We start from the raw sequence: 72,089 nt of genomic DNA on the forward strand, positions 1-72,089 counted from the left end.
GGCCCGAGGATCTCTTTCAATCTTTTGCGTATCATTATTCAAAGGCGTCATGGTTCAGAGGCACCATCCTCATAGCCCGAGAACATCATTTCATGGCCTACGAATCCTACACCAAACAACCCATGGCCCAGGACATCATGGTCTGAGGATGCCATTCCTAACCGTCCAAAGACAACATTCATGGTCCAACGGGAATTTGCATCATGTTTAAATTACGCAATATATGCTTGTATCATTTATTTGCAGGTAACCCGGCGAGCAACGGCTATCCCAGTAGGAGCGATGCCGCTCCAGTTTTCCCAGCCATATCAAACCTCACCATTCCCATAAACCGTTCAGTCACCCGGCCCTAGATGTTGCATACCGCTCTTGAGATGACTTCACCGGTAAACTTCGCCGATGAATCCAGAACTACACGTGGCCTGATTCCTGTAGAACCAGGGATATGTAGGCAGCCCAGAAGCCAGGGTGCGGCCTAATCTCTCAAACCGTTTGGCTCGGTCAAAATTGGCCATCATTTCTTTACCCGAAAATTTTTTCATCCTTCCCGGGTAAAGAGGGGTAGCTGTTGATACCCAATTTTTTTCTATATTTTAAAATATGCAAAAATACCCTCGAAATAGCATATATATGCATATATAAGCATGCCCAAGGTTTTTATTATTTTTCCCATTATTTAAAAGGTTTAAATTGATTTATTTTCTCCCTTTTTATTCATAAAATCCCCAATAATTATTTCCAAAATTATTATTTTAATAATTCATTTATTGGATTTCTATATTTATGCCAAAATATGGCAAAGGTAATTTTTATATATTTTTTTGCAATTACATTTAGTATTTTTAAAGATAAATTGTACATAATTGCAATGTTAGCCCTTTTAAGATATAATTATGTTTTATATGCATAAAATTGGATCCTGTATTTTAAATTGCTATTATGTATCCTAAATCATTTTAGCATTCTAAATTTTTTTCAGAAATTATCTACTATTTTTTATAAATTAAATAGGAAAAAACTAGCTATTTAAATTACAGCCAAATCAGGACCCCAATTCCCAGCCCCATTTTACAATTAAAACCCGACCCACACCCTATTAACCCATACCCAAACCTGGAACCATCCTACCCTTTTTATTCTCGACCGTTGATCTCCCAAATCAACGGTCCACGTTATTTCTTTCCTTTTTTAATCCAACGACCCCCCAAACCCTACCCCATTCTCTCATTTGCACCGCCCTTGAATCCCTTCCTCTCCAAATTCTCTCTGGGACCTAACTCAAACCCTGATCGCCGTCGTCGGCGTGAACCCCTCCTACGATGTTTCTACGTCTTCTCCGACCGGGCCTGGTCTTCCACACGCCATGGCTCTTCGATTTCTTGGATCCTTGAGATCTTCTCAAGGGAACCCCAACTGGTTCCGGTTTGGAACTTTGTTTATCAGCCTGTCTCAGGCCATTTTCCGTTTGTGAGTAGGAACTTCTTCTTGTTTTATTACGGATCTATGGGTTCTTGACCTATTCTATCATCTCTACTACTTTTCTGGAAAACCCTTGCTTAATATCCTCCGATCTTTTTAGATCTGTGATATATCTATGTTTCTTTAAAGGTTCTCACCTGTTTTCCTCAAAAGATTTCTCTAATTTCAAACGATTTTCTCATTTTCCAGACTAGGGTTTCAAAACCTTTTGCAAAAAAATCGATTCCTTTATGATTTTTAGCAATTATTTTGTGATTTTTATCATGTTTAAACATCACTTGAGTCTTTCCTTTTGCTTGATTCATTTTCGTTAAGAATCCCTAATACTTCTAGATTCGATTTGAAGTTTGAGTCTGTTTGCAATGTGTTTGCATGTATCTCATGAACATTCTAGGTTTCATGCATGTTCTATATGCTCTTATGCTTCCTGATCTAATCCGTTCTTAGTGTTCCTCTGATTTTGTTCAAACATGTTATTTATCGTTTAATAGGTCCGACTATTTGTTTTATTGATTGTTCACATGATAATTTATATTGATTTTTGTGTAATCTCCTTAGACCTGCGATATCTCCCCTGAATCTGTGATTTTGTGTATTTTCCTTGTAATTCTGTACTGATTTTTCGAATTGCTTCCTTACTTTTGTGATAATTTCCTTAGTTAGTGTTGATTCCCTGTGATTTTCAATCTCATTCGTGATTCTTTGAACTAACTTTCAGAATTAAAATTGTACTCTACCTTATTTATGTGCACAAGTATGTTGTTAGTTATTTAACGTGTACTTTACTTACTTGAAAATATTCTGTACTTAGTCCTTATTACATGCCACATGCTTTTACTACTCCTACTATGGTAAAATCAGTCTTATAAATAATTCTTTTCCCTATTTGATACAACTTGTACTCGTTTGAACTATGACTCCCTAATTGAAGGAAGTCCGAGTCTTTAATTGATTCTGATTTGTATTATTTCTATAATTGTGCTAATTTAGTACCTATTACCTTATTTTCCTGCCTATTCTAAAACTATAAATACTCTACCCTCTCCTTAGCATAAGGGACGAACAATTACACTGTTCTGAACTCTCTCTTACACACATACATACTCTCTTACTTGATACTCAGTTGGCTGCAAGCCAAACCTGAGTGGTTACATTGCTCTACTGTTCTATTGTTCTACTACTCTACTGCTCTACACACTACTGCTCTACTTCCCTTCATTGTACTGCTCTTCACTCCTCACTCTGCACCTATTCTCTCATTTTTACTGGTATGTTTTAAGTTTAATTTACAACCTCCAAAACAATATGTCTCTATTTGTATTGTACTTTCATTTGTTTCTCTTATGTTTCTACTTGTGGTTCTGCTGTCTCCCTTGCAATTAGCATGCCTATTTTGCCATGTGATTACCCTATAATTCAGCATGTCTACTGCTTTCTTACATTTTCTACTACTATTCTGCCCTACCCCCTAACCCCCAATACGTTATAAGCATGACACCTAGTTACTATGTGATCCTGAACCCTTTCCCCTAAACCTAATGTGTAACTCTATTTAGCACCCCTTAAATCTGATGTTGTTAAGCTCATGGCATGAACACTTTGTGATAGACTATTGCTGTGACTATTTATGTTCTGTAGTACTTCTTTGGCGTTAACATGTGTGCAAATATTCTTTCGCATATGAACTACTTGTCCCCAATTCCTCCTTTCCCTGTTTGTGTTTGAACTATGTATGTTGATTTGGTCTTGAGTTGCTGATTGTCCTTTTTCTTTTCTTCTTCAAGCTGGTTTTCACTAAGGCAAACTCTTCTATTGCCTTCCAAAACTTATTTCAAACTAATCATTGTCAAAATTGTTTCCAACTCAACTCTTTTAAATCTATGTCAAGCACTCTCACATATACTCTTAGACCACTAGGTTCTGCCCCTTTTGTGTGAGCCTTGCCTTGGGACCCTTGAGTTCCCTCTAAACTTGGACACATAAAAGCTAGCCCTTCCATACTGCACTTACTCGGTCTTGGTTAAGCAATCTAGATGTGAGCACTGCCCCGGATCCCTTGAGGTCCTTAGGGAACTCTGAAACACCCAGATATAAGAAAGGCTATGGAACAATCTTGGCACTTGAGGTGGTTTATTTCATAACTCAGGGAGGAAGTCCTAATCAGGTGTTGAAAGTCTGGGCCTGTTTCAGGCTCTCTATAGTGTAATTTTTACTTTTCTTATGTAATTCATTCACATGGTCTGTAATAATTTGTAAACGAATATTGAGGTAACTAGTAAAAAGGGCGGGTATTTGCATGTTTGTTAGGTAAGGCAGGTAGAAACCATGCCTATAGAACTTTACATTTCACTATGTTTGGCCTTACCATGTTCGAAACCATGCATATAGGGTTTTACTATACTTGCCTTACCATGTTAGAAATCCTGTTTAGTAGGATTTTACTATACTTGCCTTACCATGTTCGAAATCATGTTTAATCGGTCTCAAAATCAGTTTCACAAATAGATACCATACCTATAGGATATAATTTAATCCAGCTTCTGTTATAACTAGAGTTACATGTTTTCTTTCATTGGTCATCATGCCTGCAAAGTTTCTGAAATCAGTGTTAAACAACTAGATGTCATGCCTATAGGGAATAACTCTAGAAATTCTTCCTATAGATCTTAACTAGTTTAGTTAAATAATTCAACCCAGTCTATGTTTTAGTTCATTTCGAAACTGGTTTAATTAATGGTTTATTTTCTCTAAAACAAGTTCTTTCAAAAACTGCCTTGATTTGTCATTAGATATCATGCCTATAAGGATTCGAGAGTCCGCTTTAAAAAACCTGCCTTGTTTCACTATATAAAATGTAGTCATCTGTATTCCGCGCCTAGGCCAGCCTTAGGCAATCAACTTTAAATAAAACCATAACCGTCTTTATGATTAGTTTTTAACTGTCAACGTGTTAAAATCAGTAGGCAAGCCTGATTCGGACTTGTTTTCTGAGCCATGTAATAAATCTGGTCCCACTATTATCACTTAAATACCTTGTTAGGATCTGAATTTAGACCTTTATTGTGTATGAGTCGTGCTGCCTATGTGCATTACTTGTGGAGGTATATCTGAGCCTTCTATCTGATTTTCGGTGTTTTATCCCCTAAATGCAGTCCTATGTGTTTTTATTTGTCGCCTAGTATTTTGCCCCTTAAAACCTGAGGATTTACCTAGAAGCCCCCCTCTTTTTATAGGATACGAGTCCTAAATTCCTCCGGGACTGATAGGAATGGATGGGTAACAGCATCCAATAGGGGTCGAGACCAACCCTTGCTTTAATTACCTTCACGGGGCGGAAAAGGGTAGATATGGATATGATGACCGGTGCGCTAATGCCACGCATAGCCCCTTTTTTATGGAGTGATTACCGGGCATTGTACTGATGTGATCTTATAGGCAAACCAACCTAGGAAACTCCTTTACATTCACAAATATGCTTAGATTGTACTTCTTTTCATTAACTTTTTTTTAAGCATCTGGGTATTTAAACTTAAATCCCCTACTATTTGAGTCATACTTGTTTATTTGCTAATTGTACAAATTCACACAAAAACTGTCTGGCCGGGAACCACACTAATGGATCCTGAGGGGTGCCTAACACCTTCCCCTCAGGATAATTTCAAGCCCTTACCCTGTCTCTGGTTATCAAACGTAGTTATAAATGAACCCTATAGGTGCCCTAACGCACCTTAAATCGTTAGGTGGCGACTCTTCAAAAATGCAAACCCCTTTCCCAAAAGGAACGAGTTTTCTCAACCAAAATGTCATAAACCCGATTTCGCGAGAAAAGGGGGCGCGACGGTATGCGCTTGAAATTCCTCCATCAAACGAAGACCGTTAAAGCCTGGAATCAAGGGATACAACTTTGATTGCTCAAATAACAAAAGGATTTGCTTAGCAGAAGAAAAGACTATCAAGGCCAAAGTCAAGGCTAATCAATGGAAGCTCCACCTTATTCTTGGAAAGAATCACTCTACGATTCCTTTCAAGGATCAACTACCTTGGGTCTGTAATCTCTCAAGATTCACATTAATCAAGAGTCAAGAAGACCTCCCGAAGTATATATACATCTGTACCAGTCTTAAAGCAAATATACTTTGAACGAACCACTATCACTCTTTTTGTTCTACTCTAGACAAGCGTTGTTGTTATCTTTAGATATGTTGTGTAATTAGTGACAGAAGAAAAAGAGATAAACACTGGTGAGGCATTGTATCAAGATGAGAGAAGTGGCATAGTGACTAAGTTGTTTGTGTAAAGCTACATCAACTCTCCTGTAATCGAGAAACTTCAAATACTGAAAGAGAATACTCTTATAACCCATGGGGACTGGATGTAGGATTCACATTGAATCCGAACAAGTATAAAATCCTAGTATCTTTAATTCCTGCACTTTATTTCTCCTTTACTTATTTTCAGTTCTTATCTTCAGTCGACTAATTGGTAAACTAGTCAACTACTTAGAGTACAAAAAGAAAAATCGACAATTCACCCTCCCTCTTGTACATTCAATTATATGTATTATAATTAATGCACATCCCCAATGAGTGGCTCGGTTTTACAAAAGCTGGCATACATTCATGCTTTATGTTTTATAGTTCTCACCGGTTACGCCCCCGGTGACTTGTCTTCGGCATTCAAGTTGAGATCACACACTTATTTCTCTTATGTTATGACTCTTTCTTAGTCTTACATATTCAGTATATTATCCATACTGACATCCTTTTCTTTTGGGCACTGTCTTCATACCCACAGGTACAGATAGTCCCGGTGACATCCCTCCCCAGTAGGGTTTTGTTCCAGCTAAACGATTGTTGTACTTCATTCCTTCGAAGTAGCTGTTTGAAGTCAATAAGTAATCATGTCCTAACATTTGGGGTATGGTGGAGCCCTGTCCCGACCAAGTTATGCATATGTATATCTCCTTTTGGCACCTTAGAGGCTGTAGGCTAGGGTTTGACTGTATGTAAAAGGGTAGATTATGACTATGTTTCAGTTGTGAATATGTAAAAAATGCTAAGGTTTCGTTTTCAAGCCGGTTGTTCACATATTAATTTTTGTGATTGTTACTCGGAGGCCTTGTTGGCCTAGGTCTTACGAAAAGAAGATGTAAGAACGGACATCGGGTTCGCATGGTCCTTCGAGCTTCGTGGCCGGTTGCACCTCCCAAGGTTTGGGTGTGACATTTGACGTGCGAGTGTGACTTATATTTTGGCAAGAGGTATATGTTGTGTGGGTGTGACTTATGTTGTGGCACAAGGTCTTTGCCATGTGAAGTTGATTGACAGTGCTGGCACGAGGTGCCATGGGTATATGATTCGTGATTTGTGACTTGTGATTCGTGATTATGAGGTGTGGTATCTCAGAGTGATTCTTGTTGTAAATATTGTGTTGGAACGGTTGATGATTAAAACTGTCATTGTTTTCTCTTAATTTCTTTAACTTGTACTATATTTGTATTTGATGATTTTGTTGTTTTATCATGTGATTACTTTTTGTTGTCATCTATTTATTTTGCTTCCTTTTGTTAGTTTTATATTCATATTCTGCACACGTTATATGAATAGTAGCTTGACTTGAACCTCATCACTACTCCACTGAGGTTAGTCTTGATACTTACTAGATACCGACCATGGTGTATTCATACTATACTTCTGCATATTTTTGTGCAGATCCAGGTGTTGCAGATAGTGGAACTGGGCCATGTGAGCTTCTTTGATCATAAGGATTCAAGGTAGAGCTGCGTTGTTCGTCGCAGACCCTTGGAGTCCTTTCCTTACGCATATACTGTCAACTCTGTACCCGAACAATATTTTATTTAGAGATATTTCTATGTATTCCGTTAGAGCTCGTGACTCTGTACTACCTAGTCTTGAGGATTTGTTGTGATTATCGTCGTGTTGGCTTGTACCACCTTTATTTCCACATTTATATTAATCTCCTTCTTAATATCATGTTTTATTGGTTTAACTATTGTAAGTGATCGGCTTACCTACCTTTAGAGACTAGGTTTCATCACGATCCTTAAGGTGTGATTTTTGGGTTGTGACAAAAGTGCTTTTGCAAAATACTCCCTCCATTCCAATTATGTGAACATGTTTGAATGGACATGGAGTTTAAGAAAAAATTAAGGCATTTGAAATTTGTGGTCCTAAACAAGTCAGAAAGGGGTCCAGGGTATTTGTGTGGTTATAAAAGCTTCTCATTAAGCATAAAATTAGAAGTTTAAGCTAAAAAAATCAAAATTTAGGAAGGGGTCATTCTTTTTGGAACGGACCAAAAAGAAAATAGGTTCACATAAACTGGAATTGAGGGAGTAGCAGTTTGTGGTAGACCAATTCGTTTGAGTAGTGCTTTTTGCAAGCTCATTATGTTTGGCCAATCTTTTAAAAAAGCACTTTAAAGTATTAAATTACGAAAAGATAGTAAATGTTCAATTAGCTATTAATATTATTTAGAAAAGAAAGAAAAAATTAAACATTTATCATAAAAGAATTCAATTAAAATATAAAACGTAAAGTAGAAATAAAAATTAAAATCTTCAATCAATATAAAATATAGTTACTCCAAATCAATAATATTGAGTGTTTGGTACTACTTATTGTTTAAATGATATTTTAAATATATCAAAATACATCATTTAATATAAATTAAAAATCTACTCATAGGAATAGGAGAAAGAGAATAAAAATATGATTAAAATAAAAAAAGAGAAGAAATGTATAGCAGATATAGAAATAATAAGGAAAAGAAAAGAAAATTATTAAATTAATGAAGGATAATTGGAAAATATAAATTTAATGTAAGGTTATTTTTTTGTGTTGAACAAATTAATTTTCTGTTATTGCTTCTACTTCTTGTAAGAAGCTAGAATTTTTAGCCTCTCCCCAAAAGAAGAAAAACAGCTTCTGATGCTGCTCAAAAGTACTTTTTCATATTGGCAAAAGACATTAAATTTTTCAAAAAATACTTTTTGACAAAAAATTACTTTTGGCCTCCCAAAAGCTTGGCCAAACAGGCGCTAAGTGTCACGACCCAAGTTCTCCCTCCGTGAACTGTCTTGGCGGAATCTAGTCTCTACGACTAGGTAAGCCTACTATTGCAGAAATGAAATGAAAACACAAGGATAACAGCTAACAAATATAGTGAATAAGCAGAAACGATGCCGCTCGGCATACACAATACTCACTCTTCCCAAAACCCGGAATATCGCAATGTCACAAGCTACTAAGAAGTTTTACTGTTCTATACATCATCTCTATTGAAAGAAAGAGGAATGAACATAAGGGGGTAGATGGGGACTGCGAGGATATGCGGCCGTGGGCAAATGTACCTTGAAGTCTTAAACGAGCAGCAACAACTACAACTAGTGATGAGGCTTGTACAATGAACCTGGATCTGCACACGAAAAACATGTGCAGGAAAGGGCATGAGTACACCACAACGGTACCCAGTAAGTGCCAAGCCTAACCTCGGTCGAGTAGTGATGAGATAAGGTCAGGGACCTACTGGTATAAATATAATGAAATAAGACAGAAAGAAGTATTACAGAAAACTAATTACAGAAATCTATTAGGAATAGAATTCAATGAAAGCCAATAGCTCAGAACACAGTAATAGCAACAGGGGATCTCCCGGGATACCGTCCCGTAGTCCCAAACGTAAATGCGTAGGGGAATACCCGAAATACCGTTCCGTAGTCCCAAAATAAATATACAGTGCTGGGGTATCTCCCGGAATACTTTTCCGTAGTCCCAAAGTAAATAAGCCGTACAGGGGGATCTCCCGAAATACCGTTCTGTAGTCCCAAATTAAATAAGCAGTACAGGGGGATCTCCCGAAATACCGTTTCGTAGTCCCAAAGTAAACATACAGTGCTAGGGGATCTCCTGGTACCGTTCCGTAGTCCCAAAGTAAATAAGCAGTGCAAACAATAGAATTATAACTACAATACGAAATCCTACGATTTAGACTAAGTCCAAGTCAACAAAGAAGCATGAAATTCACTAAGCATGATGCACAGAATTTAGGTAAGCAATTAAGACACGTGGTAATGTTGTTCTAAACTATATGGGATAATTACATATGCTAGTGCAGGTCAGTTAAAGGAAAACAAATATTTTACTTAATGAAAATGAAGTTTTTCAACAAATAGTCCGTGTACGCACTCGTCACCTCACGCACACGACGCTCATATATCAAACAGTACCAAATCCTAAGGGGCGTTTCCCCCACCCAAGGTTAGGCAAGCCACTTATCTCGAAACAAGCTCAAATCAATCTGAAACCATGCTCTTTCCACGAATATCCGACTCCGAATGGCCCAATTCTAGCCAAAATCAATCACATATCATAAATATAACTTCAAGAAACTAATCTAGCTAATGAAATCAAAGCTAAAGCAAGAAATTGGAAAATCGCCCTAAAAAGTCTCCCCGGGCTCACATCTCGGAATCGAGTAAAAGTCACAAAATATGAACACCCATTCACTCATGAGTCCACTCGTACAAAAATCATCAAAATCCAATGTCAAAGTCCCAATCAAAAACAAAAATCTTAGTTGAAGAACTTCTACCATTTTTCCCCAAATTTCTCAACCAAATTCCTTAATTAGATGATGAAATCAACCACAGATTAGTCTAATATAACCATAAAGGACTTAACAATTGTTACCCAAAATCTTTCTCTGAAAAGCCCTCAAATAATCGCCCAATCCGAGCTCTTAAAGTCCCAAAATTGAAAATGGGATAAAACCCTCGACTTGGCCCTTTTTCACTGGGCCGAGTGAAGTCCTTATCAAGCAATTCCTATAAGTGATCCTTCAACTCCTTCAACTCAGGAGGGGCCATACGATAAGGAGGAATATAGATGGGATGAGTGCCCAGCAACAAATCAATGCTAAAATCAATATCTCTATCGGGCAGCATGCCCCGAAGATCAGCTGAAAACACATCAGGGAAATCGCTCACTACTGGGACTGACTCAACTCACTACTTTGACTGACTCAACTGTAGGGGTATCAACTGATATCTCTAACATAAGCTAGGTACGCGTCGCACCCCTTTTCAACCATTAGTGGAGCTTAAAGAAATAAAATAACTCTGCTGGGAGTGTAATTTAAGGTACCACTCCACACTAATCACGGTAAACCTGGAATAGCCAGCGTTACGATCTTGGCGTGACAATCAAGAATAGCATAATGGGGCAACAACCAGCCCATGCCCAAGATAACATCAAAATCTACCATTCTGAGCAATAATAAATTGGCTCTGGTCTCAAAACCACTAAGAGTAATCAAACACAACTGATACATGCGGTCCACAACAAGAGCATCTCCCACAAGAGTAGACACATAAATAGGGGAACTCAAAGAATCCCGAGATACGCCCAAATGCGGGGCAAAATAAGATGACACATAAGAATAAGCGGAGTCTGGATCGAATAGAATCGATACATCTCTATGGAAGACTGGAACAATACTTGTAATGATAGAATCGGAAGCAACGACCTCTATACGAGCAGGAAAGGCATAGTATCTAGCCTGGCCTCCCCCTCTAGGGCGACCTCTACCTCCCCGACCTCCACCTCTAGCTGGCTGAGCAGGTGGAGTGGCAGCTGGTGTTGTAATCATAGCCTGGGAGCTCTGTGGAGCACGCTGTGGCTAATAAGTCTGTGGAGGCGCACCCTTTCAAAGTCTGGGGAAATCCCTCACCATATGGCGGGTGTTGCCACACTCAAAACAAGCTCTGGGAGGGCGTGGCGACTGTGACAGGCTCGGGCCAGGTCTGCTAGACTGACCGCTGAAAGCACCCTATGCAGGAGGCACACTAAATACTCGTGGTGCATAATAAGGCTCCTGAGGTCAAGGAGGAGCTAAAATATCACTGGCGGCTGGAAGAGCTTAATGAATGGGGCGACTCACAAAGCCCCTACCATGAAGAACTGCAGCTGGGGCACGGGCACCAGAATAATGGCCCGACTCTCAAGACCTATTGGCCTCTCTCTCCTCACTATCCCGAGCAAGTATGCCCTCCACTCTCCTAGAAATACTCACCACCTGCTAATACGAGATATCTATATCTAACTCTTGGGCCATGTTAGTCCTGATGTTGGGAATGAGTGCCTCAATAAACCGACGAACCCTCTCTCGAACTGTCGAAACCAAGGCTGGTGCATGTCTAGACAAGTCGCTAAAACGAACTGCATACTCTTGAAACAATCATAGCACCCTGGCACAACTACTCCAACTCCGTGCGCCATGCGCCCCTGAGGCTCTGAGGGACATACTCTCTCAAAAATATGTCCGAGAATTGGGTCTATGAAAGGAAAGCTGCCTCAGTCGGACTGTCCAACTCATAAGTACGCCACCATTGATAGGCCATTCCTCGAAGCTGAACAGCAGTAAAAAAAATCCACTCGACTCCGCTATGCCCATAGTGTGAAGGATACGGTGGCACTCCGCCAAAAATCCCTGAGCATCCTCCGATGCTAGACCATTGAATGTAGGAGGGTCATACTTCTTGTACCTCTCGAGTCTCCGCTGCTCCTGCCCTGAGAGTGTTGCCCTACCCTCGGACTGAACTGGGGCTACAGGTAGTACCGGTATAACTTCTGGAATCTGATCAACCTGAACCCGCTGCTCTAGGGTACGTTCAGCGGGAGTCTGTGCTCCTCCCCCGGCCTGAGATGTGGCTGCAGCAATGGGAGTCAACCCTGCCTGAGCTAGAGTGTTGTACATGCTCATGAAATGTGCAAGGGTCTCCTGAAGAGCTGGAGTAGTAGTAGTAGGTGTATCAAGTGCATGTGCTCTGATTGGAGCTATTGGTGGCTCCTCTGTAGAAGCTCGCTCGGGTGCTTTGGCTGCACCACGTGTGTGTCCTCGGCCTCTACCCGGGCCTCGAGCGGCTCTAGCAGGGGGCGCGGTTTCCTGTTCATCTCCGGTAGCATGTGTCCTCACCATCTGTGAGAGAATAGAAGACAGAAGTTTAGAATTTCGAAACCAATAATCTCGCACGATAAGGAATCAAATGAAGTGGAATTTTTCCTAACAGTTCCATAGCCTCCCGAAGATAAGTGCAGATGTCTCCGTACCAATACGCGAGACTCTAATAAACCGGCTTGTGACTCACGACTCCAATGAAGCTAGAGCTCTGATACCAACTTGTCACGACCCAAGTTCTCCCTCCGTGAACTATCGTAATGGCACCTAGCCTCTACGACTAGGTCAGCCTACTATTGCGGAAATGAAATGAAAACACAAGGATAATATCTAATAAATATAGTTGATAAGCAGAAATGATGCCGCTCGGCATATAAAATACTCACTATACATCATCTCTACGGAAAGAAAAAGGAATGAACATAAGGGGATAGTGGGGGACTCCGAGGATCTGCGGGCGTGGGCAGATGTACCTTGAAGTCTCTAACGAGCAGCAGCAACTGCAACTAGTGATTAGGCTGGTACGATGAATATGGATCTGCACCCGAAAAACATGTGCAGGAAAGGGCATGAGTACACCACAACGGACCCAGTAAGTGCCAAGCCTAACCTCGGTCGAGTAGTGACGAGATCATGTCAGGGCCCTACTAGTATAAATATAATGAAATAAGATAGAAAGAAGTATTACAGTAAACTAATTACGGAAATCTAACATGAATAAAATTCAATGAAAGCCAACAGCTCAGAACACAGTAATAGCAACAAGGAATCTCATGGGATACCATCCCGTAGTCCCAAACGTAAATGTGCAGGGGAATCTCCCGGAATACCATTCCGTAGTACCAAAATAAATATACAGGTTGGGGCATCTCCGGAATACCGTTCTGTAGTCCCTAAGTAAATAAGCAGTACAAGGGGATCTCCCGGAATATTGTTCCGTAGTCCCATTGTAAACATACAGTGCTGGGGATCTCTTGGAATACAGTTCCGTAGTCCCAATGTAAATAAGCAGTGCAAACAATAGAATTACAACTACAACACGAAATCCTACGATTTAGACTAAGTCCAAGTCAACAAAGAAGCAGGAAGTTCACTAAGCATGCTGCACAGAATTCATGTAAGCAATTAAGACACGTAGCCATGATGTTCTAATTTAAACAGGATAATTATATATGCTAATGTAGGTTAGTTAAAGGAAAACAGATATTTTACTAAATAAAAATGGAGTTTTTCAACAAATAGACTGTGTACGCACTCGTCACCTCACGTACATGGCGCTCATATATCAAACAATACCAAATCCTAAGGGGAGTTTCCCCCACACAAGGTTAGGCAAGCCACTTACCTCGAACTAAGCTCAAATCAATCCGAAACAATGCTCTTTCCACGAATATCCGACTCCGAATGGCCCAAATCTAGCCAAAATAAATTACATATCATAAATATAACTACAAGAAACTAATCCAGCTAATGAAATCAAAGCTAAAGCAAGAAATTAGAAAATCGCCCTAAAAAGTCTCCCCGGGCCCACATCTCAGAATCAAGTAAAAGTTACAAAATATGAACACCCATTCACTCACGAGTTAACTCATACAAAAATCATCCAAATCCGATGTCAAAATCCCAATCAAAAACAAAAATCTTAGTTGAAGAACTTGTACCATTTTTCCACAAATTTCTCAACCAAATTCTTTAATAAGATGATGAAATCAACCATAGATTAGCGTAATATAACCGTAAAGGAGTGAAGAATTGCTACCCAAAAGCTTATCTAAAAATCCCTCAAATAATCGCCCAATTCGAGTTCTTACAGTCCCAAAATTGAAAATGGGATAAAACATCGACTTGGCCCTTTTTCTACTAGTGATCTCGCTTCTGCAAGGGGTCCACCGCATCTGCGGTCCCGCACCTGCGCAATTACCATCGCAGGTGCAGATTTCACTTAAAACTTGGCGTCCGCTTCTGCGTCAAAAGGTCGTACCTGCGCGTGCGCACCTGCGGACCCATGTCCGCTTCTGCGGTCCTTCACCGCTCCTGCGATCTCTCTAGTGCATCTGCGGGCATCACAGTTAGAGAATTCACCTAGCACCTGCGACCCCCGGCCACTCCTTCTAAATCTTCTTCTGCCGCTTAATCTTCTGCACGTGCGGTCCCGCACCTACAGCCTCCCCACCGCAGGTGCAAAAACACCAGAAGTCTGAAGACTTCAATAGTAACATCAATTCCAATCTTGATCCGTTAAGCACCCAAAACTTACCCGAGGCCCTCGGGACCTCAACCAAACATACCAACAAGTCCTAAAACACCATACGAACTTGGTCATGCTCTCAAACCACATCAAACAACGCTAAAATCAGGAATCACCCTCCAATTCAAACTTAAAGAACTTGAAACTTCAAATTTCTACAACCGATGCCGAAACCTATCAAATCACGTCCGATTGACCCCAAATTTTGTACACAAGTCATATTTAACATTATGGAACTACTCCAACTTCTGAAATCAGATTCAGACCCCGATATCAAAAAGTCCACTACCGGTCGAAATCTCCAAAAATTTGACTTTTGCCATTTTAAGCCTAAATAAGATATAGACCTCCAAAACCCCATCGGGACACGCGCCTAAGTCCAAAATTACCCAACGGAGCTAACGGAATTGACAGAACTTTATTCTAGAGTGTTCTTCATACAATTCCAACTACGGTCCAAATCCTAAGCCTTAAGCCTCTATTTAGGGATTAAGTGTCCCAAAACACTCCGGAAACCAAAACGAAACTTCCCGGAAAGTCACGTGAGTAGAAAAAGATACGGGGGAAGCTGTTAATAGGGGATAGGGCTAAAACTCTCAAAACGACCGGCCTTGTCGTTACACTAAGTTACTTCATACTTATTGGCTATGTTACTTGCATGTGCATTTGGGAGCAACAAATACCAAATAAAATCAAAAAAAGAAACTCAATGTCTTGAAATTTATATATGTTTAGCCTGAAATTGAATAACAATTAAATTTGTACGCAATTTTAGGGATAAATGGATTGCTTCAACATAGATAATCAAGAATATTAGATAAATAAATTAAAGAAAAAGTAATTGATCAAACCAGCTGTAATGTTATGGCGTATCCCAAATTAGGTTGAACAATAATTTTTCCCTCGATTGGACCTTTGGTTCGCGCCCGGTTATTAATGAAGAATAAGACAACTCAATAAGAACTTTTGCAGTAGCTAGAAAGCAGAAAATGAATTTGTATTGCCTTTATTCACGTGTTACAATGTGTCTTACAAAAGAAAAACTTCCCCTTTATATAGTGGGAGAGTTTCATCCCTACTGCAAATCTAAAAAAGGTTTAATTACTTATCTGTAACCAACATCGAGTGAGGTCTTAGAACTTTTTCTGGGCCCTCAATCCGTCTTGCATAACCATTTACCATATTTCCCAAGGTCTTAGAACTTTTTCTGGGTCCAAGGAGCGTTGCTTTATCACGCCCGATGATGAACACATCATTCACCTTTCATGGATTTCGATACGAAGGGCTCTCAGCCTCGGTTTCAACCTCGTGCGGCTGTTCCTTTCTTCCGTCTTCTTCACACGGGGTATGCATTATCCCCGATTTTACCCGTATACAGCTAGTCTCCTCGTTTTTCGGAGAGTAGGTTTTCCAAAACGAGGAGAACCGATAGATGATCCCCAGTTCCTTCCTTCGTACGTCACAACTGAGATGACGGGCAAATAGAAACGTCCCTTCAGTCGCGTCGTTTTGAATTCAGACACGTGTCAGTCATCGGTTGGCCACCATCGAATGCAAAAATTTGTGCATTGATTGTTTTTCCCCTATAAAAGCTTCAACCTTTTTCACTTCTTTCACTTTACGACTCTAGATTTTATCCTCGAACTTTCAAACGGTTTTCAACTTCTCCACGTCTTCATACCTTGTTCTTTGAGCCTTCATATCTTCATCTTCATCCTCATACATTTTGTTCAGACCTTCAATACAGACCTTCATACCTTCATACCATTTTCTAATCTTCATATTTTTCTTCAACCTTCATACACTTCTTCAGATCTTCATATTTAACAAATTGCAACGGCTAAAACCTCCAAGGCAGTGCCTCAGTAGGCTGCTCCTTCATCTTCTCCGCAAATGTCGAGGTGGCCATTCCTGAAGTGGCTCAAGAGCCTCCCATGAAGAGCTCCATACCCGGGGGTTGCTCTATCGGGGATGATTTCAAGGTCGAGAAAGCCTCTAGCCAACAAGATCGAGGCGAGGGAGGATGGAGATACATATTCTCCGTCACTGAAGAGACCCTACCCACAGTTCGAGCGGACTCTAAATGGGAGGGTAAGGACTAGGTTATTCCCGGGCCGAATGATGATATTACTACTGACGCAAAGGTGTATCTGAGTGTTGGACTTACACCTTCACGCTCGCCCCAGTGGATCCCATAGTCTTTCCTTTCTGTAAAAGTTACGAGGTGTGCCTTGGGAAAATCCACTCATTTTTTTAGAGGATAGTGATCCTCTTATGCCATTTTGTGAACAACACCAAAGCCCCTCGGTTCACCCTCGACCATCTACTTCGCCTATACTGTCCCTGAATCATCCGATGGGGATTGATTAAGCTCGTTTGCCGAGCAAGCATGGCTCCTTTCTCGAAAATCGACGAGGATCGAGACTGAGGTTGGTAGGGGAGGTTCGTTCCGATGAAAGTTGAAGAACTGATCCCTCCTGAGTATCAGCCGTTCCCCGAGGAGCGGAATATATCCCGTAAGTATTATTTTTCTTGAGTATTCCTTTCTTTTCTATTCTTTCTCTCATTGCTTGTGCTTGTGGTCGTGCACCTATTTCCCAAGTTCCTAATGCAATCCCCCAATTCAAGTAGTGGATCGAGGGGATCTGCAGGTAGATGCCACACTTTGAGCGCGCATGGCACATACTTTAGAAGGGAAAATAGGAGGCTCGTTCTCATGGTGAGGTTCTTCCTTGAATAATTATCACCATGCTCTTAACTTACACATTGCTAACCTTTTCTCTTTATTATAGGTTGGCCTAAGACCACGAAACTTAGATCATTAAAGATGAGGATCTTTCCTCGCTTGTCGAGCCCTCCATTTCGGGGTTGCCGCAAAGGAGGATAAGAAGAAGAATAAGAAGAGAAAGTCCCCGGGTTCCCCGAACGCCGAGGCAAAGAAAAAGAAAAGGGTGGCCATCCAAATCCGGAAGCCGAAGAAGAGAACCAAGTCTAAGGTACCGAACCCTGATGCTCTCTAGCGGCTCTGGGATGAGCTCGAAGATGACGACCTTTTCGTAGCTCATGGGTCAATCCTTAATGAGCATGCGACGACTAAGAAAGAGGACCATGAGGTCAAACCCACTCTAACTCGGGAAGAAGAGGGAGAGACGGAGGTTGTGGCCTCCCAGGAAGTTACCCTTGCTCCGAAATAGGCAACCGATGTTACTGACCTCACGGAGACGCCCTTATATATCGAGTCTTTGCTCAAAGAGGCCCAAGCGGGTAAAGAGAAGTCAAGCGAGGTGGCGCAGGGCCCAGACGACGCCCTCAACACATTCTTTGACGGCATGGATATGGCCGCATTGGAGGATTTTTCCGCGCTTGGTCACCAACATATCCCGAAGAAGGATGTGCCCTCGAGAGCGGGCGGTCCCAGCTTGAGCTCCAAACTAGTGAAGCAATTCCCTGCTCCGAGTGTAGACCCTGAGCGCAAGAGAACGCTCATTCTCACAATCCCGGAGGATGCCTGGTTCCTATTTTCTCTGGTGGGCGTAGCCAGCTACCTCTGATTCTTGGTCACCAAGGAGGACCAGGCAAAGATGAACGAAGTAGGCATGTCGAGCCTCTTCAACAAGGCGCAGCAAGCGCTGAACCGGTTAAGGAGTCAACCCTTTTGTACCCTTTTTGTGAATCTCACTTTGGTTTTTGATGTCCTCCACTAACTCAATTTTTTTAAGGTTTTAGTGTTGCACCATGAAAGCATCCTCCGGTACCGCTTGGAGATTAGCCAGCTTGAGTTCGAAGTGAAAGAGCAGGTCTAGAAGAAGAACATGTACATGGCTTAGTGAGCAGCAGGATGAGGCCCTCAAAAACCTTCTGATTCTCTAGGCCGAGCAGGAAAAAGCTTAGAGGGAGGCGTCGACCATGAAGCGGGAACACGCCGACCTGGTTGAGAAGATAAAGATCTTTGAGGCTAAAAACGAGAAGTTAGTTGTGGTGACTAACAGCACAACTTCACAGGTCCAATAGAAGATAGACCTGATCGACCAACTTCGGGCTTAGATAGACGAGGTCAAGGCCACGATTGAAGTTTGGAAGGGCAAGATAGACTTGCTTGTTTCGGAGAAGGAAGCTGTGAAAGCGGAGCTGGCATCGGTCGAGAACCAACTTCGGGTAGCGAAAGACAAAGCTGATAAGTGGTCTTGCTTGAATGATGATCCCCAAGCACAGTTGAGCTCGAACGTCGCAGAAACGGATGCTCTCGGACAAGAATATGTAGCATCGAGGTCCAAATTGGATGCAACCTCTGCTGATGCCAAAGAAATGGGGGACCAGTACAAGGAACATGTGGAGGCAGCCGAGACCCACTTAAGGAGAAAGACTTACTACATGAAGCGGCTATATCAGAGAGAGACCCTCAAAGAGATCCATGCCTAAGGTTTAGACCTACCAGCGGAGATTGAAGAAGCTACGAGGCTCGAGGCCGGGGCAAAGGAGCTCTACGAGCCTGAGGGTACCGAAGGCTCCGAGGGTTTTGAGCGCTCCGAGGGCTTTGACTGTTCTAGAGACGAGTCGGGCCCCAGTGTAGACCAGGCGTAGATGCCTTAGTATTTTTCCAATTTTTCCATATGCATCTTTTTTGTTTGTTTTAAGGCCGTTCTATCGGGCCTTTGTAAATATATTTTGGAGTATATAATATTTTTCCCTTTCTAGCAATATTGTGTCTTTACTTTTCCAGCATCTTCTTGCAGTTTCTATGTGCGCATTGTTTTTGATGTTTTAGCATAATATCAAATGTAGTTTTGGAGCATCCATTATCGGAGGTTTGAATGGAGCCCGACTTCAATACAACTTTAGTTTACTTGTGGCTACGAAATCTCAGTGAGACAGAAGGTTTTTAAGATTCTTATGTGTTTTTAGATGATGTTTTTGCCGAGGATAACCATTTAGTAGGTTTCGAATTTTGGCAAGGGCCTTACTTTTAGGTTACACACTTCGGACGTCTCCGAGCCATTTTTAGGGTGGTCTTAACATTTTATATTTGGGCACCGCCAAGCGGGTTTAGCGCATCTGGGATGCGGTAGTCCGGGTTGTCCGAATTTTCATCAGGCGATAGTCCCCGAGTAGGGGTAGCCCGTGGGATTTAGGATCCAGGATTGAAGAACAAAAATGCACAATAACAAAAGGTAAGGAAGTAGAAGTTTCTTTCATTGCTTAGTATGCAAGGTACACAATCATCGGCGCATACAAACTTGTGTCATGGCTAGAGTGGACTATGTGGGCACCGTTCATATGACTGTTTGGCCCTTACAATAAATCCTAACCACCAAGACCTAGCATTTAGCACATAAAATTTTCTTTTTCCCTTGCTAAAGATCTTAATCCGAGGGTAATGGCCCCCAGTATTCGAGGTTGAACTCGTGAGGGCTCGAATACTATTGACCTGAAGCTACGATCACTGATTCTAGTATCAAATCTAAGGTAGCACGTTTTAGTGTTGCTTCATAAAAAACCTTGCCAGAAAACCCACATTGGGACAAAACCGGTTCAAGGAAAAAAGAGTGCAAGACGTGCTTTCAGACCTAATAGCCATATCCATCCTTGGCTGGTTACCTGCATACGTTAGTCCATATTATAACATGATTAGAAAGTAACTAAGTTTGTACCTCAGTAGTAGTACCGCTTTAAGTGTGTCACGTTCCATTTGTTTGGTAGTTGCACACCATTTCCCGCTTCGAGTTTATATGAGCCTTTGCCGGTTATTCTGACGACTCGATATGGTCCTTCCCAATTCTAGCCTAGTTTCCCTTTGTTCGGGTTCCTAGTGTGTAGTGTTACTTTTCTCAACACCAAGTCCCCGACTTAAAAGTGTCAGAGTATGTCTCTACGGTTGTAATACCTTTCTATTCGCTGCTATTGGGAGGCCAACCGGACCGGGGCTGCCCCCCGCCTTTCATCCAATAATTCCAGGCTCATGATCATGACCTTCCCGTTTGGCTCTTCGGTCGTGTACTGGAACCTGCGGCTTGGTTCTCCCACCTACTTGTATTAGGTCTTCGACTTCGTAGACCAAGAAAATGGGGTGTCCCCGTTGCTCGATTTCAAAGTCGTACGGTATACCTACAGGACTTCGGGCAGTATCTCCTTACATTTCCCTTTCGAACCGGTCAACCTCTTTTTCATGTTTTGAAGTATTGTCTCGTTCGTTGATTCCACCTGCTCGTTCCCACTAGGGTGATAAGGTGTTGATAGTATCTTCTTGATCTTGTGATCTTCGAAAAACTTACTCACCTTGCTCCCTACAAATTGTTTTCCATTATCCCAAACGATCCCGGCCGGTATCCCAAATCGACATATTATGTGGTCCCAGATAAAGTCAATGACTTCTTTCTCCCGAACCATTTTGAATGCTCGAGCCTTAACCCATTTGAAAAAATAATCGATCATGAATAGTATGAATTAAGCTTTATCGGGTGCCCATGGCAGGGGACCGACGGTGTCCATTCCTCACTTCATAAATGGCCACAAGGACAGGACCGAGTGGAGCATTTCTCCAGATTAATGGATCATCGGGGCGTGTCTTTGGCAATCCTCGCATTTCCGTACGAAGTCCTTCGTATCCTTCTCTCTTTTTGTCCAGTAATAGTCAGCCCTAATTAGTTTCCGAACCAAAGATTCTGCCCCCGAATGGTTCCCGCAAGTGCCATTGTGAACTTTTGCCATGACGTATTCGGTCTATCCCGGTCCCAAGAATCTGGCTAGTAGGCCGTCGAATGTCCTCCTAAATAATGCCAGAGCTAAATCTAGCAGCCTTGGTGCGTAGAGCTCTCAATTCAAGTAGTCTATGTATTTGTTCCTCCAATCCAAGTTAAACTCGTTGGGTTTACTTCAGCGTGGCCTTCTTCTATCACTGAGTTCATTACCTGCACTACTGCTCCAAAACTAAATTAATCGGATTCGACCAACAGCCCTAAGTTAGCTAGTGCATCGGCCTCACTGTTCTGATCTCGGGGTACATGCTGTAGGGTCCATCCACTGAATTGGTGTAGGGTTACCTGTATTTTGTCCACGTATCTTCGCATCCGTTCTTCTTTTACTTCGGACATTCCGTCAACTTGATTTACCACACGGAGGGAGTCGCACTTAGCTTCGATCACCTTGCCCCCAAGGCTTTTAGCTAACTCTAGACCTACAATCATGGCCTCATACTCAGCCTCGTTGTTAGTCAATTTCACAGTTCTAATAGATTACCTAACTATATTTCCCGTAGGTTGTTTCAATACAATATCGTGCCCGAACCCCTTCTCGTTCGATGCACCATCCGTAAACAGGGTCCAGATCCTCGAAGTGTCCCCCGAGGTTAACAGTAATTCCCTTTCGACTTCGGGTATTAAGGCTGGTGTAAAGTCAACCACGAAGTCTGCCAAAATTTGAGACTTTATGGCGGTTCGGGGTCGATACTCGTATCGTATCCGCTAATTTCCACGGACCATTTGGCCGACCGGCCCGAGAGCTCGGGCTTGTGCATGATGTTCTTTAAGGGGTAAGAGGTCACGACACATATGAGGTGGCATTGAAAGAACGGCTTTAGCTTCTGGATGTGCTTAGCAAAGTGAGCGCCAATTTTTCCAGGTGAGGATACCTTAACTCGATCTCACCTAGAGTTCTACTGACATAGTAAATAGGAAATTGCGTACCTTCTTCCTCGTGGATTAAGACTCCACTTATTGCCACCTCGGAAACTGCCATGTCGAGATACAATTTTTCATCTGCCTTCGGAATGTGCAGCAGGGGTGGTGTGAGCACGTGATTTTTGCCCTACATGAATTATTCCTAGAAATTCAAACAAAATGATTTCTTTTATTATGTTACAATTTTGTGGATTTTTGGTGACATTTTAGGTTAATTGGCTGCATTTTATTTGTGCATTTTAATTGGTAAAAAACGCAAAAAATACTTGGCATTTGCATTTAGGATTTAATTTCACATTTTAGGATTATTTAGTAGTAAAGTTACTTTAAAAATTAAAGAAAATAGCAAAAAAATGGTTCTTTTCCCACACCCCACCCAAAAAATGGTTCTGGGCCATTTAATTAAATTCTGCCCAGCCCAAACACACCCCAGGCCAGCCCAACCCACGTCCCAACCCGGTCCAGTCCCACACCCCACCCAAAACGACGCCGTTCCCTTTCTCTTTAATCTGGTCCGTCGATGTATCTCAATCCAACGGCCACGAACTGAGGAGTTATATGTATATAACTGTCCGAACCCATGCCCCCCCCCCTCTCAGACCCCCCCTATTCGTCTCTAACATCAAACCCTAAAAGACCAGCCGCCTTTATACCCTCCACCAACACCGCCACCGGCAAAGACGCAACCTTCTCCGATGGCTCCCAAAATCACACCCCTATACCGCCTCAATGACCTCGTCACAAATCCCTCACTATCTCCCTTCGAATCCCACCAGAGTCTTTCGAATAATCGAAAACGTCATTGTTATCTCTGCCGCCCACGGCGGCGCCGCTACCAAATGACCCCAAAGATATACCCTATACTCTCCTGGTTCCCCTCTTCTTGAATCCCTCATTGGTTTCCTTCAAACATCACCGGAACTGCTCGAATTTCGAATCATAAAGAAGGCAGAACCCTAGGAGTTCATTTTTGCTCGATTTTTCCTGATTTTTCTACTCTAGTATTGGATTCGAATCACGAAATAACGTTTTCGTTTGTTCTTTGAGAAGAACAAACGATTAACATTATTCCGGGGCTCGAATCGATTTTTCAGTCTTATTCCCGGTTTTGCATAGGTAAGTTTCTTCTCTTTCTTTGTTATTTGAATTCAACTAATTTCTTGTTGTTTAAAATAGATACTGATTAATTCATGTTTTAGCCTGATTAGCAATGGCTATTGTTCTAGGTCTTGTTTAGTTTTAGGGTTCCAATTACATTGGTTATCTGTTTGATTGAAATTCCATAGTTGTTATTACATTGCTGATTTGATCTTGTTCATCTTCTTAGATTAACTGGTTCATTTTGTTATTTGATTTAGTTCAGTGTAGTTTCGTGTTTGAATTATTGAATCGCTCAGTGATAAAATTAGTTTAAGATTAACAGTTTAGTTAGAATTAATTTTTATGTTGTGATTGGATTAGAATCCACTTTTAGGCTCTTCTTATTGAAATTGGTTGATTATGGATGAATAGGCTAATTTTTGGGTTAATTAATATGAGGTTGGTGATTTCAGGGGAGTTCAGGGGTAGTTTAGGCACTCAGAGTTGCACAAGAATGTGGTGGTTAAAACTAGAATCTTCTAGGACCTTCCAAAGTAGGGCTTTAGCGTAAATTTCAGTAATCTTAGTGGGATAACTTGAGTAACAAGTCAGAAAATAGAGGGTTAAGTAGAAATAAGTGAGTGACTAATATGTAAAACTAAAAATCTGAAGCTGCACCTCATTGTGCCTATAAAATGGCATTTCTTTGCCTTCATTTGGGAGAGGGGGGCCTCACAAAAATTTCCTCCGATTCCTCACAAGTTTCAGATCTGAAATTTGAAATTCAACTCCCTTAGATCTTAGTCTTCTCAAATTTCCAGAAAAACAACAGAAAATCAAAAAAATTACTGTTTCATTAATTTCTCCTTAGCTCACTTTCAGATTCCAGTCCTTAATCCAATTTTCTAGTTCATTAAGGATCAGAAGTAACTTGAACTCATCTGATTTTGCTCGACATTGATATTTACAAGTTATTCGAGTCAGATGTGCATGAGATTTGCTTAGTTCGAGTTGATTGTTGGTTGTTTACTGGTTGTATTAGTGCTGGGTTCATTTCTGGCTATTTGGTGCTATTTTGGGTTGATCTGTGGATTCTGCTTGGTTTTCCAACTTATCCTGAACTGCTGAATACTTTCTGGGCTATTATACTCATTTATTGATTGCTGCTGGGTTTTAAACTCGTTCCTGAACTACTGCTGACTTCTTCCTTTTCTGTTTGATTCATTCTTCAGGTACACATCTCAGAATCACCCTGATGTAACTGTTGAGATAGAAAAGAAATGAGCATGTTCACGTTTTCTGCATCACACTACGTGTTCATTTGAACTGTGTATATTAACAGTTAGAAATATGTTAGTTAGTGTGTATGTGTCTGATATAATTCAGGTTTGGTATGCACTTAATTGGACTGATTTGGACAGTTAAATTTGTGGTTACTTAGCCGTAGTCTTAGCACCGCTAGTACTTGCTTTGGTTTAGCATTTTTCTGTTTAAAATTAAAAATCAGAAGTAGTTTAAACCTGCAATTAAGTTGAAATCAATGTGATGGCCACATCGAGTTCAATTTTAAGCTGAACGTGCGTCTTGAACAACTTCTTAATGCAGTAGTTGATATAAGCAGATTAGTTATTAATGTCGAGGCATGCGTTTCCTTGAGTTCGTTGTTTCAATGTAAGCATTGACAATTCTAAGTCAGTAGTTAATATTAGTAGTTCACTTGAATTAAGTATGCAATATCAATTTGACTGATTTGAATAGCTAAGAAGTCACTGGTAGGTAAATAAATAAGGTAATTAGGCTGTGATATTAAATCCAACGCCGATATGAAATCTGGGCTGTTTTGAGCGTCCAAATTGTTAAGCCCATTTGTTAATTTTTGGGGCTGAAATCAAATTGTGTGAGACCCCACGAATCTGTTGGGTTATGTATTCATCCTGGGCTAAGCTTGAGGCATAAAGGAAACTGATGAAGTTCTTATAAAAGTCATGGACCCAAGAGGATAGTAGCTTTTGAACAATACTAATTAATTAGGGCTTCTTCTTTTATTATTAGAGACAAATAAAAAATAGAAAATTATAGACTGCTTTAGGATTGCCTTTAAATAATAAACGAGGTGAGCCCCGCCAAATAAAACGCATAAATCTCAGGGCCCTCAATAAATGTTATATAAAATACTTAGAATTCGGGCGGACCGTTTAGCGAATTTCACGGTCTTCCTCAAAGATAATAAACGCGTAGTTGCTTTAGGCCCGTATTTTAATAATATTACTTTCCAAAATGTGGGTGCACATTTATGTGACCCAAATCCAAATCTCAACGAAGTTGAAATGTGTTGACAATTACGGGTGCACTGGGGCGACGTGGTTCGAGACGCATTTTCACGACGTTGCAATTCTTATTAAAAATAACAATAAAAACGGTTTACTACTAAAAGGCATATAGGTTAGAATGTGTTTTAAAATCAGATAAAAGCAAATACAACAGTTGAGCGACCGTGCTAGAACCACGGAATCCGGGAATGCCTAATACCTTCTCCCGGGTTAACAGAATTCCTTACTCGGAGTTCTGGTTCGCGGACTGTTAACAGAGTCATAATTTCCTCGGATCGGGATTCAAACGGTGACTTGGGACACCATTAATCTCCCAAGTGGCGACTCTGAATATTAATAATAAATCCCGTTTCGACTGTCCTTTAATTGGAAAAACTCCTTTGCGCCATCACAGGTGTAGAGAAAAAGGAGGTGTGACAATATCTATCAATCATGAGCACTCTTACTACCGTAAATCTCTCCCGAGTAATTACGATAATTTACTAGACGCACTCTCCCGAGTTACGCTAGCTGACTTTTATTACGGCTCACTTTAGATCGCACCCAAGGTTTCGTTATCCCTAATCCCACTTTTAATCCCTCGATTATTGATTCCTCATATACTTTGGGAGTGGTGTTGTTCAACAATTACCTAAATATGCACTCTCCCCCGAGTAATACATACTAAATAGGCACAGCTAATTGAGGATCCTATCAATTAACTACAATAAGAACGTAGTTGAACAAATAGAGATTAAACTGAGCAAACTATATTAACATAACACGAAGTTCATCCTTCAACAGGTTCCATCAAAATCCTAGACTAAATAATTAGCTATTCATAATCGTATTCATACTATCAATAGCAAAATTCATCATAATTGATAAATACAAGAGGAAGAAAGGTAGAACTCGATGTCGAATTATCCTCCTTGCCTCTTGTCTCTTCTTTCCCTCAACTAAGCTGTAAAAACCTTGATAATGTCCCTTTGGGCAAGCTTGAACTCTTATTGGTTAAGTAGAATTACCCCCGAACTTCCAAGTTTACCCCTGAAATTATATGCTCCGAGCTGGACTAGCGCGGCCGCGCTCGTGCCCGCGCTAATGGCTGCGCATATAGCATAGTATTTTGCCTCGATTTCCTGGGCTAGCGTGGTCGCGCTAAGGGCGCGTAATGGCCGCGCTAAGCTGGTACAACACTTTATCTATTCTTTTCTCTCTTATTTCACACGTACTCAGCTCCGAGGGGCTTCTCTTGCTTTAATTTAGCTCCAAATACTGTCCTAAGTCTTCATAAGCGCAACTCGCTCCTGCAAAACATGATATTCATAATTAGAGCCAGTTTATCGTTAGTTAACCATCCTAGAACAGTGAAGCATAGTCAAGTTGGGGCGTAAACAGTCGCCAAACTACATGAATGTAGCCTATTATCAACACCCCACACTTAAATCATTGCTAGTCCTCGAGCGATCCACCACACTCTACAAAGGTTCCTTCACTAAGCTTTTCCCTTAACGTATCACACCAAGAACAAATCATCAAATTTACGTCTAGTAGTGTACAATCTTGGCCTCAAGAGTCGACTCTCACGTGCTATGCACTATTCATACTTACTCAAGTTACTCTACACAGAGGTCAAGACTTACCTTTCCTTCGTGAATCACATGCCCTCACCTCACACAAGAGAGTAGTTCCACAAATAATAATGTTACGAACAATTAGGAACTTAGATAGACAAAATTCGCTCACTCTCAAAAAGAACATTTAAATGCCACACAGATGCACCATAGGCTTGCCCGTAGTATACTACTCTACTAATCAAGCCCATTCAATCTAAGGTCAAGTAGGTCTTCATTTGGTTGTAATGTAGGCTAAGGTACGGGTAGGATATATTTGGATATAGTGACTAACCTCCCTAAGCACTTTTAATAAAATACCATTCGCATTCCAAAACCATACTCATGTCAGGACAGACATTCCACCACACTTCTACAATACCCCAAACTCCATTAGGTGCAATTGAATCAAATCACCACTTATCAAGTACTACATTTACTTATTCTCTTTTTCTTTTTCTTTTTTTTTCTTTTTAAGTGGTGCTTATTCTTTTACTTTTTCAAATACTGCACCTTTTTATCTATTTCATCGGTTCCATCAAAAACCAAACCACCACCCCACACTTTACTTTTGCATATTTCATAACCATTCAAGTGCTCATGGGAGGTAAAAGGGTTCAAACAGATGGGCCGTTCAAACAATTGGTAAGGTTTGTAATGTGGTTGCCAAAGAAACATGCTTATTGGCTGAACGGGGTTAACTACGATGTATCGCATTTAGGTGTATCTACTTTATATATCTGGCTTAACAAAGAAATGCCTATTTCATATCTAAGAGTGAATAAAGCTACTATTTCGCTTTGCAAACACACAGAGCAAGTTCTAGACATCAAATGCAGAGCATAGAATACAGTACAACTCACACACACATAGCACATGACTCACTCCAGATTGTCTTATGAAGACACTCTCGTTTGAGTACTCAAGTCAGTTCTGAACATACTATTTAAGGTACTCTAACAAGAATCAACAACTGAGACTAAGCGTCACACTCTAGTGTCTACTGTGTTTAGGTGTATCAACGCCAAGGGCTTCTCTTTCTATTTCAGCTCATAGCCCATCAGTACTAACTAAAAACTAGAAATAAAATAAACAAAAACTAACTACACCCGGTTCAAGCAAAACCCTTGGAAAAGAACCGTGCCCCAAAGAAAAACCAATGGGGAGTTACTACACTACCTAAAACAAAAAAATCTTTTTGGTATTTTCTTTACACTTACTTCCCTCAAGAAAACAGTCTAGAAGATCCATCATCAGAAAGAGTCCAACATATTTCTGTTTTTTTCTTTTCTATATTTATTTATTTTTACAGATTTTCACGTCGATTTCGACCCTCAAGAACCCCGTCGAGAGAGATCCTTCGTCGGGACAAGTCAACTTACCTAATTTGACTATTACTCAAAACCACCAAAAACAATCAAGAAAAACAAAGAAAACATCAAACATTCAAGTTGTTACATATACACACATACATTGAAGTATCCCCCACCCCACAATTAAAAGGAAGACATGTCCTCATGGAATACACAATAAAGAATAGTGATGTAAAGGAACTTCCCTGGGTGATCACTCTTGATCGGAGACCATCTCCGGGTTCAGATTTCATGTACGACCCAGAGCTCTCAGCCAGCCCAATATTTTCTTCTCCGATTCCACCTGCTGGAAAGCCACCGCATCAGCCCCTATACATAAGTCAGCGGCCGAGGTATGCAATCCAACCACCTCCTACTCTAATGCTATGAACCGGGTGACCCGAGCAGCCTCTGCAATCTGCTCATGGGCTGGTGACTCTTCCTCCTACTCAGCCTCCTCTTCCTCAGAGTCATCAGATTCACCACTATCATCACCACCCGCTGCTACCGGCTCCTTCCCAGTAGTTACCTTATCAGCACGGAACTTGGAGTCTTTTGTCATCCACATTCAGATATTCTGGCACCCGAACTGCCCGGCAAAGTCTAGTAACTAAGGAAGGGAAGAAGTACCCATACCTTTTCACCGGACAACGGGTGAACATCTCCTTATGAATCAACTTGGCCACGTCAAAACTGTGACCATTCATAAAGCACCAATCAGAGCCGCTCGAGGACCATTTACCTCCGTGGTGTTGGAAGACGGGATCAGGCGGTTGTTGATAACACACAACCAGCACTTCCCTTTAAAGGTTAGTGCCGCGGAGTGAAACTTCTGACCATACTTCATCCATATAATTTCCTTGCCGGGTGCACAAATTGTTGCAAAGAACCTCTCCCACTGCGTATGTGATCTGCCATACATCTCAAAGTAGTCTTCATGCGGATCCATAGGAGCGGGTAGCTGGTATATCCTCCGTATAGCCTCAACAGAGGCATCCGCCGCCTTTATGCGCACTGTTACTATGCCATTCACATGTTCTTTTACATTGGCGTAGAATTCATGGACAAGCATCACATTCCCCTCGTCCGGCTCTTCAAGGAAGATTTGTAGCCCCCGCCTTACCAGCTCATTATAAAAGTTAGGGCACACCAGCTGGATCGACCCTATATTTATGCCCCTTTCTAGTATAGGTTTCTTAGGGGCCTTATCCGCAAAGTGGTCCTGATCCTTGGTAGAGATGAACCTACTACTATCAAAGGGACGTGCAGGAGCTGACCCGCGTGCCCTGGACGATCCGGCTTGACCGCTGGAAGAAGCACCTTTTGGTGCGGCATTTCCCGGATGGTTCCATAGTACCTGGAAGATGAATAGCATTAGCACAGCCCAACAGAAACGTGACTCAACTACGGTTACTCATACTTCACTCGCACAATTGGTCACAATTACCATTTACACTCACTTTGACATTTAAACAAACACTTGGTGGGAATTATATACCGTATCTCCAATTCAGACAAGTTGTAACCCCATAACCCTCACAATTACCCCCAAATGCACCCACTAAGTTAAGAGACAACTCCACCAACATTACCACCCACAAGCACTACACAAACACTACAAATTACTACTAGGAAAGGAGAATAACAAAAAACTACTACAAAAAGAAGAAATTAAACAAAAATCTATAAAATAAAATACAAAAACCATGGCAACAAGAAAACCTTACCTGTAGTGAGAGAAGATGGTAAGAAGTGAAGAAGAGTAGGAGAGGGCGTGGCTTGAACCTTGGGGAATTTGGGTTGGGATAAATTGGGAATGGAGGAGGGGGAAATTTGGAGAAGAAGGGAATTTGAAGAGGAAGGGAATTAGGGCTGGGGGGTTTTCTGCGAAGGGGAATCAAGAAAAGAAAGAGGAATAGTTAGGGGGGGGGGGGTTGAAATAAACAATTAACAATTAAACATACAAAATAAAAATAAAATAAACAAAATTGTTAAGTTAAATAAAGTGTCAAGTGGGCGGGACTAGCACAGTCGTAGCACGGTACGAGCGCGGCCGCTCTAGTGAAACAATGTACTTGGACATATGCGCGGTCACTAGCGCGGCCATTAGCGCGGTTGCCCTTCTAGCGCGGTCACTAGCGCGGTCATAGCGCGGGCGCGGTACTGGTTGAGATGCTGAGGCAGAATGTTTGCCCATATGCGCGGCCTGTAGTGCTGTTGGTAGTGCGGGCGCGCTCCTGGGCTAAAAAATTTTCCACTTTTTCACCTGTTCCTTCCGCGTTCGATGGACTTATCACCCGCCCAAGCTCACCTGCATTGGTAGTACTTACCAAATTCAAAATTAACAATTACTAACTATACTAAAGTCACTACGCATTGGGTTGCCTACCAACCAGCGCCTTAGTTAATGTCGTGGCACGACAGTTACAACAATTCAATGGGTTGCCTCCTATGCAGTGCCTGATTTAACATCGCGACATGATGCCGATGAGCGCATTTAAGGCTCGCTCGACCTCTGAGGTTCAATCAGATGGATCCCTAACACTTCCTTGGGTTCATCCATTTGCCCATTGACTCTAAATGTATGAGAGTCTTTCTCTAAGGCAATCTCTAAGGCACCTGAAGGGAATACTTCGACCACTCGAAATGGTCCAGACCATCGTGACTTGAGTTTACCCGGAAATAGCCTTAATCTTGAATTACAAAGCATTACCATGTCTCCATGATTGAAATTTTTCTCAACAATGTTCTTGTCGTGCAGCCTCTTCATTCTCTCCTTGTACAACCTTGTGCTCTCAAAAGCAAGAAATCGAAACTCGTCTAACTCATGCAATTTTGTGACTATTTGTTCCCACAACCTCAATGTCCAGATTTAGCTATTTCATTACCCACCAAGCTCTATGTTCTAGTTCCACTAGCAAGTGACAGGCCTTCCAGAACACCAACTTGTATGGTGATATACCAATTGGTGTTTTGAAAGCAGTTCTATAGGCCCAGAGTGCATTATCTAGCTTTTTCGCCTAATCGGTTCTTGTGGCATTCACAGTCTTGGTCAGTACACTCTTTATCTCTCTATTAGACACTTCGACCTGTCCACTTGTATGAGGATGATATGTTGTTGCCACCTTTGTGGCACACATCATACTTTGCTAGCAATTTCTCGAAGGCTCGATAGCAGAAGTGAGTGCCTCCGTCACCGATAATAGCTCTTGGGGTCCGAAACAGGTGAATATATTCTTCTTCCAAAACCCCACCACTACTCTTGCATCATTGGTGGGGAGTGCTCCAGCTTCCACCCATTTGGACACATAATCCACAGCAACAAGTATGTACTTATTGCCAAAAGAGCTAACGAAGGGGCCCATGAAGTCTATCCCCCATACATCGAACAGGTCAACCTCTTGAATTGTGTTCATGGGCATCTCATAGCGATGGGAAATGTTCCCGGTTCGCTAACATTCATTACAGCCCTTCACCCATTGATGAGCATCCTTAAACAATGTTGGCCAGTAGAACCCGACTTCTAGCACTTTTGCTGCCGTCCTGACTCCTACAAAATGCCTGCCATACGCCGATGCGTGACATGCATGCAAAATAGAAGATTGTTCTATCTCGGGGACACACCTCCGGATCATATTGTCAATACATATTCGAAACAGATAAGGCTCGTCCCAGTAATAGCTGCGACACTCACGATAAAACGTTTTCTTTTGCACAAAGGAAAGGTCATAGGGAAGTATACCGCTTGCCAGGTAATGCAAAGTCTGCATACCATGGCACTTCCTCAAGGCTTGTAGCGAGTAGCTGCTCGTCTGAAAGGTTTTCAGAATATCCTCTACCTCAACTGATTTTTCAACTCCTTCAAGTCGTGATAGATGATCAGCGACTTGGTTTTTTGTGCCCTTACGGTCAAGAATCTCCAGGTCGAACTCTTGCAGTAACAGCACCCAATGAATCAGGCGCGGTTTGGACTCCTTCTTCTCAATCAAGTACCTGAGAGCTGCATGATCAGTGTTGATACCCAATTTTTTCCTATATATTTTTAATACATAAATATGCTTTCAAATTATTATTTATACATATATAAGCATGCATAAGCGTTTTTTAAAATTTTTGTATAATTTTAAAGGTTTTAAATTTATTTAATTCTTCCCTTTTTACTTATAAAATTTCCAATAATTATCCTTCAAATTATTGTTGTGATAATTTAATCATCTAAATTCTATATTTATGCCAAAATATTGCTTAAATACTTTTTGTGCACTTTTTATGATTGCATTTATATTTTAAGCAATTTTGCATATAATTGCAATATTAGCCTTATTAATGTACAATTACGTTTTATATGCATAAAATGATCTTTTATATTTTTAAAATGTTAAATATCTATTTTAAATCATATTAGTACACGAAATTATTTTTTAGAAATCATCTATTATTTATTATAAATTATATAGGGTTAAATTGGCTATTTAAAACTTAGCCAAATTATATTTCAATTTTAGCCTCAATTAAACCCAATACCCCAACCCAATTTCGGATTAATATAACCGACCCAGGCCCTAATTACACCTACCCGACCCAAAACCCATCATATCCTGGTCGTTCATCTAAAAGATCAATGGCCCTCGTTCATTCTTTCCTTTTTAATTCTAAATGACTCATAACCCTAACCATTTCTCTACACACCGCCTCTCTAAGATCATCTCCTCTCTCAAGACACTCTCAGCTTAACCCTAATCTCCAACCACCGACCTCACATCTCCGGTCATCTCCGGTGACATCTCATCGTCCCTTGAGCCTCCAATGGCTTCTCTCATGCCATGCTTGCTTTCTCTAAGGTCATCAAGGGCCCAAGGCCATGACGACTTGCATCTAGGGTTCGTCACCCCCTGTTCTTGGCTATTCCAGTGTGATTTCAAGCAAAATCATGCTGTATTTCCTACGATCCTTGGGTTTCTAAACAGGTTTCTTCATCTCTATACGGGTTTCGTAAGCCTAATTTCTTTTCTATACCTCCTAGATCTGTACAGTTATAGGACGATTTGAGTTTGTTTCTTGAATGTGTTACACTATCCTCGAAGTTCTTTACATGAATCATGTGATTTCAAGTGTTTTTTCGTCTTCTTCTAAAACTAGGGTTTTCAGAGCCCTTTTTTTAAAACCTTATTTAACTGATTCTTTGTGTTTAAACTTCTATTTCTTCCATATCTTGACTGATTCTATGAGTTTACTACATCTTTAACTCGTCTATGTTGAAAGCCCTAATTTTCAGGGTTCTTTCGTTTGGATCTGTGTATTAGCATGACTGACCGGTCCTCATTTTTGAGTTTGACTGACCGGTCCTCATTTTTGAGTTTCTGTGATTTCTTGGGACTGTCTTGCCTTGATATGTTTCTACTAAGTTTATTAGCCTAAATTTACACCGATTCTGTATGCTTGCGTTCATCTTGACTGTTGAAGACTTGCCTCTTTCTCACTGAATCAATATTGTTTAACTTTCATGTTTGCTAGAGTTTTATGTCGATTCTTGACTATTCAAGTCTTACTTTATTTATATGTTAAACACTGAGTCATGACTCCCTCTTTGATTGATTCTGAGTTCCCTGTTTCCTGGCTTGATTTGAAAAGCTTTCCTTTAGACCTTCGATTCTTCCTGTATAAACTTGGCTTATTTGCTTATTCAGGGAACATATGTTATTCTCCTTAAATCAGTATTATTTCGAGTCCTTCATTCACCGATTTGCTATATGCTGATTCTCGATTATTTCCATATTATGCAACCTTATTTAGTTTTCTTACCTTATTTGGTTGACCGTGTTATTTGCTGATTCTTCATTAACTGTTTCCTTAGTTGAACCCTTGTGTATTTACCCCTAATTGTCTATTTTGTACCTAATGCCTTATGTTGATACCCAATTTTTCCCTATATTTTTTTATATATGCATAAATACCTTCTGAATAGCATATATATGCATATATAAGCATGCACAAGGTTTTTATAATTTTTCTCATAATTTTAAGGATTTATACTGATTTATTTCCTTCCCTTTTATTCATAAAATCCCCAATAATTATCCCCCAAATTATTGTTGTGGTAATTAAGTCATTTAATTTCTATATTTATTCCAAAATATGGTTAAAATATTTTTATGCATTTTTTATAATTGCATTTTGTATTTTTAAAGCTAAATTGCATATAATTGCATTAGCCCCATTAATGTATAATTACATTTCTATGCGTAACATTGATCTCTTATATTTATTATAAATTATATAGGGAAAATTGGCTATTTAAAATATAGCCAGATTTGCCTTTCAATTTCAGCCCAATTTAAACCCAACCCCAGCCCAATCTCTAACCAAATTATCCGACCCAAGACCCGTCAAATCCTGGCCGTTGATCTAAAAGATCAACGGCCCTCGTCCGTTCATTCCTTTTTTATCCAAAATGACCCCCTAACCCTATCTCATTTCCCAAATCCGCCGCCTCTGTATTCTCTCATCTCCTTTCCTCTCTCAGCCCTCAACCTAACCCTAGCACCTTCAACCGCCGACTTCCTTCTCCGGTCTTCTCTGGTGATCTCCCTTCAACTCCTAAGCCTCTAATGGCTCCTCTATTGCCATGTTCGCCTTCTCTGAGGCCTTCAAGGGCCCTGGGCCGCGCTGACTTGCATCTAGGGTTTGCCATCTGGTCTGTTCTTGGCTACTTTAGTATGATTTCAAGCAAAATCATGATGTATTTGTTACGATCCCTGAGATCTTAGACAGGTTCTTTCATCTCTACTTGGGTTTCTTCTGAAACCATAATTTTTTCTTACATCTCCTAGATCTGTACGATTTTTAAACTATTTGAGCCTGTTTCTTTGTTGTTTTACACTATCCTTGTAACTCTTTACAAGAATCATCGATTTCAAAGTGTTTTCACCTTTTTCTCAAATTAGGGTTTTCGGAACTTCTTCTAAAACTTTGTTTAAACCGATTCTTTTATGTTTTAACTTCCATCTCTTGCATATTTCGACTAATTCTATGATTTTACTACTTCTTCAACATGCCTATGTTGAAAACCCTAATTTCTTACTTCTATTCTTGGGTTTCTGAGTTTTGTTTTGATAACGTGTTCAGTTAATCTATATGTTTCTGTGATTCTATAATTTTACCCTATGATTGTTTGTTAAGGTTCCTAATTATGGCTATCCCTGCCTATTGTGTGATTTTACCCTATTTTGTTCACCAATGTTTCTGATTCTTCACTTCTCCTACATGTATCATGCTTATTCTACTAATTCAGACTATGCTCTACATGAATCCCTGATTTATATATGATTTTTGTCCTACTCGGCCACTTAGAGTTCTGGTTTTTGCTTACTATGTGCTTGTTCTTATAAAGTTGTGCTAAATCAGTGCTATTTTCTACTTTTGAATCCTTGAGTCATTGTGATTGATCTTTCACTGATTTCGCATGATATCTCTACCGGTTTTTAACCTTGTAAAATATTTTCTGACCTTATTCTATAGTCAATTATGCTATCAATTGATTTCTTAAGTCTTTTCCTTGATTGAAATATGCTGAACCTAGCCTCTATTACATGTTGTGTACTTGTACTATGCAAAAAATATTTCCTTATTTGTTATGCTCAGCCTTATACGATTTCCCTCCTTATTTGCCACATGTTTATTACCGTTTTAAGTTGACTCCTCAATTAAAGGGAGTACCTACCTTGATTTGGTGACTGATTGATTCTGATTCCCCATAATTACTGATGAACTTTGACTATTACCTTATTTGCTACCTGCTTTCAAACTATATATACACACTCTTTAATTAACACAACACACGAACACTCTTGGTTCAAAAACTCTCTCTCTCACACTTAAACTTTCTGATCTCTCTCTTTTATGCTACTTGCTACTATTCCGAGTTAGCCAGCTGCAAGCCAAGGCTAACTATTGTGCTCTCCTAATCTTTCACCCTTGCTTACTGTCTTATTTACTGGTATGTTCTAATTTCAGTTTAAGTTCCAAAAACAATATGGTTCTTTTATTGCTTCAGGTCATCCTGTTTTTAGTTTGCCATTACTTATGGTTTTGCTATGAAACCCTACAGTTAATATGCTTGCATGATTAGCATGTTATGAACTCCCCTTCCTTAGAATCAGTATGAGCATGTTACCGCCCCCCTCTAAGTAGTCTGCACTCCTAACTTGTATGAATTTGGGATTGATTCTTAAATCATGTTGTCTATATTGAACCCCCTTAAGAATTGCTGGTTCTATGACTATGTTTGATCAGTTGTATCTGAGCATGTCTGTACCAATTCCTAAGACCTTTGCTTGTTATGTGTTTACAATCATGTGTTCTATGTATCCCCAAATCCCTTGACCCCTGTTTGTGATTACTGAACTTGCTTTGGTTCTGTGACTCCTGGCTATGCATGAAGCTGTCGTAAGGGTGTTGTCTTTGGACTGTTGTTTACTACTCCACTCTCTTTTCAAACTGTCTTTGTTGTTTTACTAAACTATTTCAAACAAACCTCCTCTTTATACTGTTTTCCTGCTGAAACTTTTTTAACTTGTGTTAAGCACTTTCACTCTACTCCTAAGTCAATAAGTTCTGACCCCTCCAGTATGTGTACTGCCTTGGGATCCTCTTGAGAACACTCTGAACTTTAGCATGCTGAGGCTGGACCTTCCACACTGCACTTATTCAATTTTGGTTACTAAGTCTAGGTGTAAGCACTGCCCGGGATCCTTAAGATCCTTAGGGAACTGTGATGCACCTAGACTATGACATTGTCTATGGAGTTGAGGCATTTGAGGCTTTGCAAATCTGGGCCTATCTGTAGGCTCCCTATAGAATAACTTCTTATTATCTTATTTACTTATGTAATTCATTCATATGGCCTGTAATAACTTGTAAACGAATATTGGGGTGATTAGTGAAAAGGGTGGGTAGCTACATGTTTGCGGGTAATACGGGTAGGAACCATGCCTATAGGACTTTACAATTTGCTGTGTTTGCCTTTATAAGCAGAAACCATGCCTATAGGACTTTTGCATCTTGTTATGTTAGAAATCATGCCTATAGGCCTCAATTGATTCCACAATAGAAATCATGTTTAATGGGTCTTAAATCCGTTTCACAAGTAGATGCCATGCCTATAGGATATAATCCAAATCCGACTTCTGTTATAACAAGTGTTTATGTATGTTTCCATGTGTCATCATGCCTGCAATTCTTTAAAATCAGTATTTAAAATTAGAAATCATGCCTATAGGGAATAACTCCAGAAATTCTGCCTAGAGATCTAAACTAGTTTAGTTTTAAATAATTCAATCTGGTTAACAACTAGCTCACTTCTAACTGGTTTAATTAAGTGGTTTATATTTCCCTGAAATGAGTTCTTCCAAAAACTACCTCAATTTCTAATTAGATAACCATGCCTATAAGGATTAAAGAGTCCGTTTCAGAACCTGCATTGCTTTCACTATATAAAATGCAGTCATCAGTATTCCGCGTATAGGCAAGCCTATAGGGCGTTTTCAAAACTTGCAATTCAGAAACTATTTTCAGTGACTTAATGTTGTTCTAGTTGTAACAGGCTTTTAGAAATCAGCAGGCAACTGCTAGGGTCATTACTTCTAAGTTTATAAAACAACCTGCCTGTGTTCTGTATATTCACTTAGACATTATGCCTTAGGATACTATTTAACAAAAGGCCTTATTCGTGCTTGAGTCGTGCTATTTATGTGCCTTGTTTGAGGAGGAAACTTTGAGCCTCTAATTGCTCCTCTTTTGTTCTTGTTTGCAAAGAGTCCTAATTGTTCTTGCATGTCGCCTTAGTACTTTCACCTTTAAAACCTTAGGGGTCCGTCTACAACCACTTATAGGTAGAGGTCCTAAATCTCTCCAGGACCATTAAGAATGGATGGTAACAGCACACAATAGAGATGGCTGACCAAACACTCGCTTTGAATGACCACTAAGGCGATGAGAAGGGTTAGATATGGGATATGATGACTACGTGCTAATGTCACGTGTAGCCCCTCATCGAGGAGTGTTTATCGGACATTGTGTGGGGTGATACTATAGGCTAACCAACCTAGGACTCCTCCTTTTCCAAAATTCCTTTTTCTGTTAAAACCTTTGTTTTATACAACTTGTTCAAAAAATCTTTATCTTATTACTTGAGTTATTCAACGTGCTTTACTTGCAACCTATTTCATTAAACTGTTTATTTGTAATGGACTAATTTGTGAATATAAGTACGGCTGGGACCCACAGTTGTGGACCAAGAGGGGTGCCTAACACCTTCCCCTCAAGGTTATTTCGAGCAATTACCCTAGATCTCTGGTAATGCAAACCAATCCAAGAGTTAATCACTCTAGGTTCCCTAACGCACCGTAATCGGTTAGGTGGCGACTCTTCAAATACCCAATTCCCAAAAGGAAATGAGTTATCACACCCCATAGAATGTCGAAACCTGGACCTCTCTCCACGGAGGGAAAAAAAGAGGCGCGACAGCATGGCGACTCTGCTGGGTATACCTTTAGGCTCTTACCATAACAAACTTCTCTTTTACAAATTAGTCCAAGCATGCTTTATCCCGTACCCTTCCCCCTTATTTGAATTTAACTGCCCATTTGATTAAGCATGTATGGTTCTTTATCTTGGAAACTGACTTTTCTCTTTGTTTTCTTTTTCCTGTAACTGTCTTTCAATTATTTAAATGTTGTATTTATTTTTCCTACGTGAAAATGCTTGACTACATGTTATTAATTGCTGCATAAATCATGCTTCGCATCATATTCCACTCGTGCGTATCAAATCCTATAGCAACGCTTTAATGAGTGGTTGAGCTCTTCCTATTTACTACCCTTAAATTCAGAAAGGCCTATTTGCAGTAAAACCAGTGGATTAGCGATGCAGTCGACGGTTCCGTGCCTTTCCCCTCGAGTTGTCCTCTTCAAGGTACTAGTCTGAAACCCTATAGAAAACTTACTTTGGTTAAAATTGTGCATGCATTATGGTCAAACCTAGTCGGATCAGTTATGTTGTCCACATAATGATCTTTTAAGATAAGCCTTATCCAAAGTCCATCGGGTTTTCCATAATCCCAATGGACGCAACCACCTTCTGTGCATTAATTTTGAGAACTAAATGCCGATATGTTGATCATAAATGTATAAATAGTCGAGTCCGGTGGGGGTAAGGTCTAACCCTTTTATTTTGCAGAAAATGAGGCACGAAGTCCCCAGATTCGCTTTGGTTAGCAACATCCCGCCATTGCTGTTAGATTGGTGGGAGGACCTTTCCTCAAGTGACAAGAAACATGTGAAAAAGTACCTGGGTAACCTGCCTTCCTTGCTAGATATTGAGCCAAACAACAAACAGATCGAAGATTCCACTTTATTCTGGGATAGTGAAGAGATGTGTTTCGTTTCGGTGACATAGAAATGACACTACTTTTATAGGAGATAGGAGGGCTTGCAGGATTGACTTGGGACAGTCTCGGGCTATTGGTACCAGAAAATCGTACGGGCCGCGGATTTTTTGTAGATGATGGGGCTGAAGAAGAATGTCGACCTAGTGTGCTTGAAAGATTCCTACACACCTTTCGAATACATGTACAAGAGGTATGGCCATAGCAAGTCTTTCCGCACTTACTATGATGATATCTCTCTCACTTCACTGGGTCACATCCACAGTAGAGTGTTTGTATTCATTGTGTGCTTTCTAGGCCTGATAGTGTTCCCAATGAAAAAGGGAAGAATCCACACTAGGTTGGCCATGGTCGCCAAAACTCTGATGGAAGTGATTAATGGACAGACATATACCATAGTCCCCATGTTCATAGCCAACATCTACAGGGCCCTGGAGCGCTGTCAAAGAGGGTTGCTGGAGCATCTCCAAAAGGGTTGCTATCGTCAATAATTTCCACAAAGGGCATGGAACGACCATATTGTCGTCCATCACCCTAAGCAGATGACTTACATTCCAGACAGATTTGCTCAGCCCGAAAGCACCAGAGAATGAGTAGAGTTCTTCGACAATCTGACTGAGGAACTGGTGCAGTGGATGGTTAAATGGTTCCCAACAGACGAGTTTATTATCATGTCCAGGGATGCTCCGCACTTAGTACTGATCGGATTGAGAGGGATATACCCATATGTCCCTATGCGAGTTATGAGGAAAGCAGGCAGAAAACAGGTTGTACCAAGGGTTGTCAATGAGTCATTTCAGGGCAGACTTTCAAGATGACGACGTCCCTTACAAGTGCCAAGCTCAGCACATGTGGCACTGCAAAATCATTATGGAGAAAAGCACCGTTGAGACAGACAGGTATCATGCCGAATGCGAGCCTCTCTCCCCGGCATGGTTGGAGGACAACCAAAAAGTAATGGTGACACCAGGAACTAATCGAGGGAATAGAATCATAGATGAGGAAGCTGAAGCTCAAGTCAAATACAACAGGCTGCGCAAGAGGGTCCACGACTCTGAGAATGAGCACCGGGAAATACATGAGAAGAATGTGAGGTTGATTGAGGAGTGGAAAGAAATGGCAGTCACTTGCAATAGAAAACTGGAATACCTGGAGCTAGGAATACTGGAGCTGGAAGGCAAAGTCATAAAGAGGATTGTAAATTGGTAGAACACCGAAGGAGCTGAAGGAGGACATCTGGCCAAAGCCTACATGCTGCTGGGACTGCGCAAGCTGGGGGATCTATATGATGGAGTCCGAAAGATCGAATCTGGGGAAGGTCCTTCTGGGACAAAATAGGCTAGGTTTACTTGCTTTTCCTAAAATGTTACAAGGCAAAGTGCCAATAGTGACTTAGTTTATTATTATCTTAGTGTCGTTTTGGTATTCGTCTATTTTTATATTATGAAATAAAGCATTTATTGGCATTTAATGTTCTCCAAATCTATTTGTCGCTAGGCCTACCCCGGGCACAAAGAGGCTCCCAAATTAAGATGCGAATTTACATTTTTGCAATATGCATTTCAATACTGCAAATGTTTGAGAATCCTCGATGACTTGTTACCTTTTGTTTTCTTTATTTTTAATAATTCCCATCCCCTTAGGTTGGTTCACTTATACTGGCCTCATCAGCATATCATACCATATCCAGAGGTCCTCCACCTCTTCCTCCTCCAAGCAACACAAAGGGCAAAGGAAAGACAAAGATGGACGACATAAGTGGAATCCGAGAGGAAAATGTTGAGAACGCAGAGACTTCATATGGCCGTAGTACCCCGGCCCCGAATGATCTAGTTTTGAGATTGCAACAAAAGATACTAGAACTAGAAGGAGAACTTGAGCAGGTTCGCAACTTGGAAAACTTGTCACTCACGCTCAATGTCCCCGATATCAACCAACAAAACACAAAGAACCCGACACCTCCTCAGAACACACAAAACCAACAGCCACAAAATCCTTTCGCACCAAATAGATATGCAACTCCACCCCAAAACATCAATCCGCTGCCAATACCAACTCCACCACAACATCATCATCAAAAAATTCCGTACCCACCAACCACTACTTACCACACTCCCCAAAACACACAACCTATTCCCGATCCCTAAACCTCCACCAATGACCATCACAACACCCAAGTTTCGGGCACCCATCAAAGCAACCCCATATATGCGGAAACTATACCTCATTCTACAAACCAATCTCCTGTGCACCGGAACCCTCCGAGAAGGACTTGCTCATTAAAAACATGGCAGAAGAACTAAAAATGTTAACAAGCCGAGTTCAAGGTGTTGAAGGTGACAGAGGGATAAAAGGTTTGAACTATGAATATTTGTGCATACAGCCGGATGTCGAACTGCCAGAGAGGTACAAACCTCCCAAGTTTGAAATGTTCGATGGTACAGGTGAACCCAGGGTTCATCTAAGGACCTATTGTGACAAGCTTGTCGGGGTCGGGAAAGATGAAAATATCCGGATGAAGCTCTTTATAAGGAGCCTTACTGGGGACGCTTTGTCTTGGTATATCAGCCAGAATCCCAAAAAATGGTCCAATTGGGTAAGCATGGCATCAGATTTCATAGACCGATTTAGGTTCAACACAGAGAATGCACCGGATGTCTTCTACATTCAAAATCTTAAGAAGAAACCTACAGAGACTTTCTGTGAGTACGCTACTCGTCGGAGGTCAGAAACAGCCAAGGTCAGGCCCGCTTTGGAAAAAGAACAGATGAATAAATTCTTCATCAGGACACAAGATCCGCAATATTATGAGAGGTTGATGGTTATCGAAAATCACAAATTCTCGATATCATCAAGCTCGGGGAAAGATCGAGGAAGGAATCAAGAGCGGGATGCTAACGAATTTTGAGGCGCTGCAAGCCACAAATAAGGCACTACAATTAGGTGGCATATCGAAGAAGAGAGATGTCGGGGCAGTAATGGTGGCCCGGGGCCTAAAATCTCCACTCACGTATCAAACACCTCCACCCACCTATCAAACACCTCCACCCTCATATCAAGCACCTCCACCCACATACCAAGCATCACCGCCTACATATCAACCTTCATCTCCCAGATATTCCCAACCGCCTACTGTTCGTCACACCTATAACTCCCAACCATCCCCGTTCCAATCACCACCATCTCGCCAAAACTATCCGAGACCAAGACCCAACTTCGACCGTAAGCCACCCAGACAATATACCGCCATTGTTGAGCCCATAGACCAACTGTATGAAAGGTTGAAAGCCGCAGGCTACGTCACTCCTATTCCCGCTGTAGCATCAGAAAATCCATCCTAATGGGTCAATCCAAAAAAAACTTGTGCGTACCATTACGGTATGAAAGGGTACACCACTGCTGAGTGCCGAACATTGAAGGATAAGATCCAGACACTCATTGGCAACAAGGTCATACAACCAAAGGAAGCCGCGCCCAATGTCCGCAACAATCCCCTCCCTGATCACAGAGGTGATGATGTACATGTGATATAGACAAATGAAAAATGGGACCCTGAGGGGTCGATCGGGCTTATTCGAGAAGGCGATGACTTTAAGGTTGCAGTTACACTTACTACTATTGTGGTTCAGACTCAAGCACCTATTGATATTGAGGTAACTGCATCAGTTCCATTCAAGGTAGAAGTAGCTCCGCTGGTAGCCACCTCCGCATCATTTGAAGTAGAAGTGGTCACACCTTTTACTGTGATAGTATCAACTACACCCCCATTCAACTCAAAAGCAATACCCTGGGATTATGTTGCGAGGCTCGGCGGAAGGGGAAAGCCAAGGTAGAGGAGTGTGACGCTGCACAAGGGATAACTAGAACTGGAAGAGTCTATACACCTGAACACTTGGGAGGTTCGAGTAAAGAGGCCACTACTAGGCACCCTATCATTGAGACCGGGCCAGATGACCTGTGGAGGAAAGTGCAGTCAAAAGAATACTCCGTCATTGACCATCTGAACAAAGTCCCTGCACAGATATCTATCCTGTCACTATTGTAGAATTCAGAGGCACACAAGAATGCTTTGATGAAAGTACTAAGCGAGGCTTATGTATCTAATAACATCACTGGTGGAAAAATGGCCAACATGGTTGGGCAAGCGCTGGAGAGCCATAAGATTATCTTCCACAAAGTTGAGCTACCGCCTGAGGGTTTGAATCGCAATCTAGCATTGCATATCACAGTGCAATTTGAAGATAAGTTCATTGCCAGGGTCTTGGTTGATGGAGGTTCGAGCCTAAATATTTGTCCATTGGACACCTTGAAAAGGTTGGACAAAGATTTCCATGAAATACGGGCAGGAAGCATGAATGTGAAGGCTTTCGATGGGTCCCAGAGGGCCACGATCGGGGAAATCAACCTTTGCTTCCAGATGGGGCCAACTTGGTTCGCCGTTGAATTTTAGGTGCTTGACATACCAGCCTCATGTAATCTTCTGTTGGGCCGACCATGGATCCATGCTGCTGGAGCCGTGCCTTCCACACTACATCAAGCCGTGAAGTTTGAATGGAACCGCCAGGAAGTAATCATTCACGGAGATAGAAGTAACCCCTTCTATACTAGTCAAACCATCCCGTCCATTGGATATTGAAGAAGGATAGGAGGGGAAACCTATCATCACATCAAACGGATCAATGCCGTCGAGAAGGATAAGTGGTGGAGTAACAAGATAGAAAGCATACTAGCATGGTCCGGATATGAACCCGGCAAAAGATTGGGAAGGAACCTCCAAGTTATCGCCAAACCAATACAGCTAAAAAATCATAGTACCGCATTTGGTATCAGATACCGGTACACATGGCAAGAATATAGGAATTGGTCGCCTCCATGGCGTGGACCATATTACCCTCTTGAGCAACCTCTGCCACGTTTTGGAATAGGCTTTTCATCAGGCTGACACAATAAGGGGGACTGCGGAAGAAGAAGCACTAGCTGGGTTGAAGAATTTGTTCTTGGAAAATGAGGAGATGGACTGCGGTGCCATAATCGAGGATTGAGGAGGAAAAAGGCCTCACTATTCAGACTGCGGCAAAGGGAGTTATTCTTAGACACTGGACCGCCACACCATCCCGAGCCCGCCGAGTCCCTGGGTATCTTGGCAGGATTTACTTTTATATCCGTTTTAGGCATTCAAAATTTCCTGTAGTTTCGTTTTAATCTTTACTTGTTTCAAAATAAATGCTCGATTCATTGAGTCGTGCTTTGTCTGATGCATTTGCTCTTTATTATTCACTACTATCTTTACACTTTTTCTTTCTACAACGCTATTATTACTTTTCCTGATGAACCAGTGACTGTGACATGTAATGAGGCAATGCAACATTAAGGAGTTAACTTCAAACGGTAATAGACATATGACAAATAAGGAAAGAAATCGTATAAGGCTGAACATGACTAATAAGGAAATATTTTCTGCATAGTACAAGTACACAACATGTAATAGAGGCTAGGTTCAGCATATTTCAATCAAGGAAAGATTTAAAAAATCAATTAATAGCATAATTGACCATAGAATAAGGTCAGAAAACATTCTACAAGGTAAAAATCAGTAGAGATATCATGCAGAATCAGTAAAGGATCAATCACGAAGATTCAAAAATGGAAGATAGTACTGATTTAGCACCACTTTATAAGAACAAACACATGGTAAGCAAAATCAGAACCCTAAGAGGTCGAGTAGGACAAGAATCATATATAAAATTAGGGATTCATGTAGAGCATAGTCTTAATTAGTAAGCTAAGCATGATACAGGTAGGAGAAGTGAAGAATCAGAACATTGGTGAACAAAATAGGGCAAAATCACACATTAGGCAGGGTAACCATAATTAGGAACCCTAACAAGCAAACATAGGGCAAAAATCATAGAATCATAGAAACATACAGATTAACTGAACATGTTATTGGAACAAAACTCCCAACCCCATGATTGGAACTAAGAAATTAGGATTTTTAACATAGGCGAGTTGAAAAAGGAGTAAAATCATAGAATCAGTCGAAATATGCAAGAGGTAGAAGTTTAAACATAAAGAATAGCTTTAAATAAAGTTTTAGAAGAGGTTCCGAAAAACCCTAACTTTAGAAGAAGGTGAAAACAACTTGATATCGATGATTCTTGTAAAAGAGATTCAAGAATAGTGTAAAACATCAAAGGAAAAGACTCAAATCATTTAAAAATTGTACGGATCTAGGGGTTGTAAGCAAAAATTATGTTTTCAGAAGAAACCCAAGTATAGATGAAAGAACCTGTCAAAATCTCAAGGATCGTAACAAGTATAGCAGGATTTCACTTGGAATCATACTGAAGTAGCCAAAAATAGACCTGATGGCAAACCATAGATGTAAGTCGGTGCGGCCCAGGGCCCTTGAAGACCTCAGAGGAGATGAGCATGGCAATAGAGGAGCCATTGGAGGCTTAGGGGTTGAAGGGTGGTCAACGGAGAAGACCGGAGAAGAAGTTCGGTGGTGGAAAGGGGCTAGGGCTAGGTTGAGAGATGAGAGGAGATGAAAGAATATAGAGGCGGCGGTCTCTGAATTATGGGCTAGGGCTAGGGGTCGTTTAAGATAAAAAAAGGAAAGGAATCATGAGGGCCGTTGATCTTTTAGATCAAAGGCCAGGATTAGCGGGTCTTGGGTCGGGTAGGCGGATTTAGGGCTTGGGTCGGGTATTTTTAATTTGAAATTGGGTTGGGGTTGGGATTAAATTGGGCTACAATTGAAAGAAAATCTGGCACATAAATAATTTAAAATATATATTTATCATTTTAAAAATATAGAGACAAATTTTACGCATATAAAATGTAATTATACATTAATTGGATAGGTTGGCAATATTTCAGCCCATGATATGCAATAATATGATGTTAACAAGACAAGGCTTAGACTTGTGAAATGGAGGGCAAAGCTTAGCCCGATTAAAAAGCAAATAGATAGTATTAGAAATAGAGCAAGATTTGTGCAAAGAGGGATAGTGCTCGGTCCCATGCGAATGTGGAGGCAAGGATTAGCCTCATGCAGGTAAGGGAGGCAAGGATTAGCCTCATGCAAGTATGGAGGCAAGGATTAGCCTCATGCAGATAGGGTGTCAAGGATTAGACTCATGCAAGTGGGGAGGCAGGGATTAGCCTCATGCAAGTGTGGAGGCAAGGATTAGCCTCATACAAATGTGGAGTCAGGGATTAGACTCATGCAAATAGGGAGGCAAGGATTAGCCTCATGCAACTGCGGAGTCAGGGATTAGACTCATGCAAATAGGGAGGCAAGGATTAGCCTCATGCAGTCATGGAGTCAGGGATTAGACTCATGCAAATAGGGAGGCAAGGATTAGCCTCATGCATGTATGGAGGCAAGGACTATCCTCGTGCAGTCATGGAGTCAAGGATTAGACTCATGCAAGTAGGGAGGCAGGAATTAGCCTCATTCAAGTAGGGAGGCAAGGATTACCCTCATGCAAATGTGGAGGCAAGGATTAGCCTCATACAGATAGGGAGTCAAGGATTAGACTCATGCAAGTATGGAGGCAAGGATTAGCCTCATGCAGTGGGGAGGCAGGGATTAGCCTCATGCAAATAGGGATGGAAGGATTAGCCTCATGCAAGTATGGAGGCAAGGATTAGCCTAATGCAGTCATGGAGTCAAGGATTAGACTCATGCAAGTATGGAGCCAAGGATTAGCCTCATGCACTGGGGAGGCAGGGATTAGCCTCATGAAAATAGGGAGGCAAGGATTAGACTCATGCAAGTATGGAGGCAAGGATTATCCTCATGCAGTCATGGAGTCAAGGATTAGACTCATGCAAGTAGGGAGGCAGGGATTAGCCTCGTGCAAATGCGGGGGGACTTAGATTAGTCCCATGCAAAGAGCAAATAGTAGGTAAGAGTAGTGTATTTCTTAGGCGGAGATGTATTCGATGTCTGATGGCCTGATAGATAGTGAATTATCTTTGTGTGCACATGTTTTGCGAGTGCTATCATTACGTCGAATGTGCTTACATTCAAAGAAAAATTGTAAGTTTTGTGAGGGTAGGTTGGTTCTTGCTTCGTCTGCCAGCCGTGCTATGCTTCGTTCTGAAAGTCTTTTGAGTTCCCATGGGTGACACCTGACTATTATGGAAATAGGGTTTTTGAAAATATGCAATATTTGAAAAATAGAGTTGTTTTAGAAATGATATATCAAGTAATTTTGACGAACTAGTCACTTTGACACGTCTTAAAGATGTTTGCAGCTCTCTTATGGAATTTTGCGGGTCCTCCTCAAAATTCTGCCCCGATTTGGTAGATGATCTTTGACTGTTTGCGGATGATGGACCCTGCTGAAACTTCTTCGGAATTTTGAGAATCCTTCTCAAAATCTGTCCCAGTTCTTAACTTATTACTGACTTCTTGGCATGCGATGGAGTTGGCTGGACTTGCTCCGGAATTTTTAGGGTCCTCCTCAAAATTCTGCCCCAGTTTCTGCTCTTGGGGGAAATGAAAATTTTATTATGATATGACCGAACCCATAAGGCTGCCTATGTATCCCCTCGTAAACGGGAATTAGGTCAGGCGTAGTTCAATTATATCAAATGAGGAAATGTAAAGTATCTGAGCATAGTATCTCTTGACTGCGTCTGAATTGATCGGTTTTGGCCAGACTTCTCCGTCTATTTCTGCAAGTATGAGAGCTCCTCCTGTTAGTACTCTATGAACCATGTACGGACCTTGCTAGTTGGGAGAGAATTCCCTAAGGCCTCATCTTGATTTGGGAAGATTTTCTTCAATACCAGCTGCCCTGGTGCGAACTGTCTTGGTTTGACCCTTTTGTTGAAAGCTCTGGACATTCAGTTCTGATAAAGTTGGCCGTGACACACTGTGTTCATTCTCTTTCCATCGATAAGGACCAATTGTTCACATCGGCTCCTTATCCACTCTGCATCACTAAGTTCAGCTTCCTGTATGATTCTTAAAGAAGGAATCTCCACTTCGACAAGGATGACAGCCTCGATACCATAAACCAACATGTAGGGAGTTGCTCCGGTTGATGTGCGAACTGTAGTGCCGTATCCCAATAGAGCAAAGGGTAACTTTTCGTGCCATTGTTTGTGGTTCTCTACCATTTCCTTAGTATCTTCTTAATGTTTTGTTGGAGGCTTCTACGGCTCCATTCATCTGAGGTCTGTAAGCTGTGGAATTCTTGTGCTTGATTTTAAAAGTTTCACACATAGCTTTCATCAGTTCACTGTTGAGGTTGGCGGCATTATCAATAATAAAGGACTCGGTAACTCCGAATCGGCAGACAATACACTACTGAAAAATTGGTCTACGGTAACGCTTGGAAAACCGTTCTAGTAGGTAGATAAACCGTTGCCGTAGCGATATTGGAACGGTTTACAGACCGTCACATCTGCTCGCGTGCCAATAGTGCTACAGGAACGGTTTTTGGAACGATTTTCTTCTCCGTTGCTATAGATACGTCTATCGTAACGGTTTTCCCTTTCTCTATTGGAACGATTATTCCATCCAATTAGGATGGTTTCAAACTGTTACTATAATGTGTATGCAACGGCTCATAACCGTTATCATATTATCTAATGCAACACTTTCGTAAGCTATTGTTATGGTTATTTATGGATATAACAACGGTCTCTTAAAACTATTGTAACAGTTGTTTTTGTATTGCTACGGTTTTAACTACCTATTGGAACGATTTACATTCTAATGGAACGCTATTTGTGTCCTATTGCAACGGTTCTGGTAGGCTATAGTAACAGTTTATTTAAAACAGAAATATAGCTCCTGTTGTATATATATATATATATATATATATATATATAATAACTAACTAAAATTTAAATAAATACTAACAAAATAGAAGTACTATTAATAAATAATAACTTNTATATTATAATAACACTAAAATTTAAATAAATCACAAAATGAAGCTATTAATAATATAACTTGTCCAACAAGCTAATAAAATCCATAAAAACAAATGTTCTACCCCAAGTGCATAAGTTTAATACATTTCAAGATAGTTAGTTTCAAAATGTTGACAACAAAAGATTTCTAGAACATTCATCTATAGCAATTCAAAATTCATCTTAAGTAAGGTCTAGATCTTCATTGCTTTCATCTTGTATTTCTTGATCTACTCCACCTACAAAAGAGGATAAATAAAGTCATTACCTTTCATCTTGAATGCCTAGACTAAATAAATTGATCAAACAAGAAAAAGAAAATAATGGACATACAAGATGCTAGTCATGAGCCTTGCTCTTCTATAGAAACACATTATCAAAACCCAAATTTGGAAATTAAATGTACACATTATCGTAAAATTCCTATATTTAACAAAAATTTGTAGCTATTTAGACACAAGTATCCTATACCAGCCCAAAAATATCACTTCATAACAACACCCAAAATGCAAGTAACCTAAAAGAAAGCTAGCAAAAAGGAATTCGAAACTTAGTTTTAAGATACCATCACAGACTATAGGTACACAGGCAGCAGATTTGAACACACCATAACAGCCACCTCGATGCATCACATAATGAAACAATAAGGGATAGACAAAGCACATAGGGATATTGTCATGATGCAGCATGCTTACACGCAATCACAATATGGAATAAATTCAAAAGTTCCAACAGGAAACAAAGAGATGAATGCCAGATACCAAAAGAAAGACAATCACCTATCCAGGGAAGATATGCTGGGAGGAAAATCAAAAACTCAGCCAACAATATGGTGCTGGACAGTGCTGGAAACAATATGGTGTTGGATTGACCTGGACCTACCATTTAAAATAGAAGATGCTGCTAATCAGCCAAGAAAATGATTGTTGTCGGACCAATAGATCAGCAACAATAGCAAATAAACTACAAATCAGCAGCAATAGCAAATAAACACTATAACACCATCACTCAGACAACAACGCATAGAAAATTAAATGTTGTTTTCAAGGAACACATGTAGACCCTTGACTTATTTAGAGATTAAATACCTTGCCACATACATGCAAATCTACAGAAAAATAAACCAACTAAAATTCAGATAACAGGGATTCTCAGTTGCGGTCAAGTCTCAAGTCCATTTCTGTTTGGATGGTTGTACACCTAGCAAAGTTGTTCCCCTCTAAAGATTAAACTTTTAGATGAAACGGTCACATAATTTAACATGATATATAGGCAAAAGTCTTGGGATCATGTCTCATTGCCACCCATTAGCAAAAATATTTCACATGCTTGGTACTAGAAAAAACAATTTAAACCCATACATAAGGGGGTGTGTAAGACCTAAAATAAAGCAATAAATGTGTCCCATCTCTAAAAATTTAAAACTTTTAAATTGAATATAGACGGGTTATCAACAAACTGACAATTTACCTACTTATGGTGGTCAACACAATTGAACGCGACCTCTACAATTTTGCAGGACAAATCAGGATATGCCATCATAGTTCCCTAACTGTATCACTTAAGGCGCTTACAAAATGCAAACCTAGTTCTCCTCTTCCAACCTACAAATGGCAGCTGGGTCTGTCAGGCCGTTCTCTGACAGATTTGGGTAAGATATCTGTTTAGTGATCCCTATATAATCTTGGTAATAGTCTGGTAAAGAAGAAGTAACTTCGGGATTTGACCACCGTTGATAATACTTCGGATAGTATATGTAATAGAGTATATATGTGTGTGTGTGTATGCTAGTTACTAGTATAGTAGTAACTTTTAAGGAGCACATGTCCAAGTCTTCTGTCATGGTACTTCCTTGGTGCTCTTATGAATAAAATAAAATTCCAAATTCACAAAAAAAGATCTTTTAAAGAACACTTAGTACAACTTATGTTTGTCGTGTAGATCTTGTTGATATTACAAATTTTTGCTCATTGATTATCAATTAAGGATTCCAAAACTTACTGAAAATTTATTAATATTTGAAGAATGGCCATGAGATTTATGTTTACAACCATCCATTATATGCCAACTAAATTTTCAACTGGGGTTGGAAACCTAAAGTTCCCAAAATTTAGAACGTCACCAATTCAAGAGCCTGAAAGATCCAGATGATAAGTATAAGCCATGAATCTTCCAGATCCAGAAGAGATGGGCAAGTCAAAGTTAAACTAAATATTGCCTTCCAATTATTCTAGAAAGAGTACTAACTAACCAGGAAACACCCCAGTCAAACAATTTCAAAAGCACCGTCTTTAAAAGTGAAAAGCTCAAAAAGTAACATGGTCCAAGGGTCTTGAAGCGAAAAGCGAGAATCGAGGTGCACACATCATTCAAGTGAAGCGCACAATTTACATAAAAACGGAAAGTACCAAGCATGTATGAATTTAGTAATACACTAATCAAATTATCAATTAAAATGACTAATTTCAACATCTCATACACAATAATGTTGATATTAATCCAATTCCTCATAGTTGAGATTCAAAGAACAAATCGTTTCTCGTTGAGATTACTTTGCGTGTCATTTTGAAGTGCATGCTTATCTAAAGTGCATGGCTTCGCCCATGCGATGACCCTCAGTTTTCATGGCTTCATTGCTTTAAGCAATGGCTTTTAATAACACCATATAAAAGTAGCACTGGTAGCACAAAAGAGAAGAATAAACTCACCAACAGTTGTTTTGCTATCAAACAGAACGTTTACAGATTGTTGAAGATCCATCAAGCGGCTAATGATCTTAGACCTTCCAGCCCGGTTGCTATGGGCATTTCCCAAAGCTATATTTGACTGAAGGACCTTGCCAAGAAGAACAGTATGCGGATGTTCCATAACCTGAAGAAAAATCAAAACTTAAATGTATGTTAATAAGGGATATAATTAGAAGGAGAAATATTCACCTAGCTCCCCTGAGGTTTTGTCAAGCACACAGCAAAGGCTAATTTACAATTAAGTCATGTTATGAGTCATTGTTTGAAGGACTTCCATAGAACAAAAATGGCCTACAAATAGATATGGAAGTCAAATGCACCAACTAAAGTTGCTGTTTTCTCATGGATTATAGCCCACAACGGCTGTCTGACACAGGACAAACTACAGAGGAGGGGATTTCGACTATGTAATAGGTGTTCTTTAATAAGGTAATGTATATTGAAATGAGCGAGCAAAATGCTAGAAAAGAAATACAGGCAAAAGCTAAAAAACATTACAAAGAATGTAAATGCAAAAATAAAATCAAGCATGGCTTCAGGCTCTTAACACATTTGGCATAGCCATGCTGCACAAAAAACTAAGCAAGAATACACAATTCTGCTCGAGCTTAAGTATATTGCCATTCTTGTCTTTAAAAATTCTAGCGTTGATTTCCTTCCATATTACCCGGCAGATAGCTGCAGGAATAGTGTTCCACATGGGGAAGGAGGACTTAGCATTTCCTCCTCTCTGCCAAGCCATCGAAAAATGCAGAAGAGAGCAAGGCATGCACCAGTTCAAGCCCATGATGGAAAAAACTAGGTTCCAAAGTTGGCTAGAGACACCGCAATGTAAGAACAAGTGGTTATTGTTCTCCACATCTTCTTTACAGAGAATGCATCTATTGCAAAGGTGTAGGCCTCTCATTTGACAGTTGTCGAGAGGGAGGCACTTGCTATTAGCTGCGATCCAGATAAAGCATTTGACCTTGTAGGGCTTGCTTCTCCAGATAGTTTTCCAATTCCAAGAGATGTTGGGAGGGGAAAGAACAGTAACTAAGAGGTAACAGCCTTTAACTGAAAAAATTTCCTTGGAGTCGAGTCCATTTGACATAGTCAGGTATGAAGACAAAAGAGGGATCATTGTTAAGAAGTTGAAGCAACTGAATGTAGCTTTCAATTTCCCAGTCGTTAAGATTCCTTCTAAAAGTGATGGGCCGGTCATTAGATTGCCTGAAAGCTGGGATAACAGCTTCCTGAAGGGATGAGAGTCAACCATCTCTTTCTGCTTTGCCCAGTAACAAACAACCCATGGTGCTTCTTTTGAACATCTGGATTACAATGGATAATGCGAGAAAATTTGGATGGGGAAAGTGTGTGACTGTGTGTGATAAAACAGGCATTAACATGCAGGAGGCACAATCCAATCTACTATAATAACAATAGCCTTTGTAACTATATTTCATAATACAGCAACGTTTATTTCATTATACGTATAATGTAACTAGCTAAGAAGAGTAACCATATGACAACAGCCTTTGTTTTATTAGTCAGTGTACATTAATAGAATAGCAAACCTACCTAACAAAATTAGTAGTATACACATATGGGTAAAAACAATACTATATCCCTAAATCATACGTGTCTCATTTTGCCTTGTTATGGATATATCACTCTTGCTGCCTTGTTTATCATAGAATGTCTTATTTTTTTGTTCTAACAAATGACCAAACAAACAAGCACATGTCCATATACAAATAGATTGTCAGCTGAACTTAATTTAAATGAAGAATCCTGGCACTCTACTGTACAAATACAAGTACCTGGCTTTCACCTAAACAATTTGCATTTGTTCTTTACAAACTAAGTGTTCTTTAAAAGAACACCAAACATTTATGAATTTAGAAAGCATTTGGTACGGAATAACCTTGATTGTTACGGACTAAGAAAAATCCTAACAGATCCCAATTTATTTTTGACCCAAACCAATTTATTAAGCCAAGCTAAACCAAATAGAACATATATTCCACTATTAGGATTGCATAAAATTATTGACCAGGAAAATCAGTCGCAATACATGTCGGAGTAAAAACTTTCCAATCAGCTTAAGATTTCAATACACTTAAGCATTGTAAATCTATAATTTAAAAGTAAAAATTATAACATATTGTTCAATCGGACAGTAACAGCTTAGAATAAACCTTACCAGCAGGGGAGCTCAATATAATGCTACAATGTGAATCCCTTGCGATCTTAATATTCGAAAACGATACCAATATATGTATCTTTGTATCCGCAATCACAATTCTCGTATTTGTCGCATTCTCTATAGCAGATCTCATCTTCCCTTCTTTCTCCGACAATCTCCCAATACCCCTAGACAAATAGATACCCAATTTAGATTCCGTGCATAAATCAAAAGCAAAATAAAAAACTCAACAAGAAATTAATAAGCCCAACAAGAAAGGAATGATTAAAGAAGAAACCCCCAAAATCCTCATGGAGGAGAAACCTAGATCTGAGCTCTTTCTCAAAACCTACCTCTTCTTGATGGTCAACGCCCTCCACATGCCTGAGAGTGTTTTAGCCTACTTTGATGTGTTTGAAACTATATGTATTTTGAGATGTGTTCTTCAAATGCTTTCTTCTTCTGAATTAAAGCTACAAAGAAGTTTTTGAAGCTATGCGTCATTTTGTTCTGAGAAGGCTAAAGCTTTATTTTGATATATTTTGAACCTAGCAGGGTTTAAGAAAAAAAGTGGTCCGAAAGATATTAATATTATATTATTATTATAAATAATAATAGAACAATTCTGGGCAGGATTATCAAAATAAGGGAGGGAACTAATAACCGTTCCAATTGGCATTTTTGCCAAAAATGCTTTGGAACAGTTTACTCTATTGCAACGGTTACTAAAACCGTTGCAAAAAGTACCAATATTGCAACGGTTCTTAAACTAAGGTTTGATGGCGAAAGTGTTTCAGCAGCACCAAACCCTTATGCAACGGTTGTAACCGTGGCAATAGAGACTATATTGCAACGGTTATGTAACCGTTGCAAAAATATCCGTTCCCATAGGTCCAGTTTCTGGTAGTTATACGATACTTGACAAAATCTGCGACTACATTCTTGGTTATAGCTTTGTAAGATGCAGCTTCTACCCATTTTGTGAAGTAATCAATGGCTACCAGACTGAACCTGTGTCCGTTTGAGGCAGTGGGCTCAATCGGACCAATAACATCCATTCCCCAAGCAGCGAATGGCCAAGGTGAGCTTATTGCATTGAGCTCGTTTGGTGGCATTTTTATCATATCGGCGTGCAGCTGACATTGAAAACATTTGCAGACATACTGAATGCAATCCGTCTGCATGGTCATCCAAAAGTAACCTGCCCTGAGTATCTTCTTAGCCAGGACGAAACCATTCATGTGCGGACCACAGGTCCCAGCATGCACATCCTTAATTAGCTTAGAAGCTTCCTTTGCGTCAACACATCTTAGCAGGCCCAAATCAGGAGTTCTTCTGTACAAGTTCCCCCCACTGTGGAAAAAGTGATTTGACAACCTCCGCAGCATGCGTTTCTGAGTGTGATTTGCATGCTCCAAGTATTCTCCTTTTGATAGGTATTCTTTGATGTCATGGAACCAAGGCTTTCCATCTGCTCCTTTTGCCGCCTGATTTTGGATCGTCACTGTAATGGGATCAATATAGTTCTTATCTGGATGTTGTATCATGGATGACACAGTGGCCAACGCGTCGGCAAACTCCTTCTGAATTCTGGGCACATGTCGGAATTCTATCTTTGTGAACCTCTTCCTCAATTCCTGCACATGGTGCAGATATGGCAATATCTTGGAATTCTTGGTGGCCCACTCTCGTTGTACCTGGTGCACGAGCAAATCTGAATTGCTGATCACTAGCAACTCCTGAACGTTCATGTCGACTGCCATGTTGAGCCCTAGTATGCAGGCTTCATATTCAACCATGTTAGTGCAGGAAAATCTGAGTTTAGCAGATACCGGATAATGCTGACCCATTTCTGATACCAAAACTGCTCCAATGCCTATTCCTTTGAAATTTGCAGCCCCGTCAAAGAACATCCTCCAACCATCATATGCTTCGGTAATGTCTTTTCCTACGAATGATACTTCTTCATCAGGAAAATACGTTTTCAAGGGTTCATATTCTCCTCCTACCAGATTTTTAGCAAGGTGATCTGCCAATGCTTGTCCTTTGATCTCCTTTTGAGTTACATAGACGATATGGAACTCACTTAGTAGTATCTACCATTTTGCCAACTTCCAGGTAGGCATGGGTTTCTGAAATAGGTACTTCAGAGGATCCATCCTAGATATGAGATATGTAGTGTAGGCATAGAAATAATGCCTCAATTTCTGGCCTGTCCAGGTCAAAGCGTAGCAAGTGCGTTCAAGCAGAGAATACCGTGCTTCATAAGGCGTAAACTTCTTACTCAAGTAATATATGGGTTGCTCCTTCCTTACTGTCTCGTCATGTTTTCCCAAAACACATCCGAAGGCTCCATCGAATACTGATAGATAAAGTAGCAAAGGTCGTCCTGGTTCTGGCGGGACCAGAACTGGTGGTGTGGACAGGTACTCCTTGATTTTGTCAAAAGCTTTTTGACAATCCTCGGTCCAGCTTGTTTCGGCACCCTTTCTTAGCATCTTGATGATGGGTTCACATATGACTGTGCACTGTGCTATGAAGCGACTGATATAGTTGAGACGCCCTAAGAAGCTCATCACATCCTTTTTGCTCTTAGGTGGTGCTAACTCATGAATAGCTTTGACTTTAGATGGATCCAGCTCGATCCCTCGACGACTGACAATGAATCCCAGTAACTTTCCTACGGGATCCCCGAATGCACACTTTGCGGGGTTCAATTTCAAATTGTACCTCCTTAGCCTGTCAAAGAACTTCCTCAAGTCTGCTATGTGATCTGCGACCCTCTTAGATTTGATAATGACGTCGTCCACAAACACCTCTATTTCTTTGTGTATCATATCATGGAAGATAATTGTAATGGCTCTCATGTAAGTGGCCCCAGTGTTTTTCAAACCGAATGGCATCATCTTGTAACAATATACACTCCACGGTGTAATGAAAGTTGTCTTCCTTGCATCTTCTTCATCCATCCAAATCTGGTGATAACCCGCGAAGCAATCTACGAAGGATTGGAGTTCATGCTTGGCGCAGTAATCAATTAGGATGTGTATATTTGGCAGTGGGAAGTCGTCCTTGGGATTTGCTCTGTTTAAATCCCGATTGTCAACACATACCCTAACCTTCCCGTCCTTTCTTGGAGATAGCACAATGTTGGCTAACCAGGTTGGATATTCAACCACCCTGAAAACTTTTGCGTTGATCTGCTCGGTAACTTCCTCCTTGATTTTCAAACTCATGTCTGGTTTGAATTTTCTGAGTTTCTGCTTGACTGGCGGACACATGGGATTAGTAGGCAACTTATGAGCCACTATGGAAGTGCTCAAACCCGTCATGTCATCATATGACCATACGAAGATGTCTTCATAGTCTTTTAGGAAACGAATGTACTCTTCCTTCTCTGTTGGATACAAGTGAATGCTGATGCGAGTCTCCTTGATGGTCTCGGCGTCTCCTAAATTTTCTGCTTCGGTCTCGTCCAAATTGGACTTAGGCTTATTCTCCGAATTTTCAACCTCCCTGACAATTTCCTCAGGTATCTCGTCTTCTTCCTCTGAATCACTGTTCTCATGTTGCGTTGCCTCATTACACATCACAGTCACTAGTTCATTATGAAAAGTAATAATAGCAATGTGGAAAGAAAAGGTGTAAAGATAGTAGTGAATAATAAAGAGCAAATGCATTTGATTAAAACTTGAGAAATTGTTCAGACAAAGCACGGCTCGATGAATCGAGCATTTATTTTGAAACAAGTAAAGATTAAAACGAAACTACAGGAAATTTTAAATGCCTAAAAGGGCTATAGAGGTAAATCCTGCCAAGCTACCCAGGGACTCGGCGGGCTCGGGATGGTGTGGCGGTCTAGTTTTTGAGAACAACTCCCTTCACCACAGTATGAATAGTGAGGCCTTCTTCCTCCTCCTCCTCAATTATGGCACAACAATCCATGTCCTCATCCTCCAAGAACAAATTTTTCAACCCAGCTAGTGCTTCTTCCTCTGTGGTTTCGCCTATTATCTCATCCTGATGAAAAGCCTTTTCCAAACGTGGCACTGACTGCTCAAGAGGGTAATATGGTCCACGCCATGGAGGCGACCAATCCCTATACTCTTGCCATGTGTACTGGTATCCGAGCCCAAAAGTGGTACCATGATTTTTCAGTTGTATTGGCTTGGTGATACCTTGGAAGTTCTCTGCTAACCCTTTGCCGGGTTCATATCCAGATCATTCTAGTATGCTTTCTATTTTGTTACTCTACCACTTATTCTTCTCGACGGCATTGACCCGTTCGATGTGATGATAGGTTTCCCCTCCTAGCCTTCTTCTATGTCCAATGGCCGGGATGGTTTGACTAGTGTAGATGGGGTTACTTACATTTCCATGAATGATTACCTCCTGGCAGTTCCATTCAAAATTAACGGCTTGATGTAGTGTGGAAGGCACGACTCCAGTAGCATGGATCCATGGGCGGCCAACAGAAGATTATATGAGGCTGGAATGTCAAGCACCTCAAATTCAACGTCGAACCAAGTTGGCCACATCTGCAAGCCAAGGTTGATTTCTCTGATCGTGGCCCTATGGGACCCATCGAAAGCCTGCACATTCATGCTTTCTGCTCATATCTCGTGAAAACCTTTGTCCAATCTCTTCAGAGTATCCAATGGACATATATTTAGCCTCGAACCTCCATTAACCAGAACCCTGTCAATGAACTTGTCTTCAAATTGCTCTGTGATATGCAATGCTCGATTGTGATGCAAACCCTCGGGCGGTAGCTCATCTTCATGGAAGATAATCTTATGGCTTTCCAGTATTTGCCCGACCATGTTGGATATTTCTCTGCCGGTGATGTTATTGGGTACATAAGCCTCGCTCAGTACTTTCATCAAAGCGTTCTTGTGTGGCTCTAAATTCTGTAATAGTGACAGGATAGATATTCGAGCAGGGACTTTGTTCAGATGGTCGACAACAGAGTACTCCTTTGCCTGTATTTTCCTTCACCGATCCTCTAGCCCGGTCTCAATGTAGGCTTCCTAGTAGTGGCCTCCTTACTTGAACCTCCCAGGTGTTCCGGTGTGTAGACTCTTCCAATTCTAGTCATTCCTCGTGCGGCGTTAGATTCCTCTATCTTAGTCTTCCCTTTTCTCTGAGCCTCAACAACATAATCCTAGGGTATTGCTTTTGAGTTGAATGGGGGTGTGGTTGACACCGTCACAGTAAAAGGTGTGACCACTTCTACTTCAAACGGAGCGGAGGTGTCTTTGGGCGGAGCTACTTCTACCTCGAATGGAACTGATGCAGTTACTTCAACCTCAATTGGTGACTGAGTCTGTACCACAATAGGAGTAAGTTGTGACTGCGACTTTAAAGTCATCGCCTTCTTGAATAAGACCAATCGACCCCATAGGGTCCCATTCTTCATTTGTTTCTATCACATGCACACCATCACCTCTATGACCAGGGAGGGCATTGTTGCGGACATTAGGCACGACTTCCTTTGCTTGTGTGACCTTATTGTCAATGAGTGTCTGGATCTTATCCTTCAATGTTCGGCACTCAGCAGTGGTGTGCCCTTTCATACCAGAATGGTACGCACAGGATTTGTTCGGATTGACCCATTGGGATGTATTTTCTAATGCCACAGCGGGAACTAGAGTGACGTAGCCTGCGGCTTTCAACCTTACATTCAGTTGGTCGATGGGCTCAGCAATGGCGGTGTATTGTCAAGGTGGCTTGCGGTCGAAGTTGGTTCTTGGTCTTGGATAATTTTGGCGATCTAGTGGTGATTGGAAGTGGGATGGTTGGGAATTATAGGTGTGATGGACAGTGGCTGGTTGGGAATATCTGGGAGATGAAGGGTGATATGTAGGCGGTGATGCTTGCTACGTTGGTGGAGGTGTTTGATATGTGGGTGGAGGTGTTTGGTATGTGGGTGGAGGTGTTTGGTATACAAATGGAGATTTTAGGCCCTGAGCCACCATTACTTTTCCAACCACTTTCTTCTTTGATATGTCACCTGATTATAATGCTTTGTTTATGGCTTGCAGTGCTTCAAAATTCGTTAACATCTCGTTCTTGATTCCTTCCTCGATCCTTTTCCCGAGCATGATGATATCAAAGAATTTATGATTTTCGATGACCATCAATCTCTCATAAAATTGTGGATCTTGTGCCCTGACGAAGAATTTATTCATTTGTTCTTCGTCTAAAGAGGGCCTGACCTTGGCTGCTTCGGACCTCCAATGAGTAGCGTACTCACGGAAAGTCTCAATAGGTTTCTTCTTATGATTCTGAATGTAGAAGACATTCAGTGTATTCTCTATGTTGAACCTGAACCGGTCCATAAACTTCGACGCCATACTCACCTAATTGGACCATTTCTTGGGATCTTGGCTGATGTACCAAGACAAAGCATCCCCAGTAGGACTCTTAATAAAGAGTTTCAATCGGATCTTTTCATCTTTCTTGACCTCGACAAGCTTGTCGCAATAGGTCCTTAGATGAACCCTGGGATCACTTGTACCATCGAGCATTTCGAACATGGGAGGTTTGTACCCCTCTGGCAATTCGACATTCGGTTGTATGCACAGATCCTCATAGTTCAAACCTTTTATCCCTCTTTTGCCTTCAACACCTTGAACTCGGCATGTTGACTTCTTGAGTTCTCCAGCCATATTTTTAATGAGCAGGTCCTTCTCAAAAGATTTCGTTGTATAGGAAATTGGTTGGGTAGAATGAGGTATAGTTTCCACATATATGGGGTTGCTTTGATGGGTGCCAGGAACTTGGGTATAGTGATGGTCCTTGGTGGAGTTTTGGGGATCAGGAATGGGTTGTGTGTTTTGCCGAGTGTGGTAAGTAGTAGTTGGTGGGTGCGGAATTGGTTGATGATGATGTTGTGGTGGAGTTGGTATTGGTAGTGGATTGATATTTTGGGGTGGAGTTGCATATTGATTTGGTGCGGGAGGATTTTGTGGCTGTTGGTTTTTTGCGTTCTAAGGAGGTGTCAGATTCTTTGTGTTTTGTTGGTGGATGTCAGGGACATTGAGTGTAAGTGACAGGTTTGGCATGTTGCGGACCTGCTCAAGTTCTCCTTGCAGTTCTAGTATCTTTTGTTCCAGTCTCAAAACTAGGTCGTTCAGGGACGGAGTACTACGGCCATCTGAAGTCTCTGCGTTCTCAATATTTTCCTTTCGGATTCCACTTAGGTCGTCCATCTTTGATTTTCCTTTGCCCTTTGAGTTGCTTGGAGGAGGAAGAGGTGGAGGGCCTCTGGATCTGGTATGATATGTTGATGAGGCCGGTATGAGTGAACCAAACTAAGGGGATGTGAATAACAATAAAAATAAGCAAAAACAAAAAAGGTAACAAGTCAGTGAGGATTCTAAAATATTTGCTGTATTTAACACGTATTGCGAAATGTAAACTCACGTCCGAATTTGGGAGCCTAGTTGTGCCCGAGGTATGCCTAGCGACAAATAAATTTGGAGAACTTCAAATACCAATAAATTCTTCATTTCATAATATAAAAATAGACAGATCCCAAAACGATACTAATATAATAATAAAATATGTCACTACTGGCACTTGCCCTTGTTACATTTTTAGGAAAAGCAAGTAAATCTAATTTATTTGGTCCCAGAAGGACCTTCCCCAGATTCGATCTACCGGACTCTATCATACAGATCTCCCAGCTCGCGCAATCCCAGCAGCAAGTAGGCTCTAGCGAGATGTCCTCCCTCAGCTCCTTCAGCGTTCTGGCAATTTTCAATCCTCTTTCTGACTTTGCCCTCCAGCTCTACTATTCCTCGCTCCAGATATTCCAGTTTCCTATTGGAAGTGATTGCCATCTCTTTCCACTCCTCGATCAGCCTCACATTCATCTCATGTATTTCCCGGTGCTCATTCTCAGAGTCGTGGACCCTCTTGCGCAGCCGGTTGTACTTGACTTGAGCATCAGCTTCCTCATCTATGATTTGGCTCTCTCGACTAGTTCCTGGTGTCACCATTCCTTTCAGATTGTCCTCCAACCATGATGGGTAGAGAGGCTCGCACCATGCATGATACCTGTCTGGCTCAACAGTGCTTTTCTCCATAATGATTTTGCAGTGCCATATTTGCTGAGCTTGGCACTTGTAAGGGATGTCGTCATCATGGAAGTCTGCCTTGAAATGACTCATTTATACAACCCTTGGTACAACCTATTTTCTGCCTGCTTGCCTCATAACTCGCATAGGGACGTATGGATATATCCCTCCAACCCGATCAGCACTAACTGCGGAGCATCAATGGACCTGATAATTAACTCGTCTGTTGGGAACCATTCAACCATACCCTGCACCGTTCCTCGGTCAGATTGTCGAAGAAATCTACCCATTCTCTGGCGCTTTCCGGCTGAGCAAATCTGTCTGGAATGTAAGTCATCTGCTTAGGGTGATGGAAGGCAATGTGGTCGTTCCAAGCCTTTCGCGGAAATTCTTGACGATAGCGACCCTCTTGGAGATGCTCTAACAACCATAACTGCAGCAATAGAATAGAACCCTCGAAATGCTTGACCTCTCTTTGATAGTGGTCCAGGGCCCTGTGGATGTCGGCTATGATCATGGGGACTATGGTATATGTCTATCCATTAATCCCTTCCATCAGAGTCTTGGCGACCATGGCTAACCTAAAGTGGATTCTCCCCTTTTTCATTAGGAACACTATCAGGCCTAGAAAGCACACAATGAATACAAACTCTCTGCGGTGGATGTGACCTAGAGAGGTGTGTTAGATCATATTTTAATGATGCAATTAATATACATGTGCAGGAGTTCAAAGAAGTAAAGAAGAACTAGTGAAATGGCTGTGTCGAACAAGGAAGGAAATCTCTCACAAGGGAAGCCACCTATAGAACGCACGGTGTACAAGGAAAGCTACAAATCTACATCAACAAATCAGGATTAGCTCCGTGAATCTGGGAAATCAAATCAGCCATAACGAAGTGAAGATTCGAAGTGAACTGTGATTGGCGAAATCACGGGAGAATAATAAAGGCTAGAAGATCCGGTCAGTGGTCAAGTTTGGAAGGTCCAACAATCAAGGAGAAATCTTGTTAATTCCATTGTCTGCCGAAGGGAAAGATCTCAAGAGAAGCAACGATAGTTCCATATTCTTGGAAAGAATCAACTCTTTCCAAGGATCAAAACCCTTGGGTTAACGAGCCTTCACCATTCATCTTTGTATAAATGTACTGTGTAACATCATCCTTAGTATACTTCGATCGAACCAAAATAACTCTCTTAATTCTACTGCAAACAAGCATAGTAGCCTACATAAATCTGCTGTGTAATAAGTCAGGGATAGAAAGAGGGCATACAACTGGTGAGGCATTGTATCAAACGAGTGCTAGAGAATTTGGGCGATATACATCACATCTGTACTCGAAAGAAAACTTATTTGCTTGAAGAGAAATCCCTTGCAACCCAAGGGGACTGGATTAGGATTCACATTGAATCCGAACCAGTATAAAATTCCTGGTGTCTTTAATTTCTACATTTACTTTCTGCATATTACCTCCAACTGTTATATCTGCAAGATTGACATATTTAGTCGACTACTAAAGTTTTAAGTCAACTCAATAACGATTAATTTCAATTAGTGACAATTCACCCCCCTCTTGTACTTCAATTGGTATCAGAGCAAGGCTCACACTTTTGTTTTCTGCTTAACAGCTTGTGAGAAAAAGATCATGGCAAATCAGGTTATCATAGGAGCTCTCTTTCAGGAAGGAACTTCACAAGTAAGGCCACCTTACTTCAATTGACAACATTTCTCCCACTGGAAAATCCGAATGGAAATCTTCACCAAGGCATACGACGTCAAGGTATGGAGAGTTATCAAGAAGGGAAACTACCCACTGCCTGCCAGCACTCCACCACTCGTTGACCCTGATGATATAGACTCATACACAAAGGAACAACTGGAAGCCGTCCAAATAAATTACAAGGCAAGAAATCTATTTCACAATGCAATTAGTGGTGAAGAATATGAGAAAATATCTAGCTGTGATACAGCCAAAGAGATGTGGGACAAACTTGAGGTTACCTATGAAGGTACCAGCAAGGTAAAGGAAACTCACATCAATATGCTAGTTCACGACTATGAACTGTTCTCAATGAAGGAAGTAGAATCCATCGAAGAAATGTTTGCCAGGTTCAGTAAGATAATCAGTGACTTGAAAGCTTTTGGCAAACCATACACCAGTGGCGATCAGGTTAGGAAAATTCTCAGAAGTCTACCAACCACTTGGCAGACTAAAGTTGTCACCCTGGAATCTAAAGATCTTAACAAGTTATCATATGATGAACTACGAGGAGAGCTCATTGCTTTTGAAAGAACTCACCTGAAGAAGACAAATCAAGAGGAGAAAAAGAAAATTGTTGCATTCAAAACCACTACTGAATCGACTGAAAATGAAATTGATGATCCTGAAGCCCTACAAGATGAAATTGCAATGATGTCTAGAAATATGGATGGACTGATGAGAAGATATAGAAATACTAAGAAAGGAAGATTTCCACCAAGGAGATCTAGGCAATACAACGAACAAGATAGGAATGATGGAAAATGCTACGAATGTGGAAAATTTGGACACATCCAAGCAGAGTGTCCAAAACTGAAAAGGAAGATCTCTAGAGGATTCAACAAGAACAAATCATTTGGAAGCTGGAGCGATGAGGATGACTCAGACCATGAAGCAATAGCAAATCTCTGCTTCATGACAATCCTAGAAAATGAGATCAACAAAACTTCAGGATGCTGGAGAGATGAAGATGATTCTGACAATGAAAACTGTTTTATGGCAAGAGGAGAAACTAGCGAGGTAAGATCTTATGACTGTGAAAGATGTAATGAATTGCAGGACATTCTTGATTCCGCCTTAAAAGAGTCAAAAAATGATCAATGAGCTTAAGAGACTCACTATGGAAATTAAAGACTGGAAACTCAAACATGAAGTATGTGAAATTGAAAAAGATGTACTTCAAGAGGAGTTTGAGGAATTGCAAATGCAGCTTAACAGCTTGCGCAAATCCACCAGTCACAGTTATGTTAGGTCAAACCAGACGACTTACAAGTCAACTGGAAAAGAACCAATCAAGATTAAATCGACCAGTCAGTCGGACCAGTCGACATACAAGTCAACTGGAACGGAATCAGCTAATCTCATGATAGCTAGTTACAACACTTATAGAAGACCTGAAAACAGGCCTGGGGCTAAATGTCATTACTGTAATAAAAGTGGGCATAAATACTCTGGTTGTCACTTTCGTAAATTTCTTATGTCTGGATGGATTTTGGAAACCTAAAAATTCTGAACCCAGTAACACTAACTCACCAGGACCCAAGCAAGCTTGGGTACCTAAAAGAAAGTAATAATTCTGTATTGCAGGAACACCACAGAGTAAGCCGCAAAGGAAAATGGTATCTAGATAGTGCGTGGTCCAGTCACATGACAGGTGACAAAAATCTTTTCAAGGAGGTTACAAAGATTAATGGAGGAAGCGTCAAATTTGGAGATGATTCAAGAGGCAAAATAGGTTGCACTGGAGCTATTCCCTTTAACAACAACTGTGACATTACTGAAGTATATCTTGTTGATGGACTAAACTACAATCTTCTCAGCATAAGTCAACTCTGTGACTCAGTATATGAGGTAAAATTTAGGAGAATAGGTTGTGCCATCGAAGACGAATCAGGTAAAATAATTCTTCCTGGAAAAAGGTACGGAAATGTTTACATACTTGATGGATTCGAAAATATAGATGGTCACATTTGCCTAACTTCTATATCTGATGATCCCTGGTTGTGGCACAAAAGACTAGGTCATGTCAGGCTGCATTTGATTGAAAAATTATCCAAACATGATTTAGTTATTGGATTACCCAAACTGAATTTCTCCAGAACTCATATTTGTGATGCATGTCAGATAGGTAAGCAAACTAGAAATTCTTTCAAAAACAAAGACATGGTGTCTACTTCAAAACCATTGGAATTACTTCATATGGATTTATTTGGACCTACTAGAACTGCTAGCATAAGAGGTAAGAAATATGCTTTTGTTATTGTTGGACATTTTACGTTTCACTTGGGTGATTTTCCTATCTCATAAAGATGAAGCCTTACGAATTTTTGAAGTATTTTGCAAAAGGATTAAAAGAGAAAAAGGTTATCTGATCTCAAAAATCCAAAGTGATCATGGAGGCGAGTTTGAAAGTAAAGCATTTGAAGACTTCTGTGACAATCAAGGCTACACTCACAATTTCTCCGCTCCACGCTCACCACAGCAAAACGGAGTTGTGGAAAGAACGAACAGAACTCTTCAGGACATGGCAAGAACCATGCTGTTAGAACATTCACTCCCAAATCATTTTTGGGCTGAAGGTGTAAGTAATGCATGTCACATTCTCAACCGATGTCTCATAAGGCCTATTCTGAAAAAGACTCCCTATGAACTCTGGAAAGGTAAACGTCCGAATATCAGTTATTTTCATCCATTTGGTAGTAAGTGCTTCATTCATAACAATGGTAATGATAATTTTGGAAAATTTGATCCAAGAAGTGACGAAGGTATTTTTCTTGGTTATTCATTAAATAGCAGATCATTTAGAGTTTTTAATAAACATACTTTATGCGTAGAAGAATCTATCCATGTTATATTCGATGAAAATAATCCCTTGGTCGAGAAAGGAATTAATGCAGGTGACGAAGATCAAACTCAAGAAGCTTAGGATGAAGAAAAATCACAGGAGTCAACTAATCCCGCAGATGTGATTGAGTCGACTGAACAAATCAGCGACAACTCTCCTGAACAACGTACGGAGTCGACTACAAGCACTGTCCGACTAAATGAATAGAGGAGCGAACCTAAATATCCACAGAAATATATTATAGGGGATCCAAACGAAGGAATGAAAACTAGGGCTGCCATAAAAAAGAAAGCAAATATTGCTCTGATCTCTCAAATAGAGCCCAAAAAGGTAGAGGAAGCATTGAAGGATTCGAGCTGGGTGAAAGCCATGCAAGAGGAACTAGATCAATTCAGCAAGAATAAAGTTTGGAAGTGAATGCCCAGATCGAATAATGTATCTGTCATCGGAACAAAATGGGTATTTAGAAATAAATTGAACGAAGGGGGACAAGTCATAAGGAACAAGGCTAGATTAGTCACTCAAGGCTATTCACAACAAGAAGGAGTCGACTATGATGAAACCTTTGCCCCAGTAGCTCGACTGGAGTCTATTCGAATCCTGCTAGCTTACGCATCATTTAAAGTATTCAGGTTGTTTCAAATGGATGTCAAAAGCGCTATTCTGAATGGATTCATTGAAGAGGAAGTTTTTGTAAAACAACCTCCAGGTTTTGAAGACTCAAAATTCCCATATCATGTGTACAAGCTTACTAAGGCCCTATTTGGACTGAAATAGGCTCCACGTGCCTGGTATGACAGGTTAAGTACTTTCCTTGTTGATCATGGGTTTACTAGAGGTAAAAATGATACTACTCTATTCATTAAACGATCAACAGAAGGTAATCTTATCATTCAAATTTATGTTGATGATATTATCTTTGGTAGTGCTAAGTCTCATATGTGCAAGGAATTTGCAAACCTCATCAAAGCGAGTTCGAAATGAGCATGATGGGTGAACTCATATTTTTTATTGGGCTTCAAATTCAACAAACCGAATAAGGAACCTTCATTTGTCAGACTAAATATACAGAGGAGCTGATCCAGAAATTTGGTATGAGCAATGCAAAATGAATTGGCACGCCTATGAGTCCGGCTACAAATTTGGATAAGGATGAATAGGGTACTCCAGTTGATGAAACCAAATACAGAGGAATAATTGGATCACTACTGTATCTGACCGCAAGTCGACCAGATATAATGTTCATCAATGTGCCAGGTTTCAGTCGGCTCCCAAGGAGTTACATCTGACTGCTGTAAAAAGAATTTTTTGATATCTCATTGGCACAGTATCTCATGGATTATGGTATCCTCGCTCTAACTCGTTTAAATTAGAAGGTTTCTCAGATGCAGATTTAGCAGGTGATAAGGAAGACAGGAAAAGCACGAGTGGCACTTGTCAATTACTAGGAAAGGCTTTGATATCCTGGAATAGTAAAAAGCAAGCATCAGTCGCCTTGTCCACTACTGAAGCTGAGTATATTACCATTGGTCAATGTTGTGCACAACTCCTATGGATGTCTCATCAATTGGGTGACTATGAACTTTCTTTTAAACCTATATAAATCTTTTGTGATAATTCAAGCGCAATTTGTCTTTCAAAAAATCCTCTGCATCACTCTAGAGCAAAGCATATTAACATCAAGCATCATTTTATTAGAGATCATGTTCTTAAGGGTGACATAGAATTAGCTTTTGATGGCACTTCTGCCCAATTAGCTGATATTTTTACTAAACCTTTGTTGGACGAAAGATTTTGCCTTTTGAGAAAATTACTTGGGATAATTTGGTTTTCAAAAAACTCTTATGACCTAATTGTTCTTTTTCAAAAAGCTTGTCATAGTTACTACTTTTCAGTGCATTAATTACGCTTTCAATTCCTTCCCTCTATTTTTTTATTTTGTTTCACATCAGTTCGCAGTCGAAGATGGAAAGCCAATCATCACATCGTTTCATCTGACACTCTTTCCCTTTTGTACTCAACCGTCAAATCTTTCTTACTTTAAGTTAAGCCTTTTCGGGTCACTCTCATCTCCATCCTCTCTCTTCAGTTTGTGAAAACCCTCTCTTCTCCCATGGCTAAAACCTCCAAAAACCCCTCCGCCTCCACCAGAAAGAGCACCCGTTCTAAGGCAAAACCCTTTTCAGCGCCTCCTGAGCAAGTAGACCTAGGGTCTGATCATTCTGAGGGCTTCGCCTCTTCTCAAAGAGCGTTCTCTGAACACTCTCAACTCTTAGGAGAAAAAGCCTCTGGTAAGCGTCCACTGGAGGATCTTCCTGTCTCTTCCACTCCAAAGAAATCAAAATTCGATTTCTCTGCTTCTCTCGATTCCGACCTAAATTTCTAGGATACCCCAAATAGGGATTCTTTTCTCTCTCTCAAGGATAATCCCATCGCCCATGGAAGAATATTGGATCTTGACGATATGGAGGCCCTCAACCGTAAGTTAAAGGTTCTCTTTGTGTATCAAGGGTGGGAAAAATTTCTCTCTATTTCTCCGCCTAAAGTGTATGAGCCTTTAGTCCGTATGTTTTATGCTAATCTTCGCTCTAGTAAACCTGATAAGCTTGAAACTCTTGTCCTTGGTAAATGTATTGTTCTTGACTGTGCCCTATTCGATTCTATTTTTCTCCGTCGTTGCACTGGTTTCCCCACTCTCTTTAAAAATGTTTGGCCTGAGGACTTTGAAATTTCCTTTGACCAGGCCAAACAGTGCATTTCTGAAAATCCCTCTGAAACCCTTCCAAATCAATTGGGGCCTAGTGATGTAAGTTTTGAAACTCGGGTTCTCACCCACATTGTTGCAACCACTCTTCTCCCCAGAACTGGTTCCTTCTCCACGTTCTCTCAAAGGGACACTTTCTTTGTCTATTGTCGCATCACCATACTCAAACTCAAGCTGTCAATCTGGGTCATAAATTTTATGATTGAGAGTGCTGAAGATCCCACTAGTATACCTTTTGGTATGGCCATTACCCACATTCTGGAAGCCCATCAAATCCCTCTTTCTGACTACCCTTTTGTCTGTGTTTCCAAGTCCTACAATTCTAGAGCTTTCTCTAGTATGGGGTATGTGAGTGTAAAAGGTGCCTGGGTTAAGAAGGGTGAGAGTGAAGCAAAACAGACCCTCTGGATTCCAAGCCTTCATCTGTTGTTCCGCCACCTCTTATTAGTTCTGACTTAAGTGAGAAGCTAAGCTCCATTGACTCCCAACTCTTAGACATCAAGACTCTCCTGTCTGCTACTCAGTCGACTGTGAGTGCTATTCATGTTATTTCAAAGGAAACTAGGTCTGATGTGTCTAAAATCAGAGTGGCTGTGCAAAGGGTAAGGAGAATGCGGTTCATTCCATGACATGCTAGATGGAATGAGCGTTGCTGCAAATACCAGCTTTGAACAGTTGAAGGAGACGAGCTACAACACTCTTACTTACTTACTGCGTCGCTAGTGTGGATGTGTTTTACAGACAATTTTTGTTTCAAACTTGTTTTGGCTTTGTTTTGGGTTGTGCCCTTGGATGTTTTCTTGCTTATGTGGATAGTTTTTTTGCTCACTAATCCCTCTTTGCTGATGTCAAAAAGGGGGAGAATGTATATCTCTTTGGACTATTATGACAATCTGTGCAGGTTCAAGGTGACTATGCATAGACCTCTTTGGTCTGCAATGATAATATGTGCAGGTTCAAGTCGACTATGCTACATGCATAGATGGTACTCTTTATTCTTTGAACAGGTTAAGTCGACTATGCTACATGCATAGACTTTATATGTATTGCACAGGAACAAGTCAACTATACAGGATACAGGTACTAGTCGACTGCACACATTGAGGGGGAGACTAAGTCCAGTTGACTACACACATTGAGGGGGAGCCAAGTCGGCTAGTAACAAACAGGGAAGTCAACTGTTGTTTACTTCCTTATATCTACGTATATTATTTTTCCATCATCAAAAAGGGGGAGATTGTTAGATCATATTTTAATGATGAAATTAATATACATGTGCAGGAGTTCAAAGAAGTAAATAAGAACTAGTGAAATGGTTGTGTCGAACAAGGAAGGAAATCTCTCAAAGGGAAGCCACCTATAGAACGCACGGTGTACAAGGAAAGCTACAAATCTACATTAGCAAATCAGGATTAACTCCGTGAATCTGGGAAATCAAATCAGCCATAACGAAGTGAAGATTCGAAGTGATCTGTGATTGGCAAAATCACGGGAGAATAATAAAGGCTAGAAGATCCGGTCAGTAGTCAAGTTTGGAAGGTCCAACAATCAAGGAGAAATATTTTTAATTCCATTGTCTGCCGAAGGGAAAGATCTCAAGAGAAGCAAC

This window comes from Nicotiana attenuata, unplaced genomic scaffold (assembly GCF_001879085.1).
Source record: "Nicotiana attenuata strain UT unplaced genomic scaffold, NIATTr2, whole genome shotgun sequence".
Classification (NCBI taxonomy): domain Eukaryota; kingdom Viridiplantae; phylum Streptophyta; class Magnoliopsida; order Solanales; family Solanaceae; genus Nicotiana; species Nicotiana attenuata.